Consider the following 72089-nt stretch of genomic DNA (forward strand, 5'->3'; position numbering starts at 1 on the left):
AGAAAAACTGCTGTGAAGAAACTGGATATTTAAACGATTTTGCTTTCGATTGAAAATACAATAAATAGAGATTATGAAATTTTTATCGACCTGTTAGTATTTATTAAATGAATAGACGTAATATAGCCAAAACTATTAAATTATATCCATTTTAGATACCGTTTTCAACTCAAAGCTCGAGTACCTTTTAAAAAAAAAGTCTGAATGATTTGTGCATTTCCCATTTTGTATTCGAGACAAGATTATTTAAATGTTATAGTTTGGATCATTGAAAAAAAAGAATGATTTTTTATCATGATTCATATTTGATAAATTTTAATTCTTAACAATAGAGTCAGACTGAAGTATTACCAGTTTATTGCAAGTGATAAAATTAATTTATCAGATATAAAATTACATTATTGTAGACTGAGAAAATTAGTAAGGGCATATCATAATGTTCTGTTCAAAAAGAATTCGAATGTTATCTGGGCATGACATTGTTCGCAGACGACAGTGTTCACAGACGCGTTTCTATTGTCAAAGTAAATTTTGTTGAATTTTCAGCTGTATGGAAAGATAACTTGATTAAAACCACAATAAAACGGTTTGGCAGATATTGTAAGTTCTGTATAACAAATGCGTGTGCATCGTAATAGAGAATAAATTGAAGTTGTAACCTGGGAAGTTTGAATGAAAGAAAATGGCATTCATGATAATAACGAGTGTTTTATTTTATAGTGTAACAATGACAATTTGCATAAATTTATATTACCTCATGTAATGTGACGTCATAAATTAATATAGCATTTGAATTAACTTTACATTTGATTTCTTATGTTTTTTGTTTTTGTTTTTTTTTCTCTCTCAAACAAAACGTCATTTGATATTACAGACGGAAGTTGATTCTTAATTGGTTTCATATATTATTTATTCATTTATTTGGAAAAAATGCACTCTGGTTGTATCTCTGGAATTGAACAAGCCTCTCTCTAGTCATTTTAATAAATCTATCGTCTGCTTGCGATGACTGAGATCAGCCGGTGCATTCATACCGTCTGATCACGAACTGCACTGATCGCTATTTACATATTCAGTACATATTCTAAAGATTATTCTCAAAATTGATAAGTGGTTTTGTCCCGTGTGAAAGTTAGACAAGTCCAGTAAAGATATTTAGCGTGGTAAGAAGTTAGAAGGTAAAGAATATGACGATGAAATATTCTATGTTAGTATTCTAATTACAAAATCAACTAAATTACTGTAGTTTGGGCTGAGTAAGAATTAAAATGCTTAAAAACAAGTGACTCATCATGTCATAGTTGATAAGATTTGAATTAGCTTAAACATTAATTTAATTGAAATAGACACAAATCAGAACTTGTTCCTATTCACCATCGTATTATATTCTATTTCTTTTCATCAGGGATTTGGATTATTGAATACATTACCTGCAATTTGCAGACGACAATGTTGTGCAGACGACAATAGGTCCACAGGCAAACTACGATGTGAATTATGTTCAATTGTAGAGTTAAGTAGATAGCGAAAGGATACAAAAAAATTGACACAACAGTTTTGAATATACATGTGTATTGGTAACCGTTTGCCTGCTTGTGGAGATTGAATCTAACCTTGCGAACATAACGTATGCTCTTATTCGTTCTGCTGTTCAGTCAGCTCATATTTTAATGATACTGGTTACGTCCAGATTAAAGGGTGGACAAGTCCTTTTTACATATCTAGCAAGCGTGGCTACCTGTCATTACGGAATTGCAAGATGTGTGTAAATAAAATGACATCTTGAGAGTAATTTCAGTATTTAGGGAATCGCAGTATCTCAGGAAAACGACACAATGTGATAATGAGTACATTTGTTTTACAATGTGAAAATCTAAGATTTATTCCGCGTTAAATTGACTTTTTCCCTATGATTCGACATGTAATGCGGAAGTTGATTCATTTAATATATCGCGAAATTTTGCAAATATCAAGTCATTGAGTTTCCAGCAATTAGATAGTCGGATATTATTGATACTTTGTTAAATTGAGCTCAATAGGCGACACATTCGTTATCATTTATATTTCTTGAGGAACATACAGTTTTTGCATCCACAAAATTCAAGAGCAATGCTGAAAATTTGCACATGTGTAGCTGAAGTGTAAAGATGTAACTTGGTGTACTGTTTCTGATATTAAAAGACCTTTGTCACCGACCAGTCGGCATTGCCTAGTTAACTTTACTCTTATCTGGCTGAGTTTGTGTGAAGGATTTTCTCTTCCGTCCTTGGTTGCAATATTTAAATGAACAAATTGAGTTTCCAACAGTATGGAGTCAGACTTCAGGGATATACTGCAAAAACTGGTCATTTGCGGTTCTAGCAGTTTATGGGTTAATAACCTACTTTAATAGAGTACATATTGTTTTTCAAATGAGTTATTAAATTAAGTCTTCTTAGTCATAGGGGTAACCAAATTGAAAAACAAAAAGACAAAAAACAAAACAAAAACATTTATGTAAACATGATCATGAAATCAAATTACAGTGTAAATTATCTTTGAAACAAATTTCAAGTTTCAAATTAAAAGTGAATTTGCATTCAGCGGAAAAATTGGGTTTGACAATTTATAATACATGTACTTGTTTATCAATATATCAAAGACAACACAATGATATAAATAAATACTAATAACAAAGAAATGTACTAATTATCACGAATTGAATTTATGAATGATTTGTTCTAATAGATAAAGCATTCGTAATTAATATTACACGATTAAATATGGTTTTTCAATTCTTTGAAGACATTAATTTAGAAAAAAAGTTGTACAGTTGGCCACCAGCATTGACCTGGATATTTGGATATAATATAATGAACAACAATTAACTAGATTCTTGTATTTCGATCCTTGTCAAACTTGTATCCAAGTTGATGATTTAAATGAGACCAAGTCTTTAACAGAATTTGAAGAATCGTCAAAGTAATGGCAACTTAAATAAAAAACTGTTGCACTTTTTATACACAATAGTGTTCTTCAATGTCTTTCTTGTCTCATCGTAATAAGGTGCCTGAGTATATTGTCGTCTACATTTCTCAGAATGATAAATCCGATTAGATAAAACAATTTTAGCTTGAGGTTAAAACTCGTTGCATTGAGGAAGGAGAACTTGCATGGTTATGCTCATCAATGTAAAATCATTTGTAGGACAATTTCTGTTTGATGTAAATTGTATGTCTTGTTTTCAACATAACTTTAAGCTATTTTCGGTGGGAGACAAATGACTATTAGACAAATTATTTGCTTGTCTAATTATGTTTTCAATTTTGAAAATCCTGGTTATGGCGGGCGTTTACGCGGGCGTCAAACATGTGTTTTCCGGTCGATAACTAGAGTTAGAAATAAGATATTGTGATCAAACTTGGAATGAAATTGCTTTTGCTTTTGGTCTTGTTGAAAACCTTGTTTCAATGCATTGTCATGTTTCTTGTTAAAACCCTGCAATACCATTGCTTACAATAAATTGGACAAGGCGTTATTTCTCCGTGACAACTGATCTCGGACAATGAATCTAATAGTCATTTTTGTCTCCCACACCTGGTTCAGAAATCATACTGGATTAGTAGTATGTCACTTGCGGAGAAATTGTTAATTACCTAGTTGTGCAGGGAATCGATTTTCTGAGATATGACCAAAATATGAGCCGCGTCATGACAAAACCAATGTAATGCGTTTGCGACCAGCATGGATCCAGACCAGCCTGCGCAGCCGCGCAGTCTGATCAGGATCCATGCTGTTCGCTTACAAACCCTATGACAAGTAGCTAGAAACCGATAGCGAACAACATGGATCCTGATCAGACTGCGCAGATGCGCAGGCTGGTCTGGATCCATGCTGGTCGCAAACGCACTATGTTGGTTTTGTCGTGACGCGGCTCATATGTGTTAATTTCGCGGTAGAAAACAACAGGAAAGCTAACGAACAATCTGTGTCTTCCATTTTTGTAAATTTCTGGATTGCATTAAATATATTATTTTTTAATTAATGGCGCCAGTACATAAATACCAGTTACATTATCTGCAACTGTTTTAGGAAAGATTGTTTTATTCCCTTCACATTTTAGCTGACGATTCAGCGTAACAGTGTAAAGTAGACGGCCGCCAGGGGGTACATTGTTGTGAGCTCAATTATCCTATTGTTGACTACTGATTTCATTTGCTCTTTAAATTTACAGACATATATTTTAAATAGCAGAAGAAATATCTTTTGTTCGGTATCTTAACTCCAGTAAAATAATATAAAAATGTATAAAGCTGTAATACTCATACCAAAAATTGAAGTTTGCTTTGAAAAGACCAAAACTATTATGTTCTCATTTAATATAGACATTATTTATAATATGCCAAGTATGGTTGCATGGATTTGGGGTTCCAATTATGTTACATTGACATAAATAGAAAACCTACAAAATCGGCTAGGTCCTGGGGTTCCTTTAGTAGGCAAACCAAAAAATTCATCCATTATTCAATAGGTATAATTGAACCTTTAACGTGCTGAATTTCTTAAACTGTTTTGTCCAGTTTCCATTTAGGGAACCGCCATTATCAATTTTGTGAAATCCACAAAGTTGAAAATTTTTTAGTCAACAGTATCTAACCTGATCAAACTGCAAGAATGTGCACTCTGGTCTTGCTCTTCACTGCAAAACCAGGCGCTTGGTCCCTTCAGAACCATTTTTAATTCCAAGGATATCTTTTGAAAAAATTCCTTGTACCAAAGACAAGATTATTTTGTGATACGGGTAGTTTGAAAAAAAAAGAAACAATCTTTTTATCATCTATCTTTGATAAATATTGATTCATTTAGAACCAATCTTTTTTATCATTTGCATGTGATAAATATTGAATCAACTCGCACAATCTTATTAAATAGGAGCAGAGTAAATTATTGTCATTTTATTGACAGTGATGAAATTCAATTAGGGTATTAATTTCTATTATTGTAAACTAAAAAAAATATTACAGAACATATCATCATGTTTGGTTAAAAAAATGAAATCGAATGTTTTCTGCAAACGGTATTGTTGGCAGACGGCAGAGTATTCACATACGCGTATCTATTGTCAAAGTAAATTTTGTTGAATTTTCAGCTTAAATTTAATATATGGAAAATAAACTTTATCAAAATCCATATAAAACGGTTTAGCGATACTGTTAGTTCTGTTTTGCAAATGCATTGTAACAAAGAATAAATTGAAGAATTTCTACATTGTAACCTTGGGAGTTTGAATGAAAGAAAATGGTATTAATGATTGAAACATGTTTTTATAGTGTTACAATTCGCATAAATCTACATAACCTCATGTAAAGTAACGTCATAAATTAATACTTTCTTCGCATTAACTTTACAATTGATTTGTTTTTCTCTCTCAAACTATAATTAAGTCATTTTGGTATAAAAGAAGAACTTTGATTTCTTAACGATTTCATTTATTATTCAACCTTATGGTTTTTGAAGATATGCACTGTATCTTAGAAAGAGAACAATCCGCCAAACCCATGCCGTCTGATCAGGGTCTTCACAGTTCGCTATTTAGTCGGTACATATTTTGAAAATTTCCCTCAAAATTGATGACAGATATAGTTTAGCTTAAATTTCAATTGAAATCGAAATCTTTTGTAGACACAAATCAGAATTTGTTCCTATTCACTATCTCATTAAATTTTATTTCTTTTCATCAGGGATTTGGATTATTGAAAAGATTTAATTTGCAAACGACAATATTGTACAGACGACAATAGGTCCACGGGCGAATGCCTAGTTTATACACTGACGTGCATTATGTTGAGTTATAAATTTTAGTACATAGCGAAAAAAACAACAAATAAATTGGACACACCAGTTTTAAATATACACGTGCATTGGTAATGCTTTGCCTGCTTGCAGTGTTTTAATCTAATCGTGCAAACAGAGCAGATCAAGACCAGCCGACACATTCAAGTATGTCTATCCATGTATGTACTGTCTCCTATTCAGTCCGTATATATTTTACTTTTTCCCCTAATATGATACATGGTTCTGTCCGGACTAAAAGATGGGCAGGTCCATTCATGATATCTAGCGTGGCTACCGTTCAGTACGTTTTGCAAGATGAGTCAATAAAATGACATTGTGAGGGGATGAAAAAATAAGAGAAAAACCGAAAATGTTAAAACATGATAATGATTACATTTCTTTTACTGTGTGTAAATGTAAGATTTATTCCGCGCGTCGAATTTACTTTGTTTATGAATTGACACATAATAAGGGAGTAGATTCAAAGACAACGTTTATTAAATATTTCAGCCAATTTTGCTACCAGCAACAAAACGCCCGACTAGACTGCATTTACTGTTGACAAAGACTTGTCACATTCGGTGGTAGCATACTAAAGGCTTTTAGCAATATATAATAAGAATACTCTTTCAAAGGTCTAAAACAAAATTAAAAAACATATATGTAAACCAATTACAATGTGAATTATTTCTCACAAGTTCAAAGTTCATTGACATTATTGGCATTCAGCAAAAACATTGGATTTGGTCATTTACAAAAACTACCATTTTTTTTTGTTTTTTCTTTTAAACATAAAACAAATTTAATGTACAATAAAATACCGACAGCAAAAAAAATTATAATATATATAAAACGTACAGAAAATTTTATTCGTTTATTTAAAAGAAAAAAAGGTTAGACATACAATTAATTGGGAGGCCCAATTTTCGATAATTATATTCGCTTATATGTTATATTCGACAAATCACACACTTTTTACTGATTAAATTTTGGGTTCCAGTAAGTTATTGGCATTATGAAACAAAATAAGGAAAAAAGGCAGGTCAGGAACAGCTTTGAAGAATCGTCGGAGAAAATGTTTTACTTAACGCACCCTTTGATTAATACAAAAGTCTTTGCTTTTTAGAATAGCAAAACTGTGCGCCTCCTATTTATACTTTTCGGAAAAATACCGCTTTGGAGATTGAATGCCGCTTAAGCCGGTGCTAGAGGGCGTGAGAAATGTTGCACTTTTACATTTTTTCTCATGGACAGACTCAATCAAACCGAGTCTGCAATTTTATATATCATATACGTGTGTAATTTGGTTGTTTTCTTTACTTCCGAGGGATCACACTTTCCCAGATTGTTTTTTTATTTGCATTGGCATTTAGTTTCCTGACTCGTCGTTATAAGGTGCCCGATTATATTGCTGTCTACATTTCTCAGAATGATAAATCCGATTAGATAAAGCAATTTTAGCTTCAGGTCAAAACTCTTTGCATTGAGGAAGAAGAAGAACTTGCATTGTTATGCTCATCATTGTAATATCAGTTTAAGAACAATTTCTGATTTATCTTCATTGTATGTTGTGTTTTAATCATGATTTAAAGTTATTTTCCAGTCCTATTTGTTTTATTAAACTCTAATGACAGACTGAATTGGTATACAAATTATAATGTTTTTCAGTTTTAGAAGTTGTATTCGCCGACGGAGGGTATTCTTATACTCTTTTGTTGAACAGTTTAATATACAGACCAGTTGGAATGACATTGTTTAAAAAAAAAATTGGCTTTGCCTGATTTTGAGTTCAAGGAAATTTCAACAACAACAACAACAACAACAACAACAACAACAACAACAACAACAACAACAAATCAACAATAAAAACACACAACTAAAAAGCTGAATTACAAAGAGTTTAATGCCTGAATTATGACATTGACATTGTCCAAAGGGTAGTTTATCTATTTAAACACAAATGGGGGCATATATGTGTAGTTCGTTTGTCAGTTTCTTTTTTTGTCGTTCATCCGTTATTTTCCAGTTTTCCCCCACAACTCCGGGCCCGGTACCCCTACACAAACTTTGAAACGTTGAAGTAAATTTTTAAATTTCCGCAAAGTTGAAATACTATTTTTGAGAAGGCAGGTTTAAAAAAAATACACCCCTTTTTAAGTCTCAATTTCTTTTTTAATAGTCTTTTACATCGCAGCAGAATTTACTCCTCAATCAAAAAACGTATGTCTTAAGCGTTAAGCTCAATGGATTAACAGTAACTATTTTTTTTTCAAATAAACGGCCAAAAATAGATAGTTTTCTTTTTATTCCTTTATATCAAAGGAAAAAGAAAATGTCTTAATTGCTACAGACTATTACATTTATTTACAATGTACACATGTTCTTTGTTCTCCCTTTTAAAAATGAAAACATTTTTGTCTTGTTTATATCGATATTACTTTCAGTACAAAAAGCTGAATAAAGCAGTTTTGCTTATCTGAACGTAAATAGCAATCTTTGTCCAACATTCTTACAGATAAGTTGATATTTCCATGAAAGCCAAAAAAGGAATATATTCTAATTACACAATTTGTACACCCACGCCGACTTAGAGCATTAAATTTACAGCTGGAATGAAAAAAAGAATATAAAAGGAAAACTTTTAAAAACTTTTTAAAACCTAAGATTTTTTGATAAAGTAGTGAACTTTTCCAACGCAATTTTTTTTACTTTTGTTGTGATTAATGCTTGCGAGGGATCACTTTGGTTCCAGATTTTTATAGTCAAACATGCCAGGAATAAACATGTTTCAGTTACGATAGAACCTGTTTATGGACAGCACAATTCAACATTTTTTTATATGATAAAATATATCAAATAAATGGTATGAAGAAAGTATCAAATAATCGGAGTCTTGTCATTTCATTAATTACTTTTTGTATTTTCTGATCGTAAGATCAGTAAATACATAGCTAACATCCACGGTCTAACACAAAATGTCCTAACAGTCCTAACAACGCAAAGTAGTTCTCACTCAAAACTGCTTAAAAACCAGCAATTTAAAAGAAATAATAATTTTTAATGTAGGCATTTAACGAATTACAGTGCATTAAAAGTTTAGATTAGTCAATAGAAATATGAGGTTACAATCACAAATTTCGCGGATGAATATCTTTTTTACCCAATGAAAAATGTTCGGCTATTTCCGTAAAGCTTCGGATTATCATGAATATCATTTTAATCAATGAAAATGCTATTTTTAGCTATGCCGATTACCGAATACTCCAGAGCGTAGTACACAAATAAATCTGACTGTCGATTAGTGTCCGTCTTTATTTGTCATCCAATGAAAACGCTGTATTTCTGTGCGTAAATGTTCATAGAAGAACAAAAGTCGATACTATATCGAATTCCGTCCATAGTCGACTTCTATTTTTCATAGTACTTCACAGAACCGCATAGTGACGTAATAAAGCGAATGATAATGAGGCCAAATAAAGTTTGACACTAAATATGTTAGTATTCATCCGTGCTATTCTACAGAAATTAGAAACATTCGTCTCCTGTCGCTATCGCTCCCGTCGAAATTTCTAATTTCTGTAGAACAGCACGGATGAACACTAACATATACGTACTGGAATATATACATGTCGGACTGTTTTGGCGAGAAGATTTTCGATAAATTATTTTCATCAGTGTTAAACAACACGTTTATCGTGAACAAAATACCTCGAAATTAATAAGGATTACAAACACGAAATGGAAATTCTCAATTTAGAATTACATAATGTATTCGTTTTTATTCAAGGTTCATATGTATAACTTCGCCGTGGTGCAGAGGTAAGCGGTCTCGTTGAGGGTGTGAGAGTCCTATGGTTCAAATCCTAGTCGAGGCAATTCTATTTTTTTTCATGCAAAATTCCATATGTAAATCTCAAACTGTTATAGAAGAAAATCAAAACGCTGTCGCTGCGTAAGATGAATTATAGTATATAAAAATAAACTTATACAGGAAAGTACATACAGATAGTCAGTATGATTTAGATTACAAAGATCAGAAAATACCATAGAGCTGCAGCCCTTTGATTTATGAATGGAAATGTTGACAAGCCAAGCCAAAGTCCGTGGCCGAGTTGTTAAGGTCGTTGACGTCAAGCCACTTGCCTCCTACCGCTGTAGTTCGAGCTGCGCTAGCGTCTTCGGATTGTATGATGTGAGAAAGCTATCAAGCTAGCTAACAGTACGTCGATAATTCTACTCGTGTGTCCTTTTGTGCCTGAAATAATGCACAGAAGGGTACTTGAGGTCTTTCTCCACCAATTAAGCTATAAACTCGCCATATGACCTTAACTGTGCTTTTGCGTAAAAATGCAACAAAACTAAAGCAAAAAGAAATCCTCAAAAAAAAAAATAATAAAACAAAAAAACAAGCCAATCATATTTGTTTAAGCACAATGCTGAACTGAAAGTGATTAACCTTTGCTACCAATACAGAGCAAGGCTAGCTCGCACATATGTGCATTCTGCAAAAGCTCGGTGTATTCTATGCTTAATGAGGGTCCATCCGCCCTTTCAGGAAATGAGAGTACAGACCCCTCTAAGAAGGTTCACTACTTTTGATAGCTCAAGAATGCACATACAAATAGTCATGAATCGACCACGGGAAAATCATTTCACTAGTAAACATCATTTTCTTAGTTTAAGCCGTCTTTATTTTGTTATAATAATTATTCCGATTCTTCCAATTGTCGTCTGCCGTACATATTGTGTTATATGTCAATGTATTTTTCCCTGTACATAAAAACAACAATTGGTTGTACGAAGAAATTAATGCCTAATTTAACAATATTTCTGTTAACAAAATTTCCCGCGTATTACCAGGATAGCAATTTCCGCGCTTAATCAAAGTATCTTTGTGTCATTTTTAGTGTTACTTTATGGTACAGTAAAATGCAATCATACCTCATATTGGCTTTTAAATCGAAAAGAATAGATTCTCAGATTGAGATGACGTGAAAAATAGAGAAAATAATATACAGTAGACTACCGGTCCCCGGATGATTGCACGCCGAATGCAATTTTAGTTTTGTTCCATAGCATTATAAGCACTTATTTACTTCGGCATAATCAGTATAAATTTGTAAGGTTCTGTGGCCAGATGGTGGACACCAGGTTATAACAAAATCAGTTATTTAGTACAAGCACGGAGTAAGTCTAAGTAAACAACAACATAAAGATATTATAACGAAATAGGTAATTGGTAACAATTTTCTCAGAAGGAAAATTTTATGAAGATTTATGGACTCGCCATGTGTTACCTTTAGCCATGTTCACAACTTTAACAGCTTCTTTCTTTACAGGTTTGTCCTGTTACTTTAACGGTGTTATACCAAATTCTTTTCATAGAATGTATTTACTTATAAATATTTTATTCAGAATAACAGTACTTGACGTCAAAAATATTGTCAAAACTCCTACAACGAATTGTCTAAATTTCATTTTACTTAAGACAATTTCGATTTGTAAACATGCCAATATAAACTAGGTAAAACATATTTTTGTCCAGAATTGTTCGATAGCAAGATTACTCTCTTTTGATTGATGATTCCAAAAATCTTCCAAAAGCTGTTGAAGTATTATTTCTATGAAAATGATTTAAACATCTAAATATTCTCAGTTTTAAAAACTCTTTAAAATGTCTTTACGCAAGTGCGTTATTACCGCATACATTTGTATGCTTAGGAAAATGATTTGTTGCCACTTTCATTTTAATTCACGTCTACTAAGAATTCATTTAAGAACATTTTCTGCCGCAGTTCATTTGATTAAGTAAAACTGATCTGGAATGACTCCCTCAAGAAAGAAATGCTTCATGAAATTAGAGACAATACTGAAATCATGATCATTACCACATGAAATATTCATGTATTGTAGAAGGATCAAATATCCTATTTACAGTGTATAGATTTATTGATATATTCTTAAAGAATACATTATTCTGGTTTGTTCTTTCTTAACATATACAAGTTCAAATGTTTGGATTTTTTCTAAGAAATTAAAAAAAAACCCGCAATATTTGGATATAACTCTAGGCGAAAATAAAATTGAAACATTTCCTATTTTGAAAGAATAAATGTATGCATTTGTTATAACATTTGACTTCAGTAACAATGAACTAGCAATAACAATATCTTCTGTTTGAATTTTCATGCGTTTTATATGACGGTTTAAGCTTATGTCCCTGATATTAAGGAGATGACAAGATAAATACATGTAATATATATGTGATATTTAAAAAATGATTTAAAAAAAAGGAAGAAAGAAAAGGAATTTAAGGTCAAACTACATGTAAAATGGTCCAGAACAAAATTATTAGAAAATTTATTACAATGAAAAAGAAGGTGATTTAAATCGACAAATTTTTGAACTATGAAGTAAATATCAGTTTATTTCAATCGGCAAACTTTTGAAAGTTTAAATCGATATCACTCCTTGCAAATTATTATAATTTTAAGGACAATGTAAATTTATTATTTTACGAACAATGTAAATTTGTTATTTTAAGAACAATGTAAATTTGTTTTTTAAGGACAATAAGGGCAATTTAGATTCATTACTTTAAGGACGTAAATTCATTTAAATACTCGTTTGATAGTTATAAGACTTGTTTTGATAACCAGAAACTTATATTGGAAAATACATCACTAAACGAGTGAATAGATTATAGTTTAAATAAGATCAACACCGAAACCTTGACACGTGTGTTTCTGGTTTATGTAATAGTTTAACGATATAAGAAAAATAAAAAATTTAAACAGTTGAAAACTCGATTATAGCTGTTTAAGACGTTTAATTATTTTTTCCTTAAATAGACATAACGTTTAAATAAATCTAAAAAAAGTCTATTGAAGACAGTTTATGCGAAATAGACTGACATAATTTTTCAAATTTAGGCCTCCTCATGGAACACAAAAGTAGGACAAAGATTTAATCTTCATAACCTCTGGTCCTCTTTCAAAATTTCATTCTGTTTAGTTCCGTCCATTGTTGTCCCGTTTAGGGCACACACTTTCTTTTTCTCTGGGACCATACGCCGCTTTTCGTGAAATATCTCAAAAGTGTCACATTGAAGGTTCCATGATAACCGCCGTATGAAAACATCTGCGGATGTTTCTAAATTCAAAATGTCGGCATTTTCATGTTTTTTGCCCGATTCGTGATTTGTTTTGAGAATAATGTGTAGTGTGTACATTAAAATAGATTTTTCAATTCGTATATTGCTTTCTCTGTCACTTTCTTTAATAGGCATACTTTAAGGTAACAAAAACAGTTTAAAATCGCAACAATTCAAATTAGAATCATCATTTTAATTGTAAACAAGATTGACAAGGGATTATGTAATAACCACAAAATAACATTCTTAGCTGTTGTGTCTTGTTTTGATTAAAGTTTCAATGGTGTCTTTCAATTCGTCAAAATTTATCATCCATTTTTTAAAATTGCAGTCATTAACAAACACTCAAAACAAGTACATGTACTATTGGTATCACACGCGCACCAATGTAATAATATCAAAATTAAGCGTGCTGTATTTGAAATAAAGCACATCATTACAATATTTAGAAAGAAACATGCTTACTGCAAACATGTACAATACAAATACTTTATCAATTCTATTAACATAAACAAATTATAAATGTTATACTATTTTAAAGTGGTACTATCAAAAATCTGGATCAGGTGTAATTCCTCGGAAGCCTTGAAAACAAAATTATGCATCCGCAATATGAAAATTGCTTACTCGGCTTTATTGTATCCGTTCATGAGAAATTATGAAAAAGTGCAACACCTCTCATGCCCCCTAGCACCGACTTGAAGCAATATTCAACCCAAGTCAACGGTTACTTTGAACTCGATTTAGCAAGTTTGGGACGCCTACACAATGCATAATGATTTTAGTTTATTGTTGATAAATTGCATCTACTGATTTAAAATTTTCGGGTGTTAGCTATCTATAATTGAGTATATTGTCAACATTTAGAACTTTACTAGTAGGTGTGAATTGACATCATTTCTAATGCTTTTAGCAGTTGTGACACCTTATCCAAATATAATGGATAAAAATTATTTCACATTCTGAAGAAAAACTTCTAAATAAAAAGAGAAACATATTAACTTCTCTGTCTGGTACATTGTAATATGTGATACATTTTTAATGACGTTTTTTAAACTACACTTTGAAACCCTTTTTATTTTATTTTTTAAATTTTACTCTCGTAATATTTATACTGCTTTTTCTAAAAGCTAATTTTATGTTTCAATATATTACACTTGATGTTTATACATTTTTCATGTTATATTCTTTATATTTTGATAATCTTTATTTACTTTTTATGTTTCAAACCCCAGATAACTGAACCAATTTTAATAAGAAATAGCATGCAGTTATAGTTTACTAGAACTTAAACCGAAGAGACTTTATTCTTATTCTCAATATTAATTTTCTTAAGTGATTCCTTAAACTTTTCCTGGTGGAGATTGGCTGAAGCCGGTGCTAGGGGGCGTGAGGGATGTTGCACATATTCATTATCCCTCATGTACAGACTCAATCAAACTAAGTCTGCAATTCTCTTCTAATTTTGTTGTGATTAATGCTTCCGAGGGATCACTTTGTTTCCAGATTTTTATGAACATATCTACAAAATATTAATCATGAGCGTTTTTTTCGTATTTTCCCATGATAGTAAAGCGTAATTTAAGACAACATGGCAGTTCAATTCTAATTGTCATGAAACTTTTGAAAATGTACTTAAAATTAAAATATTGTTGAAGAACAAAGAAAGTAATATACACATTGCAAACGGCACTAAAATTGTACAAAATATACCGCAAAAAGAGGACAGAAATTGCAAAATAGCCCTTACTATGTTAATAACGCAGTAGAAATATAGTGTTATATACTGCACAATCAAGCATTAATTAATTGCACGTTATACGTTAATTGTTGCTAAAACGTGGAAACCTTTTCCTTTTCTTAAAATCTCAGAACGTTTTTCTCAACTTTGATTTCTTGATATATTTTGGCAAACAGCTTCAAATCAACTGCTATAAACGAATTACATTTTATCGTTCTATACTTTGCTTTGTGCTTTTTTCTGTTTTTCATACTAGAATGAATTTACGTCCCTTGAACGTTTATTTGTCGTTCTTTACCTTTCTATGTGCCTTTTGGGGTTTTCTTTCTATGACTGAGTTACGTCTCTTTTATTTACTATGCGACTTTTCTAAAAAAAAATTTGTAACTATGAATCGTTCTTTACTTTACTATGTGTCTTTCCTGTTTTTCATACTATGTATGAATTACGTTACTAGAACGTTATCAAGTCGTTCTTTACTCTACTATGTGCCTTTGTTTTGGTTTTGGTACTATGAATCGTTCTTTACAATGTGCCTTTTCTGTTTTTTACTGTGTAGGATTAACTATCCTTGAACATTATCTTTTTGTTTTATACTTTACTATGGGTCTATTCTGTTTTTCTTCCTATGAATCGTTCTTAACTTTACTTTGTGCCTCTTCTGTTTATGTTACTATGAATAATTAACGTTCCTTGAACTTTCTCTTGTTGTTCTTTACTTTACTATGTGCCTTTCTGTTTTTGTAACTATTAATTGTTCTTTTCTTTACTATGTGCTTTTTCTATTTATGTTACTATGAATGAATAATGTTCATTGAACGTTCTCTTGTCGTTATTTACTTTACTATGGACCTTTTCTGTTGTTGTTTTTTTGATACTATGAATCGTTCTTTACTTTACTATGTGCCTTTTATGTTTTTGTTTACGGATCTTGATCGTTCTCTTGTTGTTCTTTTGATCTTTACTTTACTATGCGTCTTTTCTATTTTCCTTGCTATGAATGGATTACGATCCTTGATGGTTCTCTTGTAGATCTTTTCTTTACTATTTGCCTTTAGTTTTCTTTTTTTCTTACTATGTCGTTCTTCACTTTACTAAGGGCTTTTTCTGGGAGGTTATTTAGCAATTTGTGTTTATTTAATATTGATCTCATATTCCATTTCTTTTAATTTATTATATTGCAAGGATTGCAAATATGTCTCTTTAATCTTTTGTCTTTATAATCTCAACTTTTCAATTTTATTAAGGATTTATCAGCTCCTTTTGAATAGTTGAGTTAAAGTCTTGGGTATTTCACCATTAATGCCCTAATGCAAATTTTGTTTGGGTAACCCAATTGATCCGTCTACAATTCACTAAGAGTGGTTACCAAAACAGTAAAATTGAAGGCAAAAGATAACAAATGCACGATAATTGTACGCGGTCAATTAAAAAAAATTGTGCAGTGTACATGTTTATTGAAAGAGAATTTAATTACGCAATATTTTGAAAGTAAGTGATTCATTTTGATAAATTTCACATGCTTTGTTTTCATGTTAAATAAATGAAAATCCTCGCTGATAGTGTCTATATATTTGTATTGGTTTAATATTGACTAAAATGAATTATCTCAACAAAGTGAGATTTGATACTTTTTTAAATTGTATTTACGAGGAGATGTGATTATAGTCTGATGCATATAAATAAATCGTAAACACCTTAAAATGAGACAATTTGCAAGTAATTGTCTGCATAATTTAAAAAACATTAAATGTTGTTATTATGTGTTTGTAGGTAAATGCTTAAAATGTGATAAACAAGATCAACAAGGAAAGGCGGCGTTCAAAATGACATTAAATAAAATTGGAATTTCTCACTTGTTTTGTGTGTATGTGTGTACATACGTGCGTGTGTGCGTGCGTGTGTGTGTGTGTGGTTTTTTGATAACTGAGAAACGAATGAAACAAAGCGCAGGATCCCCGCGCTATATTGTGATGGTGGGTGTAAGTACCAGGGTTTGTCAGAACAATGTACATGTTTTCTCTTAAAAACAAATATTTACAAAATAAGCAACACAGAGATCAAGTATTTTTATTTTTTAATTTTTTTAGATACATGTACTGAAAGGAAGTCGTTTGTAAATAAAACACCAAAATCATTTCTGCAAACCAATACCCTTAATTAATTCTTGTTACTGTTAGAATAATAAACTGAAGATTTTGTTATAATAAATATATATTGTCTTTGATATAAAAATGTTGACTACAAGAGCTTTTCATATCCTAATTTAAATAACAGCATCTTTATTCAAACTTTGAACATAAAAGTTGGTATTTTCATTAGAGTCCAAGAGAGAAATAATCATAAATGATACACTTTGTACACCAGCGTCGCCTGTAGACCAGTTAATTGGCAGTCTAAAATAAAAACATGGAAATAAATTAGACAACATTTCATGGCAAACACTTAATACAATTTCAATTAATATGCATTGAGTTCCAAAGTATAAGATAAGTTTTAAAATTCTCCCAAGTGTAAACAAGTTTGAAAATGATGAACAATTGCAGATGTTTATTAATTTGGCAAATATCACAGAAACTTTAAAGTGGTCGGCGTTGCTTACCTAGAAACTGATGGGTATGGTTAAATAAGATTTAATAAATAAAAAAACGTTTAAGAGGGAATCAGAAGTCAGAGCTCCCTCATCCCCGAACTTCTCTCTACCACTAAAAAAAGAATTATTTACAAAGCATTTGCGAAAGGGACTGATACGCCTTATGTTAATACAAACTGCAATATTAGTATACAGTAAATCAGGCTAAAATAACTATTGTATACTTTTCACATAGGAGAGTTACTAACAGGTTCAGACTTGTTAAAAAAAAAGAACTGTACACATTGCCATTGGCCGAATAAAAGATAAACAAGATAATTAATTTAACAAGAAACATAAAGGATTTAATTACCGATTTCTGTCGATGCTCAATTTTGGCACTTGCCTGTCGGCGGCGTCTTTTTCCCGGACTGAGTGAACTCTGAAGCCAGTTGTACATGTCTGCAATGGCTGAGTACTGCTCGGTCTGACAGTGAAATCCAAGATTTAGATTACAACTTCGCTTCCTGTAAACATAATTGAATTTTTCATTGGCCCATACGTTCAATGAGCGAGTAATTATAATTGAGTTCAGAATGATATACAATGAGTTATTTCAAGACTTCATGAATATTTTCTAGATAAAAGTGATAACAAGACGGGCTTTCCTGAACAATTAGTCCATGTAATTATGTTTTTATTGACTAAAGAGTAATTTACGTCACTCAGAAGATGCCATGTCATTTTCTATACAAATTTATATATAGTATTAATTAAGACTGTGAAAATAATTGCGTCATCTGTGATTGATGTTTCTGCAAATTTTACACGACTTTAATTACATGGACATATGACCCGATTCAACATTTTAAAGAAATAGATAGATTAAACTAATTCAAACGGGGGGGGGGGCAATTTGTTTAATACTCCTTAAAGAAGAAAAAGCGACAAGAATGTGTGTACAAATAATCACATGAATTGCCCGCGGGAAAATCATTTCACTAGTAAACATCATTTTCTTTGTTTAAGCCGTCTTCATTTTGTTATAATAATTATTCCGATTCTTCCAATTGTCGTCTACCGTACATTTTGTGTTATATGTCAATGTATGTTTCCCTGTACATATAAACAACAATTGGTTGTACGAAGAAATTAATTCCTAATTAAACAATATTTCTGTTAATAAAAGTTCCCCCGTATTACCAGGATAGCAATTTCCGCGCTTAATCAAAGTATCTTTGTGTCATTTTAGTGTCACTTTATGGTACAGTGAAATGCAATCATACCTCATATTGGCTTTTAAATCGAAAAGAATAGATTCTCAGATTGAGATGACGTAAAAAATAGAGAAAATAATATACAGCAGACTACCGGTCCCCGGATGATTGCACGCCGAATGCAATTTTATTTTTGTTCCATAGCATTATAAGTACTTATTTACTTCGGCATAATCAGTATAAATTTGTAAGATTCTGTGGCCAGATGGTGGACACCAGGTTATAACAAAATCAGTTATTTAGTACAAGCACGGAGTAAGTCTAAGTAAACAACAACATAAAGATATTATAACGAAATAGGTAATTGGTAACAATTTTCTCAGAAGGAAAATTTTATGAAGATTTATGGACTCGCCATGTGTTACCTTTAGCCATGTTCACAACTTTAACAGCCGCTTTCTTTACATGTTTGTCCTGTTACTTTAACGGTGTTATACCAAATTCTTTTCATAGAATGTATTTACTTATAAATATTTTATTCAGAATAACAGTACATGACGTCAAAAATATTGTTAAAACTCCTACAACGAATTGTCTAAATTTCATTTTACTTAGGACAATTCCAATTTGTAAACATGCCTATATAACTAGGTAAAACATATTTTTGTCCAGAATTGTTCGATAGCAAGATTACTCTCTTTGGATTGCTGATTCCGAAATCTTCCAAAAGCTGTTGAAGTATTATGAAAATGATTTAAACATCTTAACATTTTCAGTTTTAAAAACTCTTTAAAATGTCTTTACGCAAGTGCGTTTTTACCGCATACATTTGTATGCTTAGGGAAATGATTTGTTGCCACTTTCATTTTAATTCACGTTTACTAAGAATTCATTTAAGAAAATTATCTGCCGCAGTTCATTTGATTAAGTAAACTGATCTTGAATGACTCCCTCAAGAAAGAAATGCTTCATGAAATTAGAGACAATACTGAAATCATGATCATGGCAACATGACATATTCATGTATTGTAGAAGGATCAAATATCCTATTTACAGTGTATAGATTTATTGATATATTCGTAAAGAATACATTATTCTGGTTTGTTCTTTCTTAACATATACAAGTTCAAATGTTTGGATTTTTTCTAAGAAATTAACCCCCCCCCAATATTTGGATGTAACTCTATGCGAAAATAAAATTGAAACATTTCCTATTTTGAAAGAATGAATGTATGCAGTTGTTTTTTTTTCAATAAAGTATAACATTTGACATCAGTAGCAATGGACAAGAAATAGCAGTATCTTCTGTTTGAATGTTCATGCGTTTTTATTTTACGCGTTTCAGCATATGCACCTGATATTTAGGAGATGACAAGATAAATAATTAATATGATATTTAAAAAATGATTTTTTTAAAAAAAAGTAAAAAAGAAAAGGAATTTAAGATCAAACTGTAACTATATGGATAATGGTCACGAACAATTTTTTTAGGAAATTTATAACAATGGAAAAGAAGGTGATTTCAATTGACAAACTTTTGAAATTTGAAATATGTGTCAGTTTATTTCAATAGACAAACTTTCGCAATTTTAAATCGATATCACTCCTTGCAAATAATGATAATTTTAGGGACAATTTTATTATTTATTACAATTTTTTAAGTATTATTTTAAAAACGATATTAATTTGTTATCTTAAGGACAATGTAAATTTAACATTTTAAGGAAAATTTAAATTCATTACTTTTAGGACGTAAGTTCATTAAAATACTCGTTTGATAGTTATAAGACTTGTTTTGATAACCAGAAACTTGGATTGGAAAATATATTACTAAGAGAGTGAATAGATTAAGTTTAAATAAGATCAACACCGAAACCTTGACACGTGTGTTTCTGGTTTATGTAATAGTTAGACACTTATAAGAGAAATATTAAAAGATTTAAACTGTTGAACATCGATTATAGCTGTTTTTTTCTTATTGGGGCCTTACTAATTTAGTCTTTGTGCATACGCCCGTCTATTCAGTTAGACCTCACGTGTAAATAAATTGTTAAATAAACTCTATTGAAGACATTTTAAAATTTAGGCCTCACCATTGGACACAAAGTTTGGACAAAGGCTTAATCATATGAATGTTTTTTTTCACGTCTAAAGTACAAAGTACACCATAATAATTAGGTTTTGGGGTCAAATTATTGAAAATCGAAAACGTTTACTTTTTATGAATCAAAACATTTTCTCTAATTTAAGAACAAACAACCCATTGTCTATTCAAGTAAAATATTCCAAGTTGTGAACGTTACGGTAACATATTTAAATGATGCGGCCTGCAAGTGATAGCATTCCTAGTATTGACATTTTTTAAGAAATTGTGCATGATTCGTGATTTGTTTTGATGTAAATGTAGTGTGTACAGTAAAATAGATTTTCAAATGGTGTATTGCTTTCTCTGTCACTTTGTTTAACAGGCATACTTTGTATATGTACTGGTTCACATTGTAACAAAATTTGATTTTAAAATCGCAAAAATTCAAATTAAAATCATCATGTTATTTGTAAATAATATTGACAAGGGATTATGTAATAAACAAAAAATAACATTTTCAGCTGATGTCTACCATTTTTATATCTTATTTGATAAAAAAATGACTTTGATTTAAGTTTCAATGGTATCTTTCAATTCATCAAAATTTATCATCCACTTTTTTTTAAATTGCAGTCATTAACGAACACTCAAAACAAGTAATATTGGTATCACACGTGCACCGATGTAATAATATCAAAATGGAGCGTGCTGTATTTGAAAAAAAGCACATCATTACAATATTTAGAAAGAAACATGCTTACAGCAAACATGTACAATAAAAATATTTTATCAATTCTATTAACATAAACAGATTATAAATGTTATACTATTTTATAGTCGTACTATCAAAATCTGGATCAGGTGTAATTCCTCGGAATTATGTATCCGCAATATGAAAATTGCAGACATCGGCTTTATTGTGTCCGTTCATGAGAAATTATGAAAGAGTGCAACACCTCTCATGCCCTCCACCACCGACTTGAAGCAATATTCAACCCAAGTCAACGGTTTCCTTGAACTCAATTTGGCATGTTTGGGAAACCTACACAATAAATAATGATTTTAGTTTATTGTTGATAAATTGCATCTACTGATTTAAAATTTTCGATTGTTAGCTATCTATAATTGAGTATATTTTAACATCTAGAACTTTACTACTGAGTATGAAATTGATAATCATTTCTAATGCTTTTAGCAGTTGTGACACATTAGCTAAATATTACTGTCAAAACTTGTTTAACATTCTGAAGAAAAACTTCTAAATAAAAAGAGCAACTTATTAGCCTCTCTGTCAGGTACATTGTTATTGTCTTTTTCTTAAACTACACTTTGAAATCCTTTTTATTTTATATTTTAAAATATTTTATAAAACGTGACAACCTTTTACTTTCCTTAGAATCTCAGAACGTTTTTGATTTTTTGATACATTTTGGCATACAGCTTCAAATCAACTACTATGAACGAATTACATTCCTTTAACGTTCTCTTGTTGCTCTATACTTTGCTATATGCTTTTTCTGTTTTTCTTTTCTTCCTATGAATGAATTTCTTTACTTTATTTTTGTCGTTCTTAAAACCTCTACTCTTCGTTCTTTGTTATGTGCCTTTTCGGTTTTTTTTATATTATGACTGGATAACGTTCCTTCTATTAACTATGCGACTTTTCTACTTTTTTGTAACTATGAATTGTTCTTTACTATGTGTCTCTCCTGTTTTTCTAACTATGTATAAATTACGTTACTAGAACGTTATCTTGTCGTTCTTTACTCTACTATGTGCTTTTTTGTTTTGGTACTATGAAACGTTCTTTACAATGTGCCTTTTATGTTTTTTTACTGTGTAGGATTTACTATCCTTGAACATTATCTTTTTGTTCTGTACTTTACTATGGGCCTATTCTGTTTTTCTTACAATGAATCGTTCTTTACTTTACTTTGTGCCTTTTCTGTTTTTGTTACTATGAACGAATAACATTCCTTGAACGTTCTCTTGTCGTTCTATACTTTACTATGGGTCTTTTTGTTTTTGTAGATATTAATCGTTATTTCTTTAGTATGTGCCTTTTCTATTTTGTTACTTCGAATGGTCTGCGGTTCTTGAACGTTCTCTTGTCGTTCTTTTGGTCTTTACTTTACTATGCGTCTTTTCTATGTTCCTTGCTATGAATAGATTACGATCCTTGATGGTTCTCTTGTAGATCTTTTCTTTACTATTTGCCTTTTCTTTTTTCCTTACTATGTCGTTCTGTACTTTATTATGGGCTTTTTCTGGGGGATATTCAGCAATTTGTGTTTATTCAATATTGATCTCATATTCCATTTCTTTAAATTTATTATATTGGAAGGATTGCAAATATGTCTCTTTAATCTTTCGTCTTAATAATCACAACTTTTCATTTTTATTAAGGTTTCATCAGCTTCTTTTGAATAGTTGAGTAATGCCCTAAAAAATCTAAATGCCAATTCTTTTGGAATCCCAACTGATCTGTCTACAATTCCCTAAGAGTGGTTATCATAACAATAAATTTGAAGGCAAAAGATAAAAACTGAACGGTAATTTTACACGGCAAATTTGAACTTATTGTACAGTGTACATGTATATTGAAAGATAATTTAATTACGCAATATTTTGAAAATAAGTTATTCATTCTAATCAACTTCACATGCTTTGTTTTCATGTGAAATAAATGAAAATCCTCGCTGATCTCGTCTAAATATTTGTATTATTTTAATATTGACTAAAATGAATTATCTCAACAAAAATAAGATTTGATATTTTTCAAATTGTATATACGACGACATGTGGTTCTATTCTGATGCATATAAATAAATCGTCAACACCATAATATGAGAGAAGTTGCAATAAATTGTCTGCATGATTTGAAAACATTAAATGTTGGTACGTATTATGTGATTGTAGGTTAATGCTGAAATTAAATAAAATAGGAGTTTTTTAATTTTTTTCTTTTGATAACTGAGAAACGAATGAAACCCCGCGCTATATTGTGATGGCGGGTGCAAGTACCAGGGTTTGTCAGAACAATGTACGTGTTTTCTCTTAAAAACAAATATTTACAAAATAAGCAACACAGAGATCAAGTATTTTTATTTTTTATATTTTTTAGATACATGTACTGAAAGGAAGTCGTTTGTAAATAAAACACCAAAATTATTTCTGCAAACCAATACACTGAATTATTTCATTTTCCTGTTAAAATAATAAAAATAAAATAAGATTTTGTTGTAACTATATATAATAAATATATATTGTCTTTGGTATGAAAACAGTTGACTACAAGAGTTTTTTATAACTTAATTTGAATAACAGCATCTATATTAAAACTTTGAACATAAAAGTTGATATTTTCATTAGAGTCCAAAAAAGAAATAATTTTAAATGATACACTTTGTACACCAGCGTCGCCTGTAGACCAGTTAATTGGCAGTCTACAATGAAAAGAGGAAATAAATTAGACAACATTTTATGACAAAAACTTTAATTCAATATCAATAAATATGCATTGAGTTCCAAAGTACAAGATAAGTTTTAAAATTCTCCCAAGTGTAAACAAGTTTGAAAATGATGAACAATTGCAGATGTTTATTAATTTGGCAAATATCACAGGAACTCTAAAGTGGTCGGTGTTGCTTACCTAGAAACTGATGGGTATGGTTAAATAAGATTTAATAAATAAAAAAACGTTTAAGAGGGAATCAGAAGTCAGAGCTCCCTCATCCCCCCACTTCTCTCTACCACTAAAAAAAAATTATTTACAAAGCATTTGATAAAGGGACTGATACGCCTTATGTTGATACAAACTGCAATATTAGTATACAGTAAATCAGGCTAAAATAACTATTGTATACTTTTCACATAGGAGAGTTACTAACAGGTTCAGACTTGTTAAAAATAAGAACTGTACACATTGCCATTGGCCGAACAAAAGATAAACAAGATAATTAATTTAAAAAGAAACATAAAGGATTTAATTACCGATTTCTGTCGATGCTCAATTTTGGCACTTGCCTGTCGGCGGCGTCTTTTTCCTGGACTGAGTGAACTCTGAAGCCAGTTGTACATGTCTGCAATGGCTGAGTACTGCTCGGTCTGACAGTGAAATCCAAGATTTAGATTGCAACTTCGCTTCCTGTAAACATAATTGAATTTTTCATTGGCCCATACGATCAATGAGCGAGTAATTATAATTGAGTTCGGAATGATATACAATGAGTTATTTCAAGACTTCATGAATATTTTCTAGATAAAAGTGATAACAATACGGGCTTTCCTGAACAATTAGTTCATGTAATTATGTTTTCATTGACTAAAGAGTAATTTACGTCACTCAGAAGATGCCATGTCATTTTCTATACAAATTTATATATAGTATTGATTAAGACTGTGAAAAAAATTGCGTCATCTGTGATTGATGTTTCTGCAAATTTTACATGACTTTAATTACATGGACATATGACCCGATTCAACATTTTAAAGAAATAGATAGATTAAACTTATTCAAACGGGGGGGGGGGGGGAGGACGGGGTGTTGGGTTGCGATTTGTAATACTTCTTAATCAAGTAAAAGCGACAAGAATGTGTGTACAAATAATCACATGAATTGCCCGCGGGAAAATCATTTCACTAGTAAACATCATTTTCTTAGTTTAAGCCGTCTTCATTTTGTTATAATAATTATTCCGATTCTTCCAATTGTCGTCTACCGTACACATTGTGTTATATGTCAATGTATTTTTCCTTGTACATATGAACAACAATTGGTTGTACGAAGAAATTAATGCCTAATTTAACAATATTTCTGTTAACAAAATTTCCCGCGTATTACCAGGATAGCAATTTCCGCGCTTAATCAAAGTATCTTTGTGTCATTTTATTGTCACTTTATGGTACAGTAAAATGCAATCATTCCCCATATTGGCTTTTACATCCCAGAAAACAGACACTACAATTGAGATGACATGAAAAACTGAGAAATTAGTATAGACTATACCGGTCCTCTGAGGATTGCGCGTCGGATGCAATTTGATTTTTGTTTGGAAGAAGAAGATTTTTGGGTTATTTAAGCCTGTTTTGACCAGAGTATGATTGACTGTGGCACAATCAGTATTTGTGTTGTCATGTTTTGACGTTTCTTTGACCAGGTGCCACACACAAGGTTATAGAATAAAGTAGATTTTAGTACATGCACGTGAGACCGTCTGATAACATAAAGATATTTCAACGAAATTAGTAATTGATGAGAATTTTCTCAGAAGGAAAACCTTTATAAAGATTTATGTACTCGACAGGTGTTTAACCATGAGGACGTTCAAAACTTGATAAACCGCTATATTTCACAGGTTTGTCAAGTCACTTTGGATTGGTTTTACTCATGAACGTGTCATTCAGAGTAACAATACTTGGCTGTAACAAAATTAAACACTGAACTGTCATCCACATTGACATAGAATAGTTTCGTTTTGAAAACATGCCTATAAAAACAATAAAGACACATTTTGTCCAGACTTGTTCAAAAGCACTATTTCTGTTTTTATTGCTGATTTCATAATCTTTAAACAGCTATTCTAAGTAAGCTGTCAAAGTAAAGACTACTTCAAGAAACAATAATATAAATATCTAAAACAATTGAAAAAAAAAGATCTTTAAATCGTCTTTTCGTAAGAGCGTTATTGCCACCATGCATGCATGTTAAGAACAATGGCAATGATGTGTTGATATTATTCCTTTTTATTCATGTAAATGCATGTTAATTCAGAATGCTTCAGAGAAAATTCCCTGCGGCTCAGCATATGATTGGATGAAATAATTTCAAAAACCGATACACTGGTAGACTCCCTCAAGGAGAATATACTGCATGAAATTACATACAATATTAAAATCATGATCATGTCCTGACGACAAGCAATATTCATATATTACTGGATAAAATATTTTATTAATAGATTTAGGTATCTTCTATAAGACAACATGCTCCTGTGTCATTATATCATGACATTAAAAAGCAAAGACCGCTCTTATGGGATATTGCTCCAAACGAACTTAAAACATTTCAAACAATAAGCAGAAACTTGGATTTGAAAATATAGCTTTTAAGTGCAAAGTCATTTTCTATATACAAAATAACAAAATCTTGAAAACAAATCACTAGAAACCGGGAATATACTAATTAACGACCATAACATTTTTGAAATATAAGAGCGAACTTTACATTGTTCTAGTTATTCTTTGAGTTGTTCCTTCCAGTTATATATGTATATGATTTAGCCTACAATCGATATTTAAGCATTACAAAGTCTAGACAAATTTGCTTAATTTTGCATGATTCGTGATTCGTTTAAAGAGAAATGTAGCTGGTCTTAAAAGCTTGAACGAACATTCAATTTATACACTGCTTTCTTTGTCGCCTTTGTGCAACTTTACTATTTTATGTGTGTCGATGTGGCGTAAAACCCAAAACAAACAAACAAACAAACAAACTATTTTATATCACAAGTATACTGATTCACACTCTTGCGGGAAATCTAAATTATGTTAAAGAAACAATTCAAATAAATAACATCGTGTTAAAATAATCGTAAACATGATTGTCAGTGGATTATGTAAATAACGTGAAACTTTATTTTACGCAGATTTGTTTTCTTTTCTTATCTTAGCTGATAAAAAGCTATAAATTGGATTAAGGTTTCAATGGTATCTTTCAGTTCATCACAAATAATCATCCATTTTTAAAACTGAAGCCATTAACAAACAATCAAAAACATATTAATATTGGTATCACAGATGCATTGATGCATTGATATCAAAATGGATTGTGCGCTATTTTATTAAAACAACATTAAACCAATTGAGAACGAAACATGTTTGCCACAGACCTTAACATACTTGAATACTAGTATATTTTTTGTATATTATTCTATGAAATCAAATACACTTTACAAATTCGTTAAAAGAGCCTTTATAACAGTTTCGAGTTTTTTTAATTTTTCAAAATCAGGTTTAGTTCAAAGGAAGATCTTATCCGGACATAAGTTGACCTACAGTTTCAGGAAAACAAGTTTCTGTTTAAGCCGGTGCTAGGGGCATGGACGGTAAACTTGCAATATCCAGTACCGTCTATGAACAGGCTCAATTAAACCGAGCCTGAATAATTTTCAATTTTGCCGTGTTGGGCTATCTTAAGGGATTTTGTTTTTCTCTATTTTATATGTTGCCACAAGTTTGTATATTGATGAATAATTTAACAGTTTAAACCTTGTTACTGTTTTTGTATTTTATAACTCTAACATTGGTAATTGCTACATTCTGAACCTTATTTCTGGTTTTGTATTGTATAAATCTAAAATTGGTGATTTCTAGTAGAACCGTACTGTCATTCATAAACTGACAAAAGCCACCTCTCTATGACATTTGCGATGTATTCTAACGTTTACCTATTACAACCTATTTCATCTCAAGGAATGTTCCTACAGTTCATAAACTTATTACTTCAATATTTGTATAACGTCAGTAGCGTAAATTAGAGATTCATTCAATGCAAAAAACGAAATTAAGATTCATCATACACTAAAACATGATAATTAATTTTTCCAATAACCTCCCGCGATACGAGATTTTTTATGTACTCAATACTGGTTACATAACTCCTTAGATATGTATTTTCTTTCCATGTTAGTACATCGTAATGAAGATAAATGGTACTTTTGTTATTAACATAGCTCTTTCTCTACAGAAAACGATATTTTCCACACCATCGGAGCATATGTGTTCTACTTTTGAATATAGAATCCGAAACAGTATATTTATAACCCTCATGGTATAACAAAAATATATCAAACGGAGGAGCTCTACAGACATTTTTGTTTCATCCAGGAAAGAATCATTGTATTCTTATGAATTATTGATGCCAGGTAGCATATATATTTTAACCTCTATTCAGCCCAAGGGGAGTGTGAGAGAAATCTTGGATTTTTCCATTGATATAATTTATGTTCTTTAAGAATTTTCGTACTGATGGGATAAATTATAATGATGCAATCCAGGCCCTTTATTTTTTAGCAAAGCTATGTTGTGGTGATTTATATGTATGAATGAGCTTTATTATTTATTTGATGAATGATTTATACTAAACCAAATCATGTATTGTCAATTTGTTATTTTGTGTTAGGCTTTATATTTATCTGTTTTAATCGAATTTGAAGGCCTAATGAATCTTATCATATAAATTTATCTAAATATATAATATGTATCACAAATAAAGAATGAAGTGCTGTTGCATGTATTCACAGTGTGATTATCTAAAGTCGCATGGAAATGACCAATTTTACCTTTCCAATGTGCCATGCTATTGCGGCGGCTGTGTTTCATGAACTTTGACCTCATGATTTAATGTTTACGTTCATCCTACAGATAAGCACTCAGATTTAATGACTTGTGAACTATGAGAACAAAGTGTAAATACGCAAGGCAACGTTTACAAAACGCAACATTCGACAATAATCAGCCATGCAGAACCGCCAATAAGGCACCCAGCTGGGCACTGAACAAGAATAGGAGAGCATTAATGGGCAGGGCAAGGAAGAAACGTACCAATTATTGTTAACAACCAAAATAGAAACAAGAGCCCGGTTTGAGCCGGGTGATGCTCCCCGAATAGGTTTTGGACACAGGAAAGTACACCTCTTGTAGTTTCAGAGTTATGTCCGTGGAAAAAGTTCAAAGTGCAATAATTCCAAAATTAGGCAAGGCTGTTTACAGTTTTTTGCACTGCACTTCTAATCAATGTTTGATCTATCAACTTACAAAGTTTCTTTGATGCTATCTGTTATGATTTCCGAGTTATGTCCTGGACAATTCAAAAAGTAAAAAATAAACAAAGGGGCAATAACTCCAAATTAGGCAAGTAAAGTTATGATTTTCTTTGTGCACTGCACATCTACCCATTGAGATTTTATCTACCTACAAAGTTTCATGTTGATATCTCTTATAGTTTTACAGCTATGTCCTGGACAAGATTTTTCTAAAGGGGGAGCATTATTCAAAAATAAGGCTTAACAGAGTTATGGTTCTTTTTGCACTGCACATCTTCCATTGAGATCTATTCACCTACAAAGTTTTCATGTTTGATATCTCTTATAGTTTTAGAGTTATGCCCCGGACAAGATTTTTTTTCATATAAGGGGAGATAATTCAAAACTGGGCAAAATAGAGTTATGGTTCTTTGACACTGCACTCCCCCCTCGATGCCTCTACCACTGTATGAAGTTTTCAAAAATTAATCTCCAAGGGTTTTCAAGTTATGTTTCCGGACAAAGTTCAAAAACTATTAAAATAAAACAAAGGGCAATAACTCCAAAATTAGGACAAAAAGAGTTATTGTTCTTATGCACTGCACATCTACCCATTGAGACTATTCACCTACAAAGTTTCATGTTGATATCTCTTATAGTTTTAGAGTTTTATGCCCGGACAAGATTTTTTTATAAGGGGAGATAATTCAAAAAAACCGGGCAAATAGAGTTATGGTTCTTTGACACTGCACTTCCCCCTCGAGATGCCCTCTACCACTTGTATGAAGTTTCAACAAATTATCTCCAAGGGTTTTCAAGTTATGCTCCGGACAAGACAACGGACGGACAGACGGACAGACGGACGGACGGACAGACGGACAGACGGACAAGGCGCCGACTATATGCTCCCCCGAACTTTTTCGGGGAGCATAAAAATGTAAGGCGCTAGAAACACGATGACAATGAATTAATGTATTATGTAATTTGTTTGTTACTTATAGAAACTAAGATTAGAATTTTTGTTCCCGTGAGTTCATTTTTAAATAAGTACTGTAGTCGACTTTCTCAATGTGTCGAAGTAAAATGAAAGTCCCCATTTTCCCCTATATTGTATAGTCTTTAAAAAAACCTATATATGAGTCAAAATTAAAGATACCTTTCGTTTTGTACCGTGGACTGCGCTGCGTCGACAATTCTTTGGAGTTTCTCCAGAAGGTCTTGTTTCTGCATGATATCATCAAGAAGTCTGAAAAGAGTAATTAAAAGAGTTTGCCACTTAATTGTTTATTTATTAATTATCATTATAGCAAAGTTATAAACAAGTAACAGGTAGATATTGTGTAGTAGCATTATATGTTAAAGTACCATTCATTTTTACGGAATGGAAACTCACCTTAATGCACAAATTATAAAATGACTGCAGTCTTCCAGTCGTAAATGCGATTTATATAGTATAGATCTTGTTGTCGTTTTGTAACAATTTAGTTATAAATTTATATACTAAATTATGTAGTATTTATGCAAATTTATCTTAATTATTTATTGTAGATAATATTGTAAGACTCTTGTTCAATGAAACTTATTGAAAAAAAGAAATACATATAATTCAGAATACTTAAATGTTTCTTATTTTGGCTTAACCATTTTTATAAATTCTTTATTTCATCAACTTTTTAGAACTTTTATGGTCCCTTAAAATAAGTGATTCAAACTCCATTTTCACGTTGGGTTGGTGCTAAACGGACATAACTCCTTCATTATGTAATATGAGTTACAGCTTTTTTGCACCAAACCCTCACTTAGTTTTGATATCCTCAAGTTGCAAATGATTATAACAATTTCTATACTGGAAGAAGGAAGTAGGGACGAAAATACAGTAAAATATGAGCAAAAGGTTTCCTACTGAAAACTTTATAGCATTTTTGAAGAGATCCGATAATCATGAATAAAATTCACACTTATTATACTTTAATATTCTAACAATTTGATACTTTGTAACGATTAAATTTTAATAGACAAAGTACAATGAACAATATTCTGCTTCAAATTTAAATGGAATATATGTACATTTAGAGTGTCATGATCATTGATAATAATAAACCTTTGATGACACACGTTTAACTACATAGTAATTTTTTTCAGTCTCCTAATTAGAATCCTCCCACTGGAATTTTAGCGTCTGACATCTAAACAGGTACAATTTTGACTGAATTTGATATAAATTACAAAAACGAATATGCGTTGGTTTAATGTTCATACGTTGTGCACAAGGAAAGTGCATTTTTCGAAAAAAATAAATAAAGGTCTCTTATACACCTCACATAAACAAACAAGCGGCTTCCTGTACCAAATCATTTTGACTATAAAAATGTCGTGATGAAGCAGATCAATATTTCGATTTCTCATTCTAATGAAATTTACGGCCATTTAAATTGAAAACGCTTGAGTGACTTCGCTCAATGACTGTCGTACACCATTGTTGTAACTGTAACATCGTCGGCGTGATTTTATTTATTGTTATCTTATTAATACGCGTGGGGTTAATTAGTTCTAAATTGTTCCAAATGGTTTCAGTGCGCACTTTACTGTTATTTGATATTCATATCTCAATTATCTAAAAGAAAACAAGAATGTCAAAAACATGTGTAACTGATACTACTAGGCACATGCATTCACAGACTAGACAAAATATGTAAAATGTGTACCTGACACGATATAGAGCATGAATACACCAATCTCTATCCTTTTGTCATTCATTTACGGTGTACAGGATTAAATTAAGGGGTGAAGCAAATTTTAATGTTATTAAACACGGTCTTATATTATTTAAGGCAAATTATGGGGTTATCAAAGGTGAGTTTTGGTATAACATTTTGACTCCTGGTTTTGTTAACAGTTTGTAACACTCGAGGTTAGCCATAATCATCTTTCCTGTTTCGGCGCCATATGAACTATATTGGTGCGCCGTAAAACCAAATCAATAAAGAAATTCAGACAGTATGCAATTAATGTTTAGGATTGCTGCTAATTGGCTGCTCACTCAATTGATTGAACTGTAAATCATTAAATGCATGTGATAAGGAAGAACCTTTTGCCAAATCAGATGTATTTTATAGGTTGAGAGTAAGCTGAAATGTTTTAAAGTATTCGATTCAAGATTAACCAATGTTTTAGCTTATTCATTGACCAGTAATCTTTTCTTTGTCTTTCAGGACCCGAATATGCAATTTTCATTTATTCGATATCTTGTAGTCGCCCTTACCGATGGAATTCGTCTTTCAGAATGTTTAAAAACTGTACAAGGGACCACATATCAATTTATTGATAACATTTTATCTTTATGTACCATCTTAAAAACGTGGAGCAAATCGAGGCTATGATCTATACACTAATTGTTGTACTGGCGCATTATTTATCACTTTAAGATAATATCTTTTTTTAAAGATAGAAATGTTGATAACAGAAATTGATGTTCATCGTTAACAAGACAGGTGAAAATCCGCGTGTGCAGTAATCAAATTACACTGCTTTAATATTAACATAAGACCACACTAAGACTAGATGGTATTTATCGACTAGATAATTTTTATATATTAACATAAGACCACATTAAGACTAGTTGGTATTTATCGACTAGATAATTTTTCATATTAACATAAGACCACACTAAGACTAGATGGTATTTATAGACTACATATTTTTTCATGAAAAATAAAACCACACTAAGAGGGGTAGTACCGGTATTTCAAAAAAAAATATAAGATCTTAGCTCTTATAGAACTGATGTTGATTAATTGAATTAAAGCTGTGCTTGATAATCAATGTTGATCTAAGTAACTTACACCTTCTTCTCGGAAAGCTCTGCGTAATCCTCTTGTGATCTCTTACCCGGTGAAAACTTGCCATGAATAGCTTGATTTAATGCTTCACTACTAGATAAGCTGTTATCTGCAGATTGTAAGTCACAGATACTGTCTGACATTGGGCCGAAGTATCTGCAAACGTCTTCTCTGCAAAAAAAGAAATGTAATAATTCTAAATATAATAAAGTGGTTCAAAATTGGGATGATTTACACATTTCTATGGCGATTTTTCCAAATATTATAAGCAAGTTCTTTTTCATTTTGGTAATCTGCTGCCTTTGTTCTATGAAATTAAAGCTTAAAACCTATATATGACTTTGTTATTTCTAATTATGAGTTTAAAAAACTAAATTAGGAGACATATGAGCCTTATTAGGACATTGTTACTCCTACCTTGGACTTTTAAAAAGCCTGATTAAGAGAAATAAAATCCAAATTAGGATTTTGTAGCTCACAAATAGGTATTTTAAAAGCATGATTGGGAATTTATAAAGCCCTAACTAGGAGAAAAATATAAGAATAAGGAGGAATTAAATCCTGATGGAACCTTTTTTAAGGAGTTTTAAAATCCTTACATAGAGAAAGGCTCTCAGGAGTTGTTTTTCTAATAGAACATTAAGATTTAGCAAAGGACAATTCCGTAGTTAATAGTGGACATCGACTAAAATAAATTTATTTTTGCAGCTACCTCATTGCCAGAGAGCATGTACTGTATTACTTTTACCAAGACAACCAGACATTCACACAATGGGCAATAAGAGCCTGTACTGTATTACTTGGTTTAAACATATTTTTATTCAGATAATATATACATGTTAATAATTTACAATTTAAGCAGAAAGGAATTGGACCGAGAGCTACAATAGCTCATAGTAGTCCTCTCCTTTAACAAAAGCAATATGTTTACATAATACATGGCTTATCATAATTTTAATTAAACCCTATAAAGAAAAAAAACGAAGAAAGAATAAAAAAATTACAAATACATGTATGCAATTGAAAGAAAATAATAAAGAGAAAGATGGAGAAAAGAGGAGTTTGCGGATGTTTCTATATCATTTGTCGTTTTGGTACGAACATCATTTATGGGGAAAAAAACTTGTGTGAACACTATGTTGTATGACAACTAGTATATTACATATTAGAATCTTTTAGTATCTCTTATAAATTTATGAACAGCGGCGAAGATAGCAGTGTTGGAGTCCGCAGGTAAAGCAGGGTCTCCATAAAGAATAACATGCAAAGTTGGAGTGCAAAAGTTGGAAAGAGTGTTTAGTAGATTACTGTATTACTTGTACCAATACACTCACACAATGGGCAACAAGAGCCCTTTTTGTTGTTGTTTTTTTGTTGTTGTTTTTTGTTGTTTTTTTTTTTAAAAAAAATATGATTTCCTCGCAAAGTTCTAAATATGGAAAAATGTACAACGCGTTGACCAAAATGGGAAATAAATGTTAAAAGACTTCACAAAAGCCTCAAGAACATAGAATTTGAAAGTCTTAAATATATCAACTGGCACTTTCAAAACAGAAAACAATTACAAAAGATAATGAAGGAACATAATCAGAATATTTGTGGGACTTTTTGTCCGACTGGATTGAAGTGTTTGAAATCTTTTCATTTTAGGGTCATTTTGTACAATAAAAATGACTTCTCTTAATGAACAGGATGAGGGAATTATCATAAGTGATTGGTATGGAATATGGTATATCAGATAGTATAAAAATCTCAAAAATATATTTCCCGTCTTGTCATGTCAAAAAACAAAAATCCATAACAAACAAACACAATAAAAAACCGTAACCATTTCCCTCCTATTGTTGTTTTTATATTATTATTACTATTATTATAATTATTTTATTATTATTATTATTATTATTATTATTATATTATTATTATTATTATTATTATTATTATTATTATTATTATTATTATTATTATTATTATTATCAAATTTATCTATTCATTCATTTATTTATTTTTAAATATTTGCCCTTGATTTGTTATTCATGAACAGGTTTCAATTAAACAGAACCTGCAAAACTTTCAATTTTGCCGTGTTTAGCGTTCTTTAATTTTTCAATATTTACCCTATTTTCAGCCGACGATTTATACACAATATTAATGCTGACCAAACAGCATAAATAGTGAAAAACAAAACAATTATTCCATACAGTTTATAATTATATGTATTTTTTGCAATTTAACAATATAAATATTCATATTAATTCACTATTCCTACTCCAGTGTGTATAATAAAACGTGATAACTGTAATGTTCCTTTTAAAATAAAGCATGAAGTTATGGTCTAAATAGAGAAATAGTCTCACTAATTAGACCACATGAAGTAGGTGCTTTCATAATAAACTGGTTTGAATAGTGGACCATTTTTTGCTCTATTTTCCAAAACTATAGCTCATTAAAATTGCTATGATGTAAAAAGTTATAAATTTATACTGCACAAAATAACGTTAAAGATGACCAGGAATTTATAATTGTAAACGATGAACTTATTTTGCATATCTAGAACCTTCAATTAGGTTACGTTTTTTGCATATATATTCGTACAAATCTGGAAATTTTGCTGAAATACTTAAAGTCTATTTTTTTGACGCATTGAGCATCATTTACGCCCACGTTTCATTTACAATTTACACCCATACCACGAGTTACAGACGCGTTTGGTTTTAGTTATTACTTTTTTTTCTGTATTTTAGACATAAGATTGGTGAAAATTATAAGAGAGAATCATATAAGACCGAGAAACAAAAAGTAAAGAGGCGGAAACACTGGCGATTGTGAATTTATTATTAATGCAATGGAGTACCCCGTTTTCACCTACTCTTGAGAAAAGGCGTTTTCTAGATGCTTTGTCACGAATGAATGAACTTTGTAATTAAAGTTGGTTGAGTTGAATTAAGTATTACTTACAAAGAAGATCAATGTCGTGAATTTGCATTAATTTAACAAGTCATGTCCATGACACAATTTATGCCGTTTTATTAGTCATTATGACTATCTCTATATTTTAGTAATAATGATTGTGAAAAGTTTTTACAAAAGCAACTGCCAAGATTTTCCTCAAAGTATCTTTTGGACAAATCGGTCAACATTTAAATGAAAAATTAAGATAAGAGTTGTTTGTTGTCAGACAATAAATCGAGTGTAATGTTGATAGAAAATTTCTGTCAATACGATTTACAAATCTGATTGTATACAGCATTGCTTTCATTTGATTTAGAATGTCTAAGTTCAAATTAATCTTCTTATACAATACGCTGAACTTGTCATAAACAACTCTCCCCAAGGCTTCAAACAATAGTTACCGTGTACAAACCACTTCAGACTCAGCATTAAAACTCCATTGATGAAAATATTGAACTATATTACGAATGTTTATTTGTTTTTTATTGTTAAATCGTTTCTGACAATTCCACTACCAAATAGTGCCATATGGGAATTATGTGAATATGTCTTCTAACAATCTGAACAGTAACATTTTATCTGACGGAGTTCTCTCTATTGAATTGATCTCGTAAGCATGTTCGCAGTAATTCCGGACAAAATGATTACACTAAAGCTTCCAGTCTTTCCGGAGACACTGATCATAATATAAACGCTGTGAATGTTGCGACTCTCCGCTGAGGGAGGCTAGTTTGTCATACAGACTCTCCCCCTACGGAGGCTTGTTTGTCACGCGGTGCAAATATTGACAAATAATAAAAATGTGAAACAAATTATTATATGCCTTCAGCTTCCCTTAACCATTGATAAACAGCAAATCAAAAATGAATTATTCAGTATCTTTTGGTCAATAAATGATTGAACTCAGTTATCTTTTAGTGATATCTGCATAATTATATTTTCAATAATGTGATTTTTATCACGACATTGTCATTGCCTTATGTAAATAGGTGTCATTTTAATTTCTGATGGAAGTGTACTTAATGCATTATAAAAATGTATGAGAATGACATTGTGAAGCTAGTTCATTTTTAATACTAGAAATAAAGGCAACTCTGATTCAAAATAACATGGTATTGAATATTTTTATTTGAAGTTCGACTTATATTGTTTTCATGAATTTTTTATTGAAATAAATGTTCAATATCAATTAAATTGCAAAAAGTATGTTGGCTGTAGTTTTTCTTTTTTACTATACGGCTTAACTTTTGAAATTTTGAATAGAGAGCTTGTGAACTGAAAATAAGTTATGATTTGTGACTGTGTTTTGAATACATCTGTTATTTATTGACGTCATTCGCTGGTAATCTAAATATTATACAACAAGTGACTTGTCCATATATCTTAACATTGGCAGAGTAAGGACGCTTTAATATCATAGTATAACATATTTATTTCAATAGTTAAATTTGATAAGTGTTACTTGTCTTTTTGGTAAATCAGTAACGCACGTATGACATTTCTGTACTTGTAATTTAAGATATTTTTATTGCTAACACGGCAAAATACAAAATGCGTATCTAACATTTACATAAATGGACATCTCACATATTGCATTTCACGAAATGGCAACATAATATTTATAATCAAAAGTAATATACTTAAAGTTTTTTTTTTCTGGGAAATAACAGAGAAATATGTTGTAGTAAACTAATCATTAGAATAAGTAAGAAAAGGAAGGTGTATTTGCTTTGCATTTAATGGTATATCGTACAAAGTTAAAATCTATTTTAGTTAGTTAGTTAGTTGGTTGGTTAATTGGTTGGTTAGTTAGTTTGCTTGCTTGTTAGTTTGTTTGTTTTTGTTTGCTTATTTCTTTGTTTGTTAAGAACATTCAACAAATAAATCAGAATCAAAATATCCGTTAAGTATGATTTTTGTTCATTTTTTGTTTTGTTTGGTTTTACGGCGCACTACACAGTTTAAGTATAGCGCCGAAACAGGAAACATGAAATTGCCCAACCTCGGGTGTTACAAACTTCAAAGCAACACCAGGGGTCACCCAAACCACCTCACCTGCTGGAGCTAAGAGATGCATAAACTCCAATTATTCAAAATCATTTAGTGGCATCTGGCGATCACGTAGGGATAAACGATTGCTGCAATGCTTTTGCCTCAGCCATAAAAGACAACCCTTAGCCTCAAGGGTTTTTGTTCACCTTACTTTTTAACAATAAATAAATTTTATGAACACTTGCTAATTAGTGTAATGAAGTGTTTTTCTCATTAGCCATACACTTCATAAACATCATTTATTGAATTAAATTCGCATTTAATTAAGATTTAATTATGTATTAGATAGGAACTTCAAAGACTCTAAACGACTTGAGAGCGCATGCGCAAAGATTGTAACGACCTGATAATGTTCTAGTTTAGTTAATTGAGCCCCGTATTGATAAACAAAGGTCATGATTTGTAAATTAAGTACATGTTTTAATGATAATTAAGTAAATTCTACCTATTTTGTTGAATCTTTTTTGTCATATAGTTTGATCATTTAAACAGCTAACAACAACTTTAGATCAATAAAGACAAACATATAAATGAATAGTGGTCTCTTATCAACTTCGTTTAATTAACTTAAAATTAAGAATTGTTTATTTGAAAACAAACTAAATAATCATCGAATAAACGGAAAATTGATTATGAACAGGATAAAATTGGTATGGTATGAATTGGCATAGATTTTGGGCACTTTCTGCCAGATTGCACCATACAAAGACCTTGCAAGGAAAAGATTGGTAACAAGTTCCCATAAGAAGCATGAGAAACAAAAAACTTATAAACGGAAGTTGTTTGTTTCATCAGTAGCGTTATATTTATCAAGATATTGTTGTTTTAATAGGTACCTTTTAAGTTGTTTGATATTTTTGTTTGTTTATTTTTTTAAATACATATATACATACAGATTTTAATGAACTCCTTCTCCTAAATAAAGAACTAGCATTAAATGATGAGATTCGTATATTAATACATATTAAATAAGGTTACTGAATGTGTGCTTTGAAACAATGTAAGCTTCTAAATGTTTTTTTTTTCGATGATAGTTAGATGTATTAATTCAATATTTCTACAGCAGTTTAACAAACCGATCTACATGCTTGAACAAGAGTTACGGTTCTATTATAATCTCTTTATATTGTGTGTTAATGTTGATTCTTTTCTTTCTACACCTTATTTCTGATCTGTATGATCAAAGAATACAATCAAACATTAAAAACAAAGAATTGTTTTTGGCAAAACATTGCTCTATACAAAACCAAATAGTTAAAATACATCCTTTTTGTACATATTGTTATTACATTATTTCAGCATTGCAGATGAATTTTATATGGATTTGAATATTGAAAAATACGTTCCCATAATGGTGCAATATTCATTATTTGTGCAAATTGTCATACAATTCATATGTTACGGCTGTCATACAAATGCACTCTTTCTTGCGTTAGTGTAATTATTGTTATTGCATATTAGATGACAAATACATCCGGGAGTTTAACTGTTTAGCCTCTAACTATCCATCAAAAGGAAGTTCATTGAATGATATTATAAATGCATACAATATTTACATAAAACATTCGCCTAAGTGTACTGCAAAATTGATATTATTCCACTTGGTTTGATATGAGCCGCGTCACGACAAAACCAACATAATGAGTTTGCGACCAGCATGGATCCGGACCAGCCTGCGCATCCGTGCAGTCTAATCAGGATCCATGCTGTTCGCTTACAAACCCTATTACAAGTAGAGAAACTGATAGCGAACAGCATGGATCCTGATCAGATGCGCAGGCTGGTCTGGATCCTTGCTGGTCGCAAACCCATTATGTTGGTTTTGTCGTGACGCGGCTCAAATAGTAATGCATGTAATTTAAAAAACAACTTACTGTTGCCTTGTATAATCAGAGTGAGCACTGCGGATACTTCTTGACAATATGTGGAGCTGATTGTTGACGTTGTCGAGGTGACGTATCAAGCTATAAATAAAATAGAAGACGTAAACTATAAATAAGTGACGAGTTAGACGAACACACGTCATGAATATCATTGCAGTTTATTGTTTTATAATTTCTTATTAAAAAGCCTTTCCTAAAGAAACAATTCATTCAGCATGCAAACATTATAAGAATGGTCCTGTAATACCATCTTAAACGTGAAAATAACAACTTGACATACACCGCTTTTTATGACGTCACGCTATTTCCATGACGTCATTTTTATCATGGCGTCACAAATTAATTAGTTTATTCATTCCATGTTGAAAAAAGATAGATGAAATACATTTTAAATAACTTAATGTTTAACCCTACAACTTCAAAATCTTAATTAAAATATTTTATGTACAAGATATATTTAGTTAGATGAATAGTTATCTGAAGTTGTTTTAAAATTGCAATGTATGAAACAATAAACAAATATTACTTACTCTGCATGTTTGTTGGTTGATTTGATGGCGCTAGTTGTTGCTAATGATAATGGTAAGTAAGAAAGTAGTCCCGTCAGAACAGAGATAGTATATATGTAAAAGTCAACCATTTCTGTTTATATCTGCTCTTTATATTTTTCACCACAGAATGTTAGTAACTTCTTCTTCACAGATCTGAAACATATTTGGCAGATATATATTTTTGTCCTCACGTTTTTATAGGCAACCAAAGGGCACGGACAATGCGTTCCTCATTATCTAATGGCGTTTTTATCATAGCGCATTATACATTTAATAGACAGTATCGCTTCCTGTCATATATGTTATTGGACTGTGACATAAAAGATGTACCCTTGTATTTTGTCACATTAAATATTTATACTTGCAGTCCAGTTACTGAATATAGTTCGGATCTTATTTCGTATATTGCTACGCGCATTTAACACCGCTGGTCTAATGTATTAACACCCACGAGATTTCCGTGCTTAAAACCATGGTCAGTATATATTTGAAACCTACAGCTTTGTAATGTATACAAAAGATATATTATGTTTTGTCATCAATCTGTATTGTGATTATTAGTAATTACAAACAGCTCTCAATAAGTAAATAAATGTCTGAACAACATTAATTGCCCTGGCGGGTAGAAGCGTTAATTAGTAAGATGAATGTACGGGCATCACGGTGGACTAGATAACAATTACTTTTAAGGCACATAGAATTTACACATTCTTTGTTTTTTTTTTTTTTTCTTTTTTTTTTTTTTGTATCCGCAATATATATATTTAAATTTGTAAAGCGGACGGTTTGTTTGCCGATCTTCTATTTTTAGAAACGAACGTCACCGACGCGTTATAAATAGCTCTCGGGACGCTGTTTTAAAGATTTGACCTAACAGTGATTTGACGCACTTTTTACAGATAAAATTACTGAAATGCTTAGTTTGAAATAACATAGAGTTATTTTTCAGACAGACAACAAAAGCTAAAGGCCGCTTTAAATGAAATAAAATTACAATGCCTATGTGTCTCTTTTTTTATCATCATATCAAAAGCAGTAACATGTTATAATAATTATCTAATTGGAAACATATTTTACTGTTTGAAGTGCGTTAGTTGATCATTCTATATATGACATTGTTTGGTTATCTAATTATTTAAATTAACTCATCAATTATTCATTCGTGCTATAATGAAACTGTCAAAAATCATTACAAACATAAATCATTTTAAATGATTACAACAAACTATTAGACAATAGGATACTATTTTTTATTATAACTGACTAACACTGTTTTAAGTTTCATACTATAGAATGTTTAACGACAAGGCTTTTTACTAAATTGCATTTCAAAACAATATATTGTTGGTCATCGTAATGTAGACCAATTAATTAATTCTGAACATTTAGTAAATATTCTATTAGCATATAAAATGCAAGAGGGTTTGGAATATATTGCAAGAAACACTCTAACAATAAAGCAATTCAGTGATTCTTTAATTTTTATCCAGTGGAATATGTATGAATATATCTACTGATGCTACTAAATTCCAAGTTTCATCAATTTTAAACTGAAACATTAAATTCTGCTTCAGTCGGTGCCAGGGGGTGGACAGTACCTTCACTACTGTCCTTAATAGGATCAATCAAACCGGCTTTACAATGTTTTCAATATTGCCGTCTTGGACGTTCCTTAAAATTTATTCCATTTTTGTTAAAATATTCTTCTGCATGCAGTTTAGTGAAAGTCTGAAAAAGTTGACGTTTTACTAACTAGCCATTAAACAGAGGTCATGAAAGCGACATTATGTAAATTTATCTATTTATGCAATGATAAAACCATTGATATGCAGAGTCTATTAAAAAAACTAAATATGAAGCAAAATATCCGACTCGGTCGAAATGACACCCCGTAGCACCGTTTCAACTATCACTCTATTTGCATATTGGAATCAGTGCTCCCGAAGAAGAAACAATATTGATATTATTTAAGAGAAACATGTTAAAAGTTAGAATATTTTTTAATTGTTTAGTAGTTCGGTATTAAAAGCTTATCAATTTTATAAAAAGAGCGACTCTCTCCTTTTAGAAAACATTTCTTGTTTCATTTATGTCGCAAATATATCTACACATAATTTTCTCACACTGTGAATAAAGAAAATAAACATCAATTTAACGGTGTCTGATTTTGTTAATGACATAATTCATGTAAATGCAATGAAAATAGACGTGTCACGAGAAACCATGTGATGAAACGAGTCATGACATGACATTTCTGTTTTGTCTTGTAACTTTCTAACTATTACTTACCACCTAGCACTTCATTTCAATCGACAATCATTAATAGCTTGTCAGCGTATAGTCTTCTCAAAAAGTCTTGGCCATGAAATGGTTGTAAATTATTTTACACATTGAAAAGCATTACGACATTTTGCCTTTCACAATCCATTAGAATTTAACATGATTAGCAATGTATTTTTTCGCCATGATGTAGATTGTTAATTGTTATAAGTTTGTCCCTGGAAGACTCATTCAGTGTCTTAAAAGAGAAAAACACATGTCTCCGTAACGTAATTCTCTTAAAGCTCTGATCTAGAATTAGATTTAAACGCAGACCATTTATCCATTACTAAGAAAGAATGGAAGTTTTCTAACTGATGCAGCGATGTTTTTAAAAGTTAACTGAGTGTAAGGAAATCTTTGTATCGTCTGCACTTATAATCTTTACCGTTTCATCTATGAGTTCGCGATTTGTTTTGCTTTTTAAATTCTTTAACTGTCGAGTGTACTATTTCCGCATTTTTATCTTCCTCTTATTTAGATTATCAACTTATAATGAAAGAAGCCTGACCATGTAACGCTAGTGCCATAAATCAATGTTATCGCATAAGGTACCCAAGGGGTATTTTCCATTTTTCTGTGTGTATGCCAAAGAAAACAAAAGGATGAATTTTTTCACAATAATTAAAACCTACAATAAGTAGAGAATTTGGAAAAACGCATAATATGAATATTTCGATAATATTTTAATCCACTTATGAATTATGAAGTTTACTGGAGTACAGTGAATCTTGAAAAAATGTTTCAAAGAAGTGGTCAAACACTTTATCTTGAAATTGATCCATACATTTTTTGATCCAGGTAATATGGCATGTTGTATTGTTGATTTTTTTCACTACAAATAAAACCAACGAGGCTGCAACTTACAAATAACAATGCAGTTTTTATTGCTGCCGAGGGATTATTCCTTTTCGTTATTTTTATGTTTGTTTGTCATCAGCGAAATAAAGGAAACACTCATCATTATAGGACATCTTTGATCTACATTTATACAAGAGCTTGTACTGTTATATGATTATCTCAGATGTTTTGTTTTCAAAGTGATTGTTAGTTACATGTGATTGCCAGCCGTTATGCTTATTTGCCTTTATTCTACAAGTTTCTATATTAAGATCATGGAGAGTGTCGGTTTAGATACAGTTTTACAAGATTACCTCAGACTTTCTTTTTTGTTTCTATATAGATTGTTAGTTTCAGCTTATCTAGCGCCAAATTTGATACTGGCCTTTTTGCTACAGATACTGATTTGTCATCATTTTTAATAGCAATGCCATTAACAATATAGTAAGGGAACATGTTCTAATATTTACAATTATACTGATTTGTAATACGACGAAGAACAGGGTTTGTATTGTTTAAATGTTTGTGTTACAGAAAGTAGTTGTTTGAAATAAATCAGTAATATGATACCATTTGTTGAAACAGCCATGTACCAGTAATCTTTCATTGCCGATGCATTTAATACTACTGACTTCAACTGGTACGAACAAAAGCATATAGATTAGATGGAAAACAAGTTAAAATCGATTATTATACTATGATGTCATTTAAATCAGCCGCCTTTGATACTCAAATGATCAAATTTATTAATTTGCAGTTTCATAATTAGTGGCAGGAAAAAAAGGATGATATTATTGTTTAAGGTCATAAGTTACCGTTGTTTCTTCTAATTTACTTATTTATTTACATATATTTTACTGTTGGAGCTTTCATGTTGCGAACTGTCATCGCATAATGTTTCATCTTAATTCATGAATAATTTCGTTTCATGGCTGTCAACATTCTTTTGCTCCCCTGTCAATCGGTAGGAGAAAACAGTGAACGCTTTAAGAATATACCAACTATACACAAAAGTACAAAAATCACCCTCCCACTGTTTAAATTTTCCGACTGTAATTTATATTTATTTTTAAGATTCGCATGACAGTTGTTCTCTGTAACTTTGGTTGTTTAATCAATTTAACTTTTAAAGAAAGACGCTATATTCTAAAATCCTTACGAGAGACAACTGTTAAATGTCAACAAGAACATGTGTTAACTCAACTCCAAATGAACGTAAAAGCTTTCGTTTATGAAGGTATACCATAATGATAAAAAGATCAATATTTATGGTTTATGTTTTTGCTTCAACTATTTTTTTATTACATCAGACTGACAGAACTGTAAAGTATAGAGCATAAAAAAGCATTTCTTTTCAAAAGCTTTTATTTTTGATGTTCTGTTACAGTGTTTAAAACTTAAACGTATTTGCCATAAATCCAAATAATATTTTGCGTTTTGGAATGATGTAAATTTGTAATTATTAAGTATTTTGTATAGATGTAAAAATACCACTTTATTTACATTTTGATACCCTTTTTACAAATCATTTCATATTCAACACTATTTTCTTCAGGTGATAAGATCTTACATCTTCTAAATCCATTATTACAACATCGTGTAACAAATGTTTGTCTTTTCTTCAGAAAGACAAAATTATTCATTTTTGAGGATTAATCTCCGTTTTGATACAGTTTCAGTTCTTTTAAAGGGATTCTCAGGCAAATAAATGACATAAACATTAAAATTAATTTCAATTTAAATAATAAAAATTAATTTAACTCAAGTCGCGCTTGAATTTCTGCATAAATTCTATATATTTTGGGTTTGAAGCGTAAAATATCTAGATATATTGAACGAAATTTAGACGCCGACAGAATGACCGAGTAGTTTTAAAACAAGCCATGTGAATTGAACAAACTCTGGAAGGTACAATCACAGATATTGTGAATATTGTTTGATTGAAACAAGTCTGAGTCATTCATTTGATATGTTCTTTAACGTTTCCAGAGTTCACTGTGGCCACTATTGTGAAATCTTAACGCTCTAACCTGACCCACGTGGGTCAAGTTTTGAAACCAGCATTTTATTCTTTATAAGGAGTAAAGTTTTGTTCTATGACTGCCTAGAGTATTTATTTTGGGGACATTTACAGAATAATGAACGAAAAAATCAAAACGAAGAAAGGAAAATTTTGCCTGTGTCTCCCTTTAAATAATTGAGTCAAATAACATAAACGTATGGAAATTGAAAACAACTTAAAGGACTAGATTGTCTTATGCATGAAATATGCCTAGATATTTTGTATTTTATAAAACTTCCAATTTTCAAGAAATGGGAAAAAATTATACAAAAATCAACAAAAATCTACTTGGGACATATTTTGTGTCATATGCTCAAGTTTTATCAAAATTGAAATTTGGGCCGATTTTCACTATATTTGAACATACTCCTTTGTGCCGGGCGTATGAGATTACATGGAATTCATTGTCTGTCATAATTAAATCAAATCAAACAGGGCCCACGATTTTCACATATAATATATTGGTTGATATTAATTTGTTTCAGAATTTAACAATATTTGCTAGTTAAGGATTTTTCTCTATGTGATTAAAATGATGTACAGGTTTATGTACAAAACGAAAACAACATTTTTTTTAAACAATACACATCTTTATTTATAATACCGTATTTAGGAACATATTCTGTACATTAACATCGTTTGTATATTTTTGTTTAAATATTAATATATCTAGTATTATGATCATTTTTAATTTTTACATCGTTTGCATATATTTTTTTAAAGATTAATATATCTATATAATAATGATCATTTTTAATATTTACATCGTTTGCATATTTTTTTAAGATTAATCTATCTAAAATGATCATTTTTAAAATGGAGATTGGGAGCGGGGGAGAAAACAAACAACATCATAAGATGCTTTCTTCTTACTTTAGACAAATGAAATATTGCAAGTATTTAAGAGCTATTCTAAATGGTAACAAGCAACGATTGAGGGACTTTAGGGTGTTACAAGAACTCGCAAATTGCCATAAGAATAATATACATTTGCGAAAGGTATCGAAACTAAACCAGTTTATTGCATATAGATTGTTTTGTTTTCCAAATCAATGGCTATCTACTTAGTGATTTGTGCATATAAAAACAGTCATCATTGCATAAAAGGAAATGTAAATGAGTAATAATTGACGCGCAGTATATCTTTAAAGTTAAAACTCTTTGAACTATAAAAACAAACTCTGGTACAGTTTTAAAGGGATAGTTTTCACAACGCTGTTCTAGTTTATTCTTAACATTATATTCAAATGAATTAGCGAAAAAAAAACAAAACAAGACAACATCGATATTTCAATGTATCTTTTTCTATGGTACCAAAACATATTCTAAGTTACCCTAGTACAGAACGCTCCTGTTGTATTGAACAATCTATTTTTGCATTTACTTTTGTATCAATATACTTCCGAGGGGGATTGCATACTTCCGAGGGTATAGTTTGGCGTGTTTTTAATTTGTCCATACCTCATTCATTCTTTCTTTATTTAAATAGGTTTTTTTGTGCAAAATCATTTCCACCCATTAATTAATGACAATAATGAATTTCAGATTTTGAAATGCAAGATTTTATCATAGACATGTTGTTGTCGTTTTCTCTCTGTGTGTCTTCAAGGTAAGTTATGACAACACTATCTTAGCAACGAAATATTTTAAGTGTCACGCAAAATAGCGATTTGCTGAAAAAACATTGCGTCTTTGGAGTTTTGAAATATTCAGACCTGTCACCTTCAAATCAAATCAATCATGATCTTATCGTAAGTGCAGTTTCTTTGATAGAATTAGTTTTGTTTTGTTAATTGGTCTAGATATTAGTAATGGAACATTTCAAATGAACTGTCGAATACAAATAAATGTTTAGTACAGCTGAAAATGATTACACGTGATTGTTTAAATGTGAATAAAATGGGATTTGTAAAATGCTATACAGCTTGTTCATGGGAAGAAAGACGTCTTTCACCCAACGTCTTTCACCCAATGAAACACTGAAAAGAAATTCATTGTCCAGTATTATAGCATTAATATCATGAAATGTTTGTGAATCTCTTAAATATAACAAAAATGTATATGAAATCTGCGTTGAATAACATTTTTCAAAATTATCATAGAGATTCATAAATCGCCTGTTTACATCGAAGTCATGTGACTTCGTTTATTTAATGAAGTTAAATAAAAAAATTTCTGCTCCGTCCTGATTAAATATTACATTGATCAAATTTTGTACTTTTACTTCTGGCTTCAATAAATATTCTGCACTTCACATGCATAAAAATAAACGTTTTTGTTCTCAAATCCCTGTAGTAGTTCTCAATTACAGAAATTATCTCCGAATTTACAGTGTTTAATTTGACAGTTTTATCAGTAATTAAACAGTTCTGCAGTGCTTGGTGACTGGCTTAATGAAATGGTGCAGTATTTGTTGACTCGTTAACCGGAAGTGCCTCGTTTTGAGAAAAAAAAACGAACTCCTTAAACTAACGTTTTTATTATTGTATTGGGAAGAAAAAAAATAAATTCAATTAAAGGTTAACCCCTAACCCGTATAACGTGTGTTACAGATGAGCATAGCTTTAAATTGGACCTGTTCGTTTGAAATATAAAAACTCAAGGGTTTCAATACCATTTCAAAATAAAAAAACAGAGCAACGAACGGTATCGAGCCTGGTCAGACTGTACATATAAAAACAGATTCTGTCATAGAAACTTTTCGAATTTTTTTCAGCATTTGCAAAAGAAAGAGCCAACTTGTATCAATAGTAATTTTACAATAAGGTATCAAGATTTTTTTTTAAAAGATTGTCAAGGATTTTACTCCTTCTTTTTGTGTTGATTTTGCTGAAATGCGAGGGTTGTTAATCTTATTTATTTATTTATTTTTTCGAAACAAACTATATAATGTCCCTAGACTACGATAAAAACAAAATATGAATGTCTTTTACAATCAAATACTATAGACAATGGCGTATACTGATCAGTTATATAACTCTTTCATTCACTTTTTGCTTTTATACATCAATTATTAAAAACATTTTTGTATTATAACGGCAAACCCCACTTGAAGAGAAACACTTTAACTTTAATTGTTCAGATTTTTTTACAAATCGATTTGTACATTTATCAAAAAAAAAAAAGAAGACATGTTTGTCGCAGATTCCCAATGACAAATATTTAGCGGAAATAGGCATAAAGCGAGCAAACAGTTAGCAAAGTATTGATGTTTTTTTTTTTTCGTCAAGTAAAGCTTCATTTATCCGAGGGGAAGTTAATTCATCTCTGTTTGGTTATTTTCTAATTTTCTGTTGTAATACGACTCCGCTAAATGAACGAAATCATTTATAACTGAATCCATTTCGCGCGCTAAGCTTCCAAATGTCGTCTGCCTGCCTTAACTTGAACGAAGTTGGTTTTTCTTGTTTGTTTTTGTTTTTTTTAAACAAAAACATATGAATTTTAATAACTCTGATTTTTTTCTGACAGAAACGTATCATTGAAACAAGTTTTTACAAAATTTAGAATTACAACAACAATTATGGTGTGCTGAATAGGTTACATTTTTATAAAAGTTACGAAAACGAAAAGTCGACTACTCCACTAAGCTCACATAGGAGGAAAAAATAAATGGCACGATTAAAAAAAATCTGGCACCTATTGTGAAAAGCAGAGTTTATGTTTTATCAACCCATTTTTGAAATTCCATTTTATTCAAACTTTAATGCCATTTTTCAAACCATATTTCAAACCATAGTTTGAAAGTGATATTTTTCCGTTAAATTATTTAAATCACAATTTCTATTAATGTTTTGAAAGTATACCCTTAACAAAACTTTATGAACTAGGCCTACTTTTTTAAAACATTGTAATATTTCAATTTTACAAAACTGCTTTATCATTTCCTGTAACTTTGTCCGTTCTGTTTTTTATGCATAATTAAATGTCTATTTTAGGAAGATATATTTCAAAAATATATCATAATTCTTTATTAATATCTTAGTATTGACAAAACACATTTGAACTTAAATGACATTTAAGTTATTGTTTAAGGTCTTTGTAAACATTGCAAAAATGCGGTAAACTTGCCATAAAATGAATTAATAAATTGTCTGTCACTTCATTGTAGTGATACTGCTACAAAAATATCACTGTAAGACCAAGAATAGTGCAAAAGAAATAGAGGAGAGCAATAAATGCCCATTCAATGAGCCGGTTTTACGATTAAATAATGCAATTTGGAATGACTTCTTACACGAAACATGTTTCATTCCACCTCATCGAGATCAATTTACTATCATATATACATCGTCATAGGCAAACTTTCAGTAAATTCGACCGGACAAGGGTCTTTTTCGGACAATGACCTCTTTACAATGTAGATCTTTTTGTGTGGTTCCAAACTTTGTTTAACTTCAAAGAATATTGTTTTTTACAATTAGAGTATGTGATGTCCAAAGATTTCATGGTAAAGTACGACCAATATTTTATTCAGACTCGTATACCGCTTTATCAACTTCATATGACATATGCAAATAGACAAACACTTGACATAGAGCAATATACGTATAAAACAAAAATAATTTAGACTGACAAGAGAGCCATTGTCACAAAATGTAATGAACAAGATCAACACAATGGGATGATCACTCGGAAACTACGGAAAACAACACAATTTAATACGTAAATTGCAGGCTCTGTTTGATTTTATTAAAGTGCAACAACTCTCGACCCTCCCCCTTCCACCGGCTAAAACGATATTACCCTTCAAACCATGTTTCTAAAATTTGATCTCCTTTGCAATGATATATTGAGAAAAAAAATGCTTAATCATACTTTATTTATTGATTGTAATGAAGAGAAATATCTGACTATAGTTCAGTCACTATTGGGTCAGCTGCTTTTTGACTAGCTATAACTGGAATGATAAGCAAACGTTGCGTGGAAATCAGTATGTAACGAAGAACTATCGAGTGATTAATTCTCTACCCCTTTAGCTATGTTTTTGTTAGAAAACACTGGAAAATACCGGAAAACAAACTAAGGTAGAATGACTCCAATGACTGTGATCTTTTTTTTTTTTTTTTTTTTTTTTAAATTGAAATTTGTAATTTATGAAACGTTGTAAATTTAAGTAAGAAAAAAGCACTTACTATCTACAAGCATCGCCTTAAATTTGTCAAAATATACAACCATATCTCTTTCCATTCAAGTAACAACGTAGTTTTTATTGTGATACATGATATATATGTACATATAACAGTCTGTAATATTTTTGCATAGTGCATGGTATTTATGCATTTCCCTATAAGGGGACTTGATGAACTAATAACTTATTTGCAAAATTTCAGATAATTCACTCACACAGTTTTTTCCAGACTGATTATTTTAATTTTGAATAAAAAATGACCCCAAAAAGAAAAAAAAGATAGTTTTGTTAAAACTCAATTCGGGTTAGGAATAGCACACAAATAACATTTTCGTTTGAATCCTTGTATCTTTTGATATATGTCTGCTTTAAGTGTCAACATTGATCTATGTTAGAAATTCGGATTTAATGGGGTTTTCTTAGGATTTTGGTCTCCATTGGAATTCTTTTCAAATACAAGATATTTGTGTCTTAAGTTTTTTATTTTAATTTTTTAATTTGTTATATCCGCCTAAAGGAGTGTCGCCTTAATTTATATGTTGTGTACAAAACGATCTTGTTTGAATCGGCTACAAATTATAGTGATATAACATAAAACCAGTTACTGTTATCACCGCTTAGCTGGAATTAGAGTTGATTCAACGGCATATTTAAACAATACGCGCAAATAACTGCGATAAAAAAGATTGTAAATCATCCTCAATCGCTAGGAATGGTTGTTTAATTAGGCATTAATGTAGCAAAAAGGCAGCTTTAATGCCTAGAAGGAAATGTATTTACAATGTTGGAAACAGTAGGGGGAAAAATCTCAGCGTTACAATATGAAATAAATGAAATAGTGTGCTCTTATGTATGTGCGATATAACATTGAGAAATTATTGTTTAAATCTTATGTTATTTTAGCTCTTTTTATGTATATTAAAATGCTATGGTTATTTTTTCGTTTTAATTGAATAACATCAGCCTGTATTATTTCACCACTCAATAATGAGCTTTCACATCTTTCTTGCAAACCATCATTGAACGGAAGGTTCACAAAACTGGAAATTTTTAACGGTATTGATAATCTTTTCTTAGTCAATTTCTTGGCCAAGATTAAGTTTTTTTTTTCATTTTATGTTCTCATTCAATAATAACAAAAAATTGTTCAATCTTGTCAAATATTCCATACATGCTATGGAACATCGTGATGACATTCTGGTTAAAATTACCTTTTTTTACCTATTTTGTAGATGTGATATGTGCGTTATGTATTTCAACAAATTGCCTTGTCAAATGTGCTTTCTTTTAAGAATAAGTAACAACTGAATGCTAATGAATTTATGAATGCGTGGAAGTTTAAATTTTAATTTTTGTATGATTTTGTATATGCCATTTTTCATATCATATTGTTTATGATCAAACGCAAGAAGAGTGTCCATATGCCGTAATAAACTTTATGTTTCGTTTTTCCTTGTACATCAATCAATATATCTACCAATAAAGTTTTATTAAGATGAACGAGAACTGGAAATTTATTTGGACACAAATAGAGGTTTGGTAATTTATCTAATTAACATTTATGCACGTTAAATGGACGATTTATAGTATGCCCTTTAACTCGCAAGCAACATCCAAATGTATATAATGTAACCAAAATGAGAATGTATGTGAGCCGCCATATTGATAATGTGTCAAATAATGACGTCATAATGGAAAACACCCCCTCACGTGACCTATAAATGTAATTATAGGAAACCTCAAGCGATTTTTGTTAGTTAAAAATCGTTGTTGACTGACTAATTAGGCTTTTTATTCCTTAACAAATCAACTATATCAATGGTAACGATCTGTAGCTTGCAACATAACCAACTATCGGCACATTGATGTGGATATATATTCATATACAATAATGGAAACGCAAATAAAACATTAACGGGTTTTTACATAAAATATCACATACTGATTTAAATCAATAGTCATTTTCAGTATTTCTGCAAAAACTAGATTATATTGTTTATTACAAATGGTGCGGAGGCATATAAATTCATTTTGATTTTATATTTACAAGTATTTCACAATTGCATTTGAGTACCAATAATTCTTAGTAGTTAATAATTCTTAAATATTTTGTTTGTTAGAGAAGTACCAAGGACAACTTTCTTACCGCTGCCTAGAAGTTTTAAACAAATTATGTCAAAGTACTTAAATATTAGTTAAGAAAGATGACTTCTAGTTTCTAGATATAAAATCTTGCATTGAATTGCATTGTAGTTTATAATATGTATTGATTTTGAAATAGATAGAATTCAAACAAATTTGTTAATTTAGTTGCCCAGACATAGTTGACTTTCGTGTTTTGCAAGCGCACAATAGTTGAGCCATGGTTGGTATATATTGTTTTTTTTTACAAAGTATATTGAAAACTGCATAAGCTTTTTTCATTCTTTTAATTCTTTTAAGTTTTTCTTATTACTATGTCAATATCGTTGTAATATAAAATATTATGAGAATCTGATGACGCTCGTGAGTATAGTTCACAACAATAATGAGAGAAAACAGACTTTCAATTAATGTTGTTTTTATTCATATACCATTGGGTCTGTTTTTAAGGTGATTCAACATCTCTAACGACCTAAAGAAACGGCTAAAATTGTTTCAAAACATCCGCGCTAAAAATATTTAAATTTAATGATTTCATCCCGTGGAAATAGAAACAATAACAACACTTGAAAAGCGTACAGGGCGACGTTTTAAGGTCGCCACACAACATTATACCCGCTTGTATCTACATACAAAGTATATCTTTCATATAATGACAAGTTTGCTTTTCTTCTTTTGTTCCGCATCGTAAGAAGTGAAACAGCAATAAGAATTCCTTCTCATGCCATTATTGTCTCCAGTATTGTCATAGAAACAGTAACATAAAGAATTTTGCATTCTTAGTCTTTGAAAGTAATTACAATTTTGTATTAATCTTACTTGCAAGAACAACACAGTCCATGTTTAACAAAGTCATAAACATGCCAACTTCACAATAATTAGCTGAAAATTTGAAAAGGAAATAATACTTGATCGTTTTTTATTTGTCATCATAATTTATACAGGCAAAAACATGCTTAACACATTGCGTTAATGACAATAGAAATTCAAGTTTAAATTTCCAAGCTCTTCCATTAGAGTTAAAAACAAATTGAGAATTGGCTCACAATCCTTATTTGAGCGTGTAAATTTGACAAGCTCACACATCCAATAAAAAATGCCTCACAAAAAGCAAAACAAAATCATGCAGTCCTTGATTATTTCTTTTGAATGTTTTATTGAATGAATCTGTGAAATAACGAACTCCTTTTCAATCGCTTCGAACGAATGTTCTTTTTCTCCTTGCAAAAGAAAACTGAAAATGAATTTCAATTGACGGAGGCATTTGTCAGAGTCAGTCAGTTGTTAAATAAGACGATTTGTACCAAGCAGATTAACTCGGAAATAAAAGAGGTGATAGTTGTTTGTCTCTTCTTTAAAAGAAAAATGATAAAAGAAATGGAAATCGCTCCGAACCTTCATGTAAAGAATAAAATGGCAAACAATTGACAGCGAGAAACTGTCCATAATTTGATATAATAAACAGATAATTCACTTTGAGGTTTTCCATTTTAATACAGAAAACACATAAAATTCAATTAAAAGGTATCCCATGCATAGGTATATAACAAATTGTAAAAGAGATATGAACTAGGAGCTGTTGTCATGTATCATGTGTCTGTTTATCCTCATGGACCATTTGGTCCAAAGAAATATTGAAATAAACTTATCAAACTTATCATCACTATAGAATCGGTAAGACAAATAAATGAGTTTTTTTGCATCTTGCGTTTAGTATCAAAGAGGAATTTGGAAAATAGTTGTTTCATAGTAAAAAAGAGCAAAAGCATGAGGCTGTTTACTGCTTTGACTTAACGATTTATCGATAAAAATGCAAAACTTATTTAACTCTCATAACGGCAAGGTTAAAATATCGTAGGCATGGTTTGATCGACTCAGCTTGGTATGGTAATTGTAATATACCGTCCACGCCCTCTTAGCTTCGGTTCAAGCTGAACTTAACATTTAGATATGAAATGGTTAAAATTAAAAATTCTTAAACTCCTCAAATAATGAGATGATAAATAGAACTTATTGCCATAATTTACTGCAATATTTATAAATATAATGATGCGTATGTTGTATACTTGATGTAACCCTTAGACGGAAATAAAAGTTAAAAGTGACACGAACATTTTGAAATAAATTGACCCGCACGCGCAATAATAAAATTCTATAACTGAATTCCATTATTTCATGATATCATTGCTTGAATTTATATTTAGAAAAAAACTATTGTGACCATGGAAATAGAATTTAAAACATGCTAACGGTTTGCATTTTTATGACATTATGGCGGATTCTATTTGTACGGTGATGCTTATTTTTGATCATCATTTTTATCATCTAAATATCAAACGTTTGAAAAACAAAATAAATTCTCATACATGTACAAATATTCCTGTAAAACATATCATTTCTTACATAAAACATGTATAATTGTCTGCACTTTTATTTGCATATGTATTATACTTTCATTAAAGAGTTTTTGTTTGAAATGTTAAGTGATTTCAATGCTTTGTAGAATACGCTTTTGACCGTTTTAATCTTTACTGCTTTCAAAGTTACAAAAAATAAAACATTGAGATATTTAAAATGCCGTCATACTAAACACGTTTCGGATGATTTTTTTTCTTCTAAAATTTGTTCTGTTACACATACTTACACCTTTTTTCATTTCTTTATATAAAATACGTCGTTTTTTTTCCTTTAACAAAGCGATATTTGTTGCATTCAAACTAATTTTATTTTTGAGAACTAACACATTTCAATCATAAATTTGGTCATAGACGCTTTATTTCATTTTTATGTTACCCTTGCTCTTTAATGTTAAAACAAAAATACTATTTTTGCCAAACCTTTGAAATTTAGAATTATTAGAATGCAAAAGAAAACGAAAAATCTTTTTATTTTGAGGTAACGGACATAGAGCAATTGATATACATATGATTAAATGGTTGTTAAAGATATTTAAAACAAATGTACACCAAACAGTAGAAATAACTGTAAATAAGTGTCTCAAATAACCAATTTGACAATGCACACTTTTATAGTAAATTCCGATGGTAAGAAATTAAAACTAGACGATAATGTGATTAAATAAGGTTGTAAAATATTCATGAAAATTCTAAGAAACACACAAATAAATTAGCAAATACAAGAAATGTATACTTTTTCTCTCTTATATATCTAAGAATTTTAGTTTTAGTTTAAGAAAATTTAAATATTTGAAAATTCTCTACAAGTACTTCCAATAAAAAATTCAGCAAATAGAAAAATATAATTTTGAAGAAAATAAATAAAAAAACTAATTCACAAACCTTTACCAGGTGAAGACGTAGAAATAATATTTTTTCTCTCTTTTCTTTTCACAAATTTATTATCCCCTGCAGTTTGATATTGTTCTATCTAAAACAGCATATATAAAAATTACAGTAACGTTCGCGAATTTGGAAAAAAGTCTTTGAAAAATAGCTTTTTTGCAGTTCCGATGTTAAGTTCAGTATTTTTTTGAAATTTAGTATTGAAAGTGATTTGTAATAATCATTACAAACAACTTTATATAGAGAGAGATGCCCACCTTTAAATAAATTAGTCGTTCGCACGGTAATGGAGATAGCATCGAGAGCTTTACCTTACAATCAATAAACATTTCAATGACGACAACGCTATAAGAGTGAATGACATTCGCCAACAGACCATCTGTATCTTGTTTTTGTCCCTCTGTTAGCCATATTGGCTCTCCTAGTTACGAACTTTTGCTGACTGGTAAGTGTTCATTAACACGTTACTGATTTATGTTGTTTGCTAGGTTTGGCTTTTATTTCCAAGTCTGACAAAGGTGTGTGAACGCTTGCGTCATGCCTTTTCTTTGAATGACAAACTGTATGATAATTAGTAATGTACAAATGCCAAATGAGCATGCCCGTGTATTATTCTAAATTCTCTCAGTCGATGAAACGCTGATAAAAATGATAAAGGTATTGAAAGGATAAATGATGATAAAAATGGTCTGCTTTCATCAAAAATTATTATATTGTGAACAAGCTTGCCAATAATTAGGGTACTTTAAGGTGAACAGCCAACGGAAATGATAATCATATTGTATGTATTTATCATTTTAAACATCATGAAATGTAAAATCTATCAATTCATAATTGTTTAACACATCATTACATGTACGTACAAACTATTATATACCATTTGTTTTAAGTGTGATTTGGCATCAAGTCTTTTAGTACCACCTCTTAACTACTACCTTTCATTAATGATGGAAAATCGAGAATGGAATTTAAGAAAATACGACTGACCTGTTAGTCAGTAATGACTTAGCAAAATTTCATTTTCATGCAAAATGACTTGGCATCTCAAATTGATGAAAATGGCTGGAAACAACTTAATTATTACCTTTAAACGGTTATGAGTCCCTCACAAATGATCCAGAAATAGTGTGGTATAAGTGGTATGTCATTTGCATGGAAAAATAAATTACTGGTTAGTTATCTGGCGTAACAAAACATTTAAACAAAAAAAAACATGTGTATTTATATATATAGAGTGAGAGAACAATAGCTCCAAATCGTTTTCATACTTAATAATACTTAATAGGTGAACTAACTAAAAATATAATTCCACTGAATCTTGTGTTTTATTCAGTTAACGTTTTTAACCCGAATGGTAATCTATATTGTTTCGTATCGTACTCTATTTTGTTACGTATTGTACTTTATTTTGTTACATCTGACTGTCAGTGTTTCATAGTTAAGAGTGACAATGTGCTCATTTTTTCACTGTCAAGCTAAATATAAATAATTCAAACATCTTACAATATTTACATTTAAATGGCGATTGAACAATAATAATTGATATTCAAAAAAAGTTAAGTATTAAATATAAAAGAAATTGCCTAAAATATAAAAAGACTACCCTACTCTTTTTTATAAATTGTACATTACTGATATCTTCCTAAGGTTCTTTAAAGATATTTATGTGGGCCATTGATTACCCGTGTGAGGTTATTAATAAATTGAAAATAAATGTGACAAAATATAAAGTTATCATAATTTTTCCTGAATACTCGCCATTTACTCTTGGATGGGCATAATGTCATATGTCATAATAACAGGGGAGATAAATGTTTCCATGAGATAATGTTCGTAATTCAAGATAGCTCATTACACTTCTTAAAAATTAAAGTTAAAATATAATTGTAAGATAGGATTCATTTGAAAATTTTCATAGAAACGTTGCTACTGTTAGTCACAAAATCAAAATTCTCAAAGTAAAAATCATCCCACCTTTATATGAGCCGCGTCACGACAAAACCAACATAATGGGTTTGCGACCAGCATGGATCCATACCAGCCTGCGCATCCGCGCAGTCTGATCAGGATCCATGCTGTTCGCTTACAAACTCTATGACAAGTCAAGAAACCGATAGCGAACAGCATGGATCCTGATCAGATTGCGCGGATGCGCAGGCTGGTCTGGATCCATGCTGGTCGCAAACCCATTATGTTGGTTTTGTCGTGACACGGCTTATATTATGTTTGTATAAAATCACAAAATCTTAGAGACAAAACAGTGAAAACAAAGACTAATGTGATTTAGTTGAGGAAAGATATTTTATAAGTTTCGCTTGAATGTCTTAATGTTGATAAATTGAATTCATTTGGCAGTGAAAAAATTGCGTACTATTTCACAGCAGGCACCGTGTTAACTATAACAATTTCTGGTATTGCAGATACAAACACTGTAATAACAAAAGTCATCAACAAAACATCAAGGAAACAAGTATATTAGATCTAATATTGTCTGTGTGGGTTATATAACAAAAAGTATGAAAAGGAGATATCTCAAAAAGTAACAAAAGTAGAAATCTATAAGTAAACGAAATGCTTACACGGTCATATTATTCTGCTCACGAGGAATAGTGAAAAGTGCAAAATCTTCAGTATTTCAAACAAGTATACACATTTACAATTTACAAATAAAATAAAACTTTGATAAACACATGAAATGAATGAAAAGGGATCAGAACCGAAAGCTGGTAATCATATAGGTCTTATCCTAGAGTATTTAATTGCTAAAAAATGGCAGTGTGAATATGCATGTACATGGATATGTTTGAAGAACAATGAGTTATTATTTAATAATAAGAAATTTTATGTTATATACAAAACATATGAGTTTGTAGTTGGTTAGATGAGTGTTTGAAAAAAATATTGTATAGAAAAAACAGAGAAACAGAGAAAATAATATTTCCACTAACAGACACTAACAGTATGGCATTGATAAAGAAGAACAGCGTGCTTACGGAAATCCCATGCAAAGTTTTTCATGCCCTCTAGCACCAGCAAAGCAAAATTTAATCTTCGCCTGACTTACCGTTTAAAAGAATCATTAAGTAAAACATAAGCTTGGTAACATATGAGAACTGTGGTAAATAAGAGTACGTTCATAAAATGCATCCCTATCAGCATCAAGTCACAAACGATTACCAGAAAAGCTCCCAATATGACACCCAGTGGAGCACCGATATAAGCATGCTAAGCCTGCATTAAATGAAAAATATTCGTAGTAAATATTAACTTTTGCGAATAAAACTTTGCTTGCACTTTCAGAACAAAAAAAAACATCCATAATTTTTTATTCTCAATTGATATAATTTGTGTAGTGTAAAACACACATTTTATAACCAGCATTTTGATGAAACAATTCAGGTATTTATTTTATTTTTTCGGCCGAAGGCGGTCTAAAATCAGTTTGACATCCTGTAAAATTCACTGGGAAGAACTGAATATGAACATGAAGTACAATTTTCATTTGTCATTTAAAACTAGTCAACGAGAATTTCATTGGCCATTTTAAAATACGTAAATACATGTACTTTGAAGGATCTTTCTGAAATTGTACACGCATCTTAATTTCTATTAATCTAAAGGAGTGCAAGGTAAGCAATTTATTGGTCTACATCAAAGTTTACGGAAATTATTGCTATGCCTTCGGTTTCGCTCGCAATGAACTCCATAAAATTTGATATATGACCAATAACAATAACAAACACATGTACATTATATGTAATTACAATATAAATATTTAAATTGTAGGTGTTCGGTAAATTATATGTCAATTGTAGGTGTTCTGTAATTTTTACGTCAGTAGTGGGTGTTCAAACATTTTTGTAGAGATATATTTAAAATCTCATCACTTAACTAAATAATTATGGGAAATAATTCAAAATATCATTAAGATAATATAGTGTCTATGAAAAACAGTTGCACTTAGTTTATAATGAAAATTAATAGTAACGTTTTGCTAGCATTTTAATCATATTGAATACATAATAAGCCATAGAAATGTAAGAGTACACGTTATTTTTTCTTTAAACGAAAAACAATCTGTATTTATTAGTCTCAAAGTCATTACAAATATGGTAGTACAAGATACGGAAAATACTAAATCAATTAAATTTTCAATACCAATTATCTTGATTAAAATTCCCTCAAATTTAATTGAACTTTTCTCTTTATCAAATGTATATGAGCGCGTCACGACAAAACCAACGTAATGCGTTTGCGACCAGCATGGATCCAGACCAGCCTCCGCACAGTCTGATCAGGATCCATGCTGTTCGCTTATAAACCCTATAACAAATAGAGAAACTGATAGCGAACAGCATGGATCCTGATCAGACTGCGCGGATGCGCAGGTTGGTCTGGATCCATGCTGGTCGTAACCCATTATGTTGGTTTTGTCGTGACGCAGCTCATATAAATGTTAGAATTATATCAGGACATGATATTTCAATAAATAGAATATCATTCAAAGGGAACTAGATGGTAGACACAGTCACGCGTAACAAAGGTAATGCACATATATTGTCAGAGTCTATTAATAGAGCCTGGACATAAATAATGCCAGAGTCTAAAACATATTGTCACAACCTTAAAAATAACACTGTCAGGGCCTAGAACATAAATATTGTCAGAACGTAGAACCTTATATTGTCACATCCTAGAACATAGAACAAGCCTAGAACATAACATCGTCATAGCTTATAACATAATATTGTTCGAGTGAAGAACATAATGTTGTCCGAGCGTGGAACATAATATTGTCCGAGCGTGGAACATAATATTGTCCGGGCGTTGAACATAATATTGTGCGGGCGTAGAACATAATATTGTCCGGGCATGGAACATAATATTGTCCGGGCGTGAAACATAATATTGTCCGAGCGTGGAACATAATATTGTCCGGGCGTAGATCATAATATTGTCCGGACGTGGAACATAAGATTGTCCTGTCGAGCGTAGAACATAATATGTCCGGGCGTGAAACATAATATTGTCCGAGCGTAGAAAAACATAATATTGTCCGGGCATGGAACATAATATTGTCCTGTCAGAGCGTAGAACATAATATTGTCCGGGCCGTGAAACTAAATGAATATTGTCAGAGGCTCAGAGCTTAGAACATAAATATTGTCAGAGCGTATAGCATTTTGTCACATCCTAGAACATAAAATTGCAAAATTGCCAGGGGCTAGAACATAACATTGTCAGTGCTAAGAACTTGATTTTGTCCGAGCGTAGAACATAATATTGTCTTGTCCGAGCGTAAAACATAATATTGTCCGGGCGTGGAACATTATATTGTCAAGGCATGGAATATAATATTGTCCGAGCGTAGAACATAATATTGTACATGGATATGTTTGAAGAACAATGAGTTATTATTTAAAAATAAGAAATTTTATGTTATATACAAAACATATGAGTTTGTAGTTGGTTAGATGAGTGTTTGAAAAATATATTATATAGAAAAAACAGAGAAACAGAGAAAATAATATTTCCACTAACAGACACAAACAGTATGGCATTGATAAAGAAGAACAGCGTGCTTACGGAAATCCCGTGCAAATCTTTCATGCCTTCTAGCACCGACAAAACAAAATTTAATCTTCGACTGACTTATCGTTTAAAAGAATCATTATGTAAAACATAAGCTTGGTAAAAAACTGTGTAAATAAGGCAGATTACCGTTAATAAAATAAAGCCCCGACAGAATCCAGATTGAATTCCTGTAAAATTCACTGGGAAGACCTGAATATGAACATGAAGTACAATTTTCATTGGTAATTTAAAACTAGTCAACTAGAATCTCATTGGCCATTCTAAAATACGTACACTATGCAGGATCTTTCTGAAATTGTACACGCATCTTAATTTTTTATTAATCTAAAGGAGTTCCGGAAACGAACTTTCTTCCTAAGTTTCTCAGATCTTAAAGTTCTTTCGCTTTGTTGTGTAAAGTTTCTCAGATATTTAAGTTCTATTTCCTCCCACAAATTATTTTAAATTTTTAAGGTCTCATTATTGAGTTATAAAGTTTGTCTAAATAACAAGACCACCAATAACGTTGACGATCCTGTAAACTTATGGCAAAAACACACACAAAAAACGAATTTACCTGGTATTCTTATTCATTTAAGTCAGATAAGTGATTTATGTGTTAAATTGAAACAAAGAGTAAATTGTTAATTTATTTTTGCATATTAATGAAATGGGAATGTTTATATCACCGCTAACGATGAAATGGCGTTGCAATTGTAATTTTTTTCAAATATAGTGCCGGACGGTCTAAAGACGCTGCCGATGTACTGTTAGCAAGTTATGGGTCTACATCAAAGTTTATGCAAATTATTGCTATGCCTTCGGTTTTGCTCGCAATGAACTCCATAAAATTTGATATATGACCAATAACAATAACAAACATATGTACATTATATGTAATTGCAATATAAATATTTAAATTGTTTGTGTTCGGTAAATTATATGTCACTTGTAGGTGTTCTGTACGGAATGCCGTTAGGGCCATTGCCTATGAATGTGTTGATCTGAAACGCGATAGTCGATAGTACGATGGTGAAAACGCGAAATCACGAAACTACGATGGTGAAAATGCGAGGAACATCATATTGTCCGGGCATGGAACATAATATTGTCCGGGCGTGGAACATAATATTGTCCGAGCGTAGAACAGATTTATTGTCCGGGCATGGAACATAATATTGTCCGAGCGTAGAACATAATATTGTCCGGGCGTGGAACATAATATTGTCCGAGCGTAGAACAGATTTATTGTCCGGGCGTGGAACAAAATATTGTCTGAGCGTAGAACATAATATTGTCCGGACGTGGGACATAATATTGTCCGAGAGTAGAACATAATATTGTCCGAGCGTAGAACATAATATTGTCCGGGCGTAGAACATAATATTGTCCGAGCGTAGAACATAATATTGTCCGAGCGTAGAACATAATATTGTCCTGTCAGAGCGTAGAACATAATATTGTCCGAGCGTAAAACATAATATTGTCCGAGCGTAGAACATAATATTGTCCGAGCGTTGAACATAATATTGTCCGAGCGTAGAACATAATATTGTCCGGGCGTAGAACATAATATTGTCCGAGCGTAGAACATAATATTGTCCGGGCGTTGAACATAATATTTGTGTCAGAGCGTAGAACATAATATTGTCCGGGCGTGGAACATAATATTGTCCGAGCGTAGAACATAATATTGTCCGGGCGTGGAACAAATATTGTCCGAGCGTAGAACAGATTTATTGTCCGGGCATGGACCATAATATTGTCCGAGCGCAGAACATAATATTGTCCGGGCGTGGAACATAATATTGTCCGAGCGTAGAACAGATTTATTGTCCGGGCGTGGAACATAATATTGTCTGAGCGTAGAACATAATATTGTCCGAGCGTGGGACATAATATTGTCCGAGCGTAGAACATAATATTGTCCGAGCGTAGAACATAATATTGTCCGGGCATGGAACATAATATTGTCCGGGCATGGAACATAATAATGTCCGGGCGTGGAACATAATATTGTCCGAGCGTAGAACATAATATTGTCCGAGCATAGAACATAATATTGTCCGACCGTAGAACATAATATTGCCCGACCGTAGAACATAATATTGCCCGACCGTAGAACATAATATTGCCCGACCGTAGAACATAATATTGTTCGAGCGAGGAACATAATATTGTCCGAGCGTAGAACATAATATTGTCCGGGTGGAATATAATATTTGTCCGGGCTTGGAACATAATATTGTCCGGGCGTGGAACATAATATTTTTCGAGTCCGAGCGTAAACATAATATTGTCGCGAGCGTAGAACATAATACATTGTCCGGGCGTGGAACATAATTGTCCGGGCGTGGAACATAATATTTTTCGGGCGTAAAACATGATATTGTCCGGGCATGGAACATAATATTGTCCGGCGTAGAATATAATATTGTCCGGGCGTGGAACATAATTTGTCCGGGCGTAGAATATAATATTGTCCGGGCGTGGAACATAATATTGTCCGAGAGTAGAACATAATATTGTCCGAGCGTAGAACATAATATTGTCCGAGCGTAGAACATAATATTGTCCGAGCGTAGAACATAATATTGTCCGAGCGAAAGAACATAATATTGTCCGGGCGTGGAATATGATATTCGGCGGGGAATAATATTGTTGGGTTTTAAAAATTAAATATTGCGGTGTGAAAAAAAATTTTTCCCGAGGTGGAAAAAAATTTTGCCGGGCAAAAAATAAAATTCAATTTAAAAAAAGTATTTTTAAAAATGAGGCGTAGGACATAATTTTTGTTAAAACTGCAAATAATATTTTTAACCTGAACTACTTAATATAATTTTGTCGGCGTTCAATATGGTTGGGCATAAACATAAATATTGCAAAAATTTTAAAACAAATCTAACTATTCATAAAAATTGTCGGACCCAAAAAACATGATAATTGAAAAATGGTAAAACTTTTATTTTGCCGAGTTAAAAACATTTTTTTTGCAAAATAATTTTAAATATTGCCAAAAACAAAAACATTATATTTTTATAAAGAAAAAAAATATTGTATAGTTAAAAAATTTTATATTTATAGCGTAAAACATAAATATTTGAATATTGTCAGAGCCAAGAACAGAAATATTGTCACGGACTAAAATATAATACATGTACTGTCACAACCAAAAACATAGTTGGTACAATCTAGAACAAGACATTGTCACGACTGTTTATTAATGCAATACTTTTATCCATTAGAAGCATTAATTTTCATCTGTAAAGTACAACATGAAAATAAAGCGATTAACATGTGGAACGTATCGTTTAAGTATAAATAAATATACATATTTAAGAACTACAACAGAGGTCAAACCGGACCAAAATAATCAATCAATTTATCTTCAGTTCCTGGAAGCATATTTTATTAAATGTCATTTCGATATAATATCAATTGATTCAATTCCCATTTCAACCCGAGATAATTTATCATCTTTAAATCTAGACCGTTTTTAAGTCAAACAGCCAAGGATTGTTGAACATGTTCTTGTTCAAATTGTATACAGGAAAGAACTCGCGAGTGATGACTCTATAATATAAAGTGTTGAAGATGAAATACCGTTTGAGCCGATCCTTGAGGTCTGAGAAATATTGCACTTTTTATTACCCCTAATGAACAGACTCAATTTATTTTCCCATCGCTTCCTAAGGTTTACTCCTTTCCAGACTTTTTTGTCCTTGAAAAGACTTCTCTAGGGGTAGATTGGTCTAAAGATGGACTTCTGGTTTAAAAATATAAACGATATTAATAAATATATTTAAATTTTTAATTTAGAAAATTGATTTGTCTAAAAAATAAAATGGGAGAATTTTTTTTTTGTTTTTATTTTTTATTGTTACTGAAGTCGTTTATTGTTTAATTTAACATATTGGGATTATGTCATTGTTTATTTTGTTCTCTAGTCTGATTTATATCATTGGAAAATATGTGATTATAATTGTTTAGTAAATTGTTACAAGGAAAAGAAATTTGAAACTTTAAAGGAAAAGGGGTTTGCCCGGGCATTTTTTTTGGGAAAAAAAAACATTCTTTTCTGGGTACCCTAAAGGTGGAACAAAGGTTCTAAAAATCACTTTTTAAAATTAGTCATGTCCCTTAATTTTTTAAAAAAAATAAAAAAAGGCAATTTATACGCAATGCAAATGATATGGTTGCACATTTTCAAATCCCTTGTTTCGAGTATCTTCGAATTTTGGTGATTTGTTTTATTATTTAATATTAATTATTCATTTAGCATTTTATCATCATTATTCATTGAATCATTCTTAAAATGAAGTTGAAAATTAAATGACACATGAATTTAAGTAAAAAAGAAGAAATAAATAAAACAAGTCATATGCTCAACCACTTTCAACAGGGAGAAAAATGACAACCACAATACGGTACTCAATTCTACACTCTAGTACCCAAGATGAAATATACTTATAAATATTTTTTGGATGAAAGACGTATGTTTTAATAGTTAAACAGTAATTGTTTACGATTTCCCAATATTCGAATGCTGCCGATTATTAGAAGTTAACAAGTATATGTTTGCTTGTGTATTTACTATCTATATAAGTCTGACATCAATATTTATCATTTCCTCACTTAGCTTTTATAAAGTTAAAAAACGTCCACGTGTTGGACATTATGACTCCCTAGATAGTCATCACGTGAATTTGTACCTAAAACTAACATAAAATCAAAGCTTTTTGTTCGGAAAAGAGAAAGTCATTCTCTGATTTATGATAATGATAGTATCAATAACAATTATGACAGATGCTCGGGTTTTGTTTATTTTCTATTTTGCACGAGCTTTTACTTTATCCCTGCAAATGTTTCGGCAACGTTATGTTTTAGCTACAAGGGCATAGTTACTTCGCGTTTTACGTTATAATATGGAAATTTCATACATGAAGCATTGATTTACAAACAAACTTGTTAGTTACGAGAGATTCCTCTACAGGTTGTCTTATTCATTAACTAAAAAACTTCTAACAGGTTGTTTTAGGTGCTTTTGATTTGTTGTCATATGTTTTCTACGAAACAGGTTGGTCATTGAGAAATACAAATACATATAAATGTGTGTTTCTAATGTTAAAAGATAAGTTACATTTATTGTTTTGCCTTTTCAAAATGATATTGTTTGTGCTATTTCCGTGTTCAATGTAGCAAAAACTTTAGTGAAAATCTGTGTTATGAGATGTTTGCAAAAAGCAAGCATGTTCATTGTTTCACTTCGTCAACTTAGTGCAATAACTGGTAAACTCCTATAAGATTACGAAGGACTTAACCCATTACTGCACTAACGACATGCTCATCCTTTGACCTTCTGCGTTTGTCATGGTTTCGTACTCCTTTTAATTTTGGAACGGTTCATTCGAAATTTAAAGGATTTCAAAATAAAAGTTTTTAAAAAATGAGTCTTGAAATGTATTAAACCTAGTTGGACTGTACGAAAGTGGCTGCGCAGGCTGACCTGGCTCTTCACCTTTGGCAAATGTCAACCAATTTCGGTTGAAGTTGGTTATGGGTTAAATACTATTTTATGCGTTCTTCTTTGTATGCTATATGACGAGTCTGGTGAATAATGTAATCGGAGAAAGAGAAAAACAAACATTGCATAGTTATATATCTGTGTTGTGTAATATTGTTAATACTATTAAATAAAGCTATTAATTTAGACATAGCTACTAAATCATGTGTTTTCAAGGTTGGTTAGAATTGGGCAAGTTAATACATTCACAGAAATATTTTTCATTTCCATTGTCAAAAGAGCATGTCAAAATACTCACCATTTATTTCCATGAACCAAACCTTATCAGTACATCACAAATGTATATTTTCTTTAATTTTATTACATGGTTAAATAAGACACTAGTGTATTATAATTACAAACATTTTTCGAATAATACTTTTTAAAGGGATACTCAGGTAAATTAATGACAAAAATATTTAAATGATCTTATGTACTCAAATCAAGCTAAAACGACATTTTCTTAAAATTCCAGCATCAATTTCTGTATAAATTTTGGGTTTGAAGCATGAAAATATCTATTTATGTTGAATGAAATTTAGACGCCGACAGAATCACCGAGTAGTTTTAAAACAAGCCATGTGACTTGAATAAATCCTGGAAGTTAAAATAACAGATACTGTGGATGTGGTATGATTGAAACAAGTCTAAGCAATTCATTTGACATGTTTATTAACGCTTCCAGAGTTAACTGTGACAACTTTTGGGATCAAGTTAGGAAACCGACATTTTATTCTTTATAAGAAGAAAAGTTATGCTCCTGTGACTGCCTAGTGTATTTATGTTGAAGACATTTACAGAATAATGAAAGAAAAAATTAAAACGAAGAAATGAAAATTTTGCCTGTGTCTTCCTTTAATACACCAAATTATGAAAAGAGGTATATTTATGAATTATTAAATTTTGTTTAAAGTCTAGTGATTGTAACTTCATACTTAACTACATTTTTTAAACAAAGAAAAAAACATATTCTTGTTTCAAATCCATGAATTATGAAAGTATTATTAAATAATTATTGTATTTTTTTTATTTGAGGCAACAGCACATTAGCATAAGCTCAAGCAGACTTTGTCTTTTATTGATATATATCCCGGTAACCATCTATCTTCCTTTTAAAGTCGGCGCAAGGACAACCTTATAATACATGTTTGATCTTTTAAAATGATTAATAATATCTTAATCAATATGTGATTGTTAGTAGTATATATTTTTTGCAAGTTTGACAGGCCTTGTAAAATAGGTGACAAGCTTCAAATTTCTCTCTGATATCTCCAAAATTTATCCTGAACTTTTGTGTTAAAATTGTAGCTTGGAAGTTTTCCTTATTGTAACCATCATATTATATAATTATGGTAAACGATTGTTTGTCTTCTTGTAATGTGATTTTTTTATTGTTACAGAAGTTGTTTATTGTACAATTTAACATATTGGGAATTATTTCATTGTTTATTTTGTTCTCTAGACTGATTCTTATCATTGGAAAATATGCGATTATAATTTATTAATTGTTAGTAGGAAAAAATGAAATATATGACGGACTACTAGGACTTGATCCAGATGACCTATAATCTAATCAGGGTATGTTTAGAATAGTTTGATATAATCGTTCCTGGTCTAATGTAGGACGGCTCTTGATATTGCATAATGTAAACAGTATTTTCATTGCGTTACCATGGATGATGGTAAAATAATGGTTCATGGAGAAATTAAGTCACTTTAAGAACATCTCTGTTGTATTCCTGAATTTAATGAATATATCAAAACAGCATTTAAAAGTAATTCACAAAACATTCTAGAAAAATGGAACTTAAATTGTATAATAACCGCCTCCGTGGCCGAGGGGTTAGAGTAGATGACTTCTAATCCAGTTACATCTCTGGCGTGGGTTAGATTCCCGGGAGATGCTTTGGTAGTTTAGCGCGGAGGAAGGTAGTCTAGTACTGGTGTAATTCTCGAGGAACGATGGTTATGCAACTACCCGCCTATATGACTGAAATACTGTTGGAAAAAGGCGTCAAATGAAACAAACAAACAAAACAAAATGATATAATTACACATGAAAGGAACTCCAATGAGGTCCTCCAAAAGCCCTAAAATAAAATTTGAAATCCTATATCTATAAACTGAGAATCTTAAAGCGGAATACTATGCAAAGAATTATAGTGATATATACTAATTACTTATAAATGATCGAATTTTTATGCGTCATTTTGCATAATTTATAATGGAAAGATATAGTGAGCAAATGAGCTGAAATTGTTCACATACAGACAATTACCCAAAACATTAAATAGTATTCAAATTTCAAAACATATATATTTCAGTCCTGTTATACCAGAGAGAAAACCTTAGTGGAGATCCTTTAACTTACCTCTTAGCATTGTAATTTGAATTATTTCTCAAAATGTGGTTAAATGATCAATGGCACATGAATACGAGCGAAGTGGAAGAAATTAAAAACATTTGCATTTGCTCAATATCTTTGAACAGAGGAAACAATGACAAACACGATTCTCAACTTTACACGATAAAATAAACTTCAATTTGTTTTCACTTAAAATCACGAAATACATATTTTTAACTAGTACTATATATTTTGCAGGATGAATGGTGATGATTTGTAACATTTACGCAACAACCTTTATCCTGAACAAACGTTACAACATGTTCAATTGTTTGTACCGACGATATTGAAATCGATTAACTTTATTCTATTACATGACAATAATTGCATATTACGACACCCTAGGTGATTATAAATATCATCATATTCATCATTTGAAAAGAAAATTCAAAACTGTGTGGCAGGCAGCATATTTTTTCTTTAATTAAGTTTATTAATGTTTTAACATCTGACAAGATGCAATAAAATTCATTTGCTCATTTTTTTCAATGATTTTAATGTTCGAAAGAAGATCAATTTGGATAAATTGTATGTGATACATTGCGACCATATTTAAGGAAATCATCCTGTTTAATCTTAATCTTATTACCCTTACCCTGCTCGATCCGAGAGTGATTAGCATTTGCCACCCGTATCGAGTCAGGCCAGTCTGCCCATTCGTGTAGTTTGACAGGCTTCATAATTGGCTGACCAGCTGATATATTGTTTAAAAGTTGGATGCTGGACAAATCCGTTTTAAGGTAATATGTAGGCTAAATGCTACTCACTATCTTGCTAAAATGGCAAGAATGACTTAATATTTATAATGATACCCAATGAAATACTATCCAGGATTCATTTTTTGTCTTCCTGGATATATCACTTGGATACATTATCACCAAATGAAATGAATTCCAAAGTTCTGTTTTAATATCTGTCAATTACTATAAAGTATTTTGTAATTATCTTAGTAGATCTTAGTAAGTTTTGCTGGTGTTTTTTCTTAATATTATTAATAATGATGGAAATCTTAATCATGTGCTAGGGGCTGTAGACGATAGATTTCACAGATCAGTTCCGTTCGCGATGGCTCAATTAAACCGAGTCTGCAGCATTTTTTAAATTTTGCCGTGTTTGACATCTTTAGATTTTTCTTGCTTTAAATATATTTAGTTTCGCAAACGGTAAAGGAGAAGCAAACTCGCTGTATAAAAGTAAATCGTTACCGTAGATAAAATAAATTGAGGAATTCAAAGAGTAAAGTTCATGATATTTATTGTATCTGACTTTCATACGTCAGACGGGCACATTAAAAGCCAAACATAGATAGTACATAGGATAAGTTATAGCCCTAGAAAATAACTGAATATTTCTGTCTTGTTTGCTACTTCAATACTTAAAACCATAACATATGCAATACCAAGAATCTGGATAACGTGTGATCCCTCGGAAGCATTCATTACAACAAAATTACATAAAAATTGCTTGGTTTGTTTGACTCTGTACATGAGGGAATGAAAAAGTGCAACATCCCTCACGTCCCTAGCACCGGTTTGAGTGGTATTCAACACTAAAAGTGTTTGAATCAATGATCCCAAGGCCTAGAAAAAATATTTTGTTGTTGATTTTTGAAGGGAGTGGGGGTGGGGGCTGATTTTACAATAAATTATACTGGTACTGGTCCAGTTTGTAAGTCTTGTAAACAACTTTTAAAACTCTTTGGAGCGACAAATTCCTTCTATTAAGTCATTTAATATTATTAGAATATGACTTCATGTAATAAATCTTGAACAAATACTTTTAAAAAAGCTTCTTCTGTAAAATACATTTAACACTTTCTATTAATAATTTAAATTTTATACTGTCCGCTAAGCAGATATCAACATAATCTCATGAAATTTTGAATTTAATGTCATTTACGAAGCAGCAATTATTATAACCCATGTTCGTTTATGATTGCATAAAATTATGCAATATGCATAACTTCACATGGCTCAAAAAGGCTAGCAATCTTTTTCTTGAAAGATAAAACAACGACAAGAAGCCTATATCATTAATATCGAACACATTTTTACTGATTTTTTCATCGTCATAGAATTTATTTAAAACTTG

The 72089-nt window shown here is 31.0% G+C and overlaps 1 protein-coding gene across 3 annotated transcripts; it reads right to left on the reverse strand.

Annotated features, from left to right (window-relative positions):
- Positions 1-16761: 16761 nt before the first annotated feature.
- On the reverse strand, positions 16762-56865 carry LOC132730736 (uncharacterized). Of its 3 annotated transcripts, none has more exons than XM_060716717.1 (7): positions 56715-56865; positions 40641-40814; positions 40102-40191; positions 33230-33397; positions 30544-30633; positions 17654-17807; positions 16762-17104 (listed from the first exon to the last, which is right to left on the reverse strand). In XM_060716717.1, the coding sequence occupies exons 2-7, from the start codon at positions 40748-40750 to the stop codon at positions 17093-17095; spliced, it is 624 nt and encodes a 207-aa protein (XP_060572700.1). In that variant the 5' UTR covers positions 40751-40814; positions 56715-56865; the 3' UTR covers positions 16762-17092. The 3 variants fall into 3 exon arrangements, with proteins under 3 accessions (XP_060572700.1, XP_060572698.1, XP_060572699.1); XM_060716715.1 differs by lacking the exon at positions 56715-56865 and adding an exon at positions 56455-56708; XM_060716716.1 differs by lacking the exons at positions 16762-17104; positions 17654-17807; positions 56715-56865 and adding exons at positions 23715-24029; positions 24577-24730; positions 56455-56708.
- Between the last annotated feature and the right edge of the window lie 15224 nt (positions 56866-72089).

Source organism: Ruditapes philippinarum, unplaced genomic scaffold, assembly GCF_026571515.1.
Source record: "Ruditapes philippinarum isolate M1 unplaced genomic scaffold, ASM2657151v2 ctg3405_1_1_1_1, whole genome shotgun sequence".
NCBI lineage: Eukaryota > Metazoa > Mollusca > Bivalvia > Venerida > Veneridae > Ruditapes > Ruditapes philippinarum.

Excerpts from the sequence above, each read along its gene's own strand:
- LOC132730736 (XM_060716717.1), bottom strand. The coding sequence starts at position 40,750 with ATGGTTGACTTTTACATATATACTATCTCTGTTCTGACGGGACTACTT. Across the intron at positions 40,192-40,640 it reads TCAACCAACAAACATGCAGA|CTTGATACGTCACCTCGACA; the intron begins GTAAGTAATATT and ends TTTTATTTATAG. Across the intron at positions 17,808-30,543 it reads TCCACGGTACAAAACGAAAG|GAAGCGAAGTTGTAATCTAA; the intron begins GTATCTTTAATT and ends TTATGTTTACAG.